Below are 72,089 nucleotides of genomic sequence, written 5' to 3'. Positions count from 1 at the left end.
AGACACGCATTACCCATTTCAGGATAAATTCCTGAAGTTCTTCCTTAAATTCCTCGACAGACAGATGAGAACTCATTCTTTATCTAAATCTTATGCTTTGATTTAGAAATAGGATATTCGGCATATACATCCGAGTGACCTATTTATAAGGGATTTATTTTCGTATTTTTTATTTTAATTACTGTCTTTCCGTATTCCCAAACATTTTTAACCGCATGAGTACTTGTCCCATCAGCCGCAACTTTTTGAATTTGTATCGTTGCTTACGTCATCTTGAAAGAGTTGATGCCCCGTTAGCCAACTTGTGGCTAAGGGCTTTGAGATTCTCTTTTTGTAAACAATCTTTGTTTAATATAATATACGTTCTTTAAATGGCGTTCACTTTATCTTATTATTATATAATGATATATTATTGCTATTTTGATAAAGACCTTGAATATACTAAAGTAAGATGAGATAGTGAATATAGAGAGATCACTGTCATGAAACACATCTTATGTTCACTGTATATTCTAAACAGTTCCTAGTCAATTGAGCCGTCCACAAATAAGGATAAGGATCGCTCGAGATTGAGACTAGCATTTGCGATGCCGAGTACCATGTTTCATTGGTATGGAACATAGAGATGTTCGAAGCATGCAAATGGATATTCATATGATGAATGATCGAACTACCCTATCCGGATTTTCCAAGTGGTTATCACTTATCGAGTGGATAAAGTCCGCGGTTTTGGTTGTACACCATTAATCCTTACTACTTGAAACATCATTGAGACTCTATATGCTAGTACTGTACTTTGACTTGTTTACCGACTCTATTGGGGTCATAAGGTGTCGGGATTGGGTGCAGTTACGATACATATAGGAGTCGATGCTTTGTTGTCAAGGATTCACCACATGCTTGCGAGCGTGGATATCCTATGTGATCTGAGGAGATATTAGTGTGACAAATCTCTGGCCAGAGTACATGATGTGCTTTAAGAAATGGTTTCTTAGTAGCACATGCGATGTCACTATTTGATCTTCAAGATGAATTGCATAGTTATCGAATCTCGAACGACTCTCGATTTACCAATGGTTGTTGATTCGATCGGGATATATGGATGAAGGGACCGTACTGTACGCTAACCAAAATCTATTGGTTCTTGCAGGCACTATCAGTGATACCTAGGGAATCATGGGGCGATGTTGCTAGGCGCTCTTACCATGATTCGTTGGATAAGTCGGAAATTGTTGTTCCGAGTCACAAGGAGTTGTGAGCCCACGGCTAGCTGTATCCCTGAACCATTGAGGATCACACAAGTAATGGATTTCTAATCCCCGTTAAGATAATTGAATTTAAAGAGTTAAATTTAGTGAATAAATAAGTGGGACTTCTTATTTAAGAATAGAGGGAGTAAGATTTTCTAAAATGACATAGTGATGGAGATTTTTGGAAATCACTGAATTTGGATTCAGAAAATTTATTTTGACTTTAAAAGATGCAGAAATGATTTCTGTGCACATTGGTGAAATTGGTTTATCAATCTGAGTCACGATGAATTTTATATTAATTTCTGAACATGCGGGCTTTGCTTGTCAGGTTTGAACTTATGACTAATGGGCCCTAAGCTGTTAGCAGCCCACATTATAAATAAGTTATTTCAGTGCAGAAATTACAAGTAACAGGTCACAAAATTTCGAAACCTAGAGAGCCTCCTCTCTAGAATTCGGCCTCCCCCTTCCCTCACAGTGTTCGAAATTCAGTCTGCAAATTTATGAATTTGCAGTCTGATTTAACAGATCATATCTGTTCTATCTCATCATAGAAACTTTTGATAGACTTTCTAGTGCAGTCTATCAGAGGGATTAAACTTCTGTTCGTGGACCTGATTGAAGAATTGTTCGTTCATCAGTTCCTGGGATATACTACAAGAGCAGATTAATCTGTTGGTGTCCATAATCTCGCTTCGAGATTTTAAGGTAAAATTTACATTGTTTAAAATTTTATGTTTTAATTTTAATCGTATGAATTTGATACTCATGATATGGAATCGTTCCATATAAAAATTTTAAAACTTCCGCTGCACCGGGTATCACTTTCTTTTTGATCCGGAGAACGACAGTGTTCCAACAGTGGTATCAGAGCCAGGTTGTTCTCGGATTTTACGATTAAAATATTGTTCAATTGTACAAGCCTTGATTTTTCAGAAAAATAAAACAAAAAAAAAATTTTAAGTTTCCAGGGGGCTGCCCGCTGCCCTGCGCGCAGCTGTGCCGCGGATGTGGCCCAGCAGCCCAACGCGCAGCTGGGCCGCGCCCAGCGGCCCAGCGAAGGGCTGGGCCCCTGGCCCGATTGTCGGGGACTGCCCGGGATCGTCCCGGGCAACCCAAAAAAATTAAAATTTTATTTTTTTTGAAATTTTGAATTTCAGCCCGTTAATTGTTATCGGGCCCAGTTTTTGGCCCTATTGAAAATTGTTTCAATTGGTCCACGAGGCAATGGGTCAAAATTGTTTGAGCCCAAAATTTTTAAGAAAATTAATTTTTGGATAAATTTTGAATTTTGGAAATTTATAAATTTAATCCAATAAATTAAATCTTTAATTAATTATTTTTGTACAATTGATAATAAAATATGATTTTATATATGAAATAAGATTTTATATATAAAATAAGATTTTATATATAAAATATGATTTTATGAATAAATTAGATAAATATGATTTATATATAAAATAATATTTTATGTATGAAATATGATTTTATCTATTTAAATTTATTGCCATTGCATGTTATCCAATGAATTAATTTTGAATTAAATATTGTATAAGGATGATCGATTTCCATGACCAATGTTATAGGTATATGTTAGGTTGTTTACATTTGGCTTTATTATTGTTGTTGTGTTTTATTAATGGGTCTGGTTTATGGCCCAATATGAATTGTCATATGTAATATAAGTGGGTCTGGTTTATGGCCCGTTCCCACACTTAAAATATGTATCCCCTATTTGTCATCGAAATTTATTGTAAATTTATAAGACTCAGTGGGAGATAAAGATTTGAAGACAAAAATGGGCCCAGCAGACAATAAAGACCGAAAAAATGTAAATTGAAAGCTCAATGTAATAGGATTGCATTGCATACTTGCATATTACCTAGGATTGGACTTAGACTCGTGATTGGCAACCACGGGTCGATTAGTAATGTAATTGATCATCCTAAAATAATATATGATATTATTGTTGTATGCATGTTTAGACTAAATTGTATGAATCCCGCAAGCATACAAATTTTGAATGATGAGACAAATTTTTCGAAATTAAAATTTCTCATTTTAAATATGATTTAAAATTGATATCAAGATAAACAAAAGGGCATTTAAATATTGTTTAAATGTTCCTACCTTCCATCAACAATCAATGTATGAGATGCTACCCACGGATACGGTCCGGCTCATATTATTGGGGGGCCCGTTCGTCGGAAAGCTGTACATTGGATCGACACATGTTGTAAGTTGGGTGAAACTCCCATGGGATTGGCTCATATTATTGGGGATCCACATGGCGACCGTCCATCACAACTTAATATTGATGGGTCATCTTGACGTGTCACAATAAATGGCATCATATTATTGGGCCCTTATTGGACATGAGGTAAAAACATGGAGGTTGCTTTGGAAGCAATTGGGCTCTACCTTTTGAAAATTATGGTTGGCTGATATTATTTGGGACTATAGTTTGTCAATTGGACTCCATGTTCCCACTAAAGAAAATGTTTCTCGTTTTCACTAGAGGGTAGTGAAATCATTAAAATAGTGGGAGTGAGATTCATAAAATAAATTTCGCCATATTTTATGTCTTAGTATATTTATTAAACAAATCACTGATAATTGTTTGTTTCTTTTCAGTATTTCATTACAATGAATTCGCGTAATCCACTATTCTCGATTCTCGAACAAAACAAACTGACTGGCGCAAACTATACGAAATGGTTCCGTAAGTTGAATATTGTCTTGACCTCGGAGAAGATGTTCTACGTGTTAGAAAAATCTCCTTCGAAGGAAGCACCAGCTGGTATAAGTCCGGAAGAGTTGGCCAAACTTGATAAATGGTGGGACCATGATATCAAGGCCAAATGCTATATGCAAGCTTCGATGTCTGATGAACTCCAGAGGCGATTTGAGGATACCGTGAATGCTGCTGACATTCACGTACAACTCAAGGAACTTTTTGGGGCTCAATCGAGAGCCGAAAGGTTCGCTACTGTAAAAGAGTTAATGACGTGTCGCATGCGTGAAGGGACTTCGGTCCGTGATCATGGGGTACGCGTGATTTGGCTCATTCAGAAGTTGGTAACGCTTGAATTGGTATTGGAGCATGAACTCAATGTGGACTTATTACTTCTCTCTCTTCCTTCATCGTTTGACTGTTTTGTGGTGAATTTCAATATGAACAAGATAGATGTAGTGACCCTTACCCGGATCACCTACTATACAGAACTTATGCATGCAATAAACTTAATTAAACAGATATCAGAATAAAACTGCGGAAACCATAAACATTATACAATCCCAAGTAAAGGAATCTGTAATATATCCAATAATATACAACTAAATCGAATAGCTGTATAAACCCAAAACAACAGTAATAAAACCTAAGCAAAGCTCCAGCCGGCCAACCGCTGACTAGCCCCTCCTGGATCCACCCTCCTCGTCCAATCGCAAACCTGCCCCATGGAATAGGGTGTCCAGAAAATACAGAGTACGAGACGTGAGCATAAAATGCTCAGTGCGAGAGTATGAGTATACATGCATGCAAAGTGAACTCCCTATAGACTCGAGGTCAAGGATCAGATAACAGAGACAGATCGGGCCCTGGTATGTAGCACGCTGTGCCACCGCTTCAGGAGGTGGCTCCCATACCGAGATAACCGTGGATACGCCGGACCCAAATCGATGGAAGTCCATCCACTAACAGGATAGGGTACAACCCTACTAACAGACATCTCGAAAGAGATACAGCAAGATGCAAATGAATGCAGCATAATATCATGGCATATAAATCATGCAGTCACATAATACATGCATACTCAGTCAGGATATCTCGAACAGTACTTTCGTACCTCAATACAGTGCAAGCTCTACCAACTCTAGGTTCATGCCTATAGTCTGCTCTACACTGCCAAATGATACTACTATCATTAAAGTGCTCTAAAAGCCTTAACTAAGCTATTGCATACTCCTAAATATTTATAGGAAGCAAAAGCTATACCTTCGTCCGTCGTTAGCCCTTTGATGTCGATGCCTCCAGAACTTGGGCACAACTCCGCTACGACTACCGAACGCCTCGCCGACCTCCGAACCAAGCCTAAGAAGACTAGAACAGCTCCAAAAGAACTAGAATGGAAAGGAGAACTCGGAATTTTCAAATGAAAGTGAAGCCTCGGCCTTCTATTTATAGACAACGATCGGAACTTCCGATCCTTGATCGGAACGTCCGAACCTCGATCGGAACGTCCGATCCTGCCATCGGAGCTTCCGAAGATCCTGATCTGCCACGTGTCAAAATATCACTTGTTGACTCCGGATAGGGGTGATCGAAGCTTCCGATCCTGATCGGAGCTTCCGATCTTACCACACGCCATGCCTGATGTAATATTGATCGGAGCTTCCGATCCTGATCGGAGCTTCCGATCTCACCTTCGGAGCTTCCGAACTCTACCCAAGTAATTATGATTAATTCCTTAATTACTGATTTGGTTACGGGCTATTACATTTTCCCCCACTTAAGATATTTCGTCCTCGAAATCAGATCTTAAGTACCGAATGCAAATACAGAAATCAGAAACATTCTTTATTCAAATCAAACGTTACAAAGTTTGCAACTGAATACAACTTTAAAGAATGAAATCAAAACAACTCAGGATGGTCTTTACACATCCTGTCCTCAAGCTCCCAAGTAGCTTCCTCAATGCCTCGGCGCTGCCACTGAACTAAAATCAAAGGAATGACTTTGTTCCGTAAAACCTTATCCTTATAATCCAGGATACGAAGAGGTTTCTCAACATAAGTCAAATCCTTGTCTACCTGAACCTCAGACTGCTGCAGAATATGAGATTCATCCGCCACATACCGTCGCAACAGAGATACGTGGAAAACGTCGTGAATACTGGATAGATGCGGTGGCAAAGCTATTCGATAAGCCAAATCGCCAATGCTCTCCAAGATCTCAAACGGACCGATAAATCTGGGAGAAAACTTGCCCTTAAGGCCAAATCTGAGAATCTTGCGGAAAGGTGACACTCTCAGAAACACTTTCTCCCCGACCTCGAACTGCAAAGGCCTACGCTTGATATTAGCATAGCTGGCCTGACGATCCTGTGCAGTCTTAATCCGTTTCTTGATTTGATCAACAATATCTATCGCCTGCTGGATAAACTCCGGTCCCTCAGCCTGTCTCTCCCCCACTTCTTCCCAGAAGAGTGGAGTACGACAACGTTGCCCATACAACGCCTCAAAAGGTGTCATCCCAATACTAGTGTGATAGCTGTTATTGTAAGCGAACTTGATCAACGGCAAATGATCCTGCCAGGCTGAACCAAAATCCATGACGCACGCTCTAAGCATATCCTCTAATGTACGGATAGTGCGCTCTGACTGACCATCAGTCTCCGGATGATAGGCTGTACTCAAACTGAGAGTAGTACCCATCGCACGCTGAACACTCCCCCAGAATCTAGAAGTAAACCTGGGGTCCCGATCGCTGACAATGCTCACAGGCACTCCATGAAGTCGGACGATCTCCTGAATGTACATCCGTGCCATGCGATCCACAGAGTACTCTCGGCTATAGGCAATGAAATGCGCTGACTTGGTGAGTCGGTCCACCACAACCCAGATAGCATCACAGTTCCTCGGGGATACCGGCAAATGGGTCACAAAGTCCATTGTGATAAACTCCCATTTCCATTCAGGAATAGGCAGACTGTGAAGCAATCCTCCAGGTCGTCGGTGCTCTGCCTTGACCTGTTGACACACAAAACATCTCGAAACAAACTGATAAACACTGCGTTTCATTCCCTTCCACCAAAAACGAGTACGTAGATCCTTGTACATCTTGTTGCTCCCAGGATGAATACTCAACTTAGTGCGATGCGCCTGAGACAAAATCTCCTCTCGCAACTCTTCATCCTGAGGAATCACAAGCCTACCAGACAAACACAGAAAGCCATCTGACTGATAATGAAATCCAGACGAGCTACCCTCGTTAGCTAGACGAGCTAAACGCTGGGTCTTCGAATCAGACATCTGAGCATCTCGGATCCGCGAATACAAGGCTGGCTCAGATAACATCGCAAACATCTGGATACTCTGCATACCTTTCTTATGCTTGAAGGTATAACCTGAAGTACAACAGTCACTGATCGCACTAGACATCGAACAAGTCTGAAGTGCGGATAATCGCGCCTTGCGACTCAAAGCATCAGCGGTGAGATTAGCAGCTCCCGGATGGTACTTAATCTCGCAATCATAGTCCTTAAGCAAGTCCATCCAACGTCTCTGCCTCATGTTCAACTCCGCCTGAGTGAACAAATACTTGAGACTCTTATGGTCGGTGAAGATCTCAAATTTCTCGCCATACAGATAATGACGCCAGATCTTCAAAGCGAACACAATGGCTGCTAACTCCAAATCATGGACTGGATAGTTGTCCTCGTGAAGCTTCAGCTGTCTAGAAACGTATGCAATCACATGCCCATTCTGAGTCAGGACACAGCCTAACCCCTGAAGAGAAGCATCCGTGTATATCACATACCCCCCAGATCCTGACGGTAATGTCAACACCGGAGCAGAAGTCAACCGCCGTCGAAGCTCACGGATATTCTCCTCACACTCGGAGGACCACTCAAAATCCACACCCTTGCGGGTAAGCTGCGTCAACGGTCGAGCTAACTGAGAGAAGTTCAGAATGAAGCGACGATAATACCCTGCTAGACCCAGAAAACTACGTATCTCAGCAACCGTCGTCGGACGCGACCAATTAAGTACCGCTTCAATCTTGCTTGGATCAACAGAAATCCCCTCCCTGGATATGATATGGCCAAGAAAGACCACTCTATCCATCCAGAACTCACACTTGCTCAGCTTGGCGTACAACTGCTCATCTCGAAGAGTCTGTAGTACCAACCGCAAGTGAGAAACATGCTCTTCCGTATTACGCGAATACACCAAGATGTCGTCAATGAAGGCCACGACAAACTTGTCCAAGTACTCCCTGAAGACACGGTTCATCAAATCCATGAATATAGCCGGCGCATTAGTCAAACCAAATGGCATCACTAGGAACTCATAATGCCCATAGCGAGTACGGAATGCAGTCTTGGCTACATCCTGATCACGGACTCTCAACTGATGATACCCAGATCTCAAGTCAATCTTGGAGTAAACTGACGTGCCCTGCAGCTGATCGAACAAGTCATCAATACGAGGCAACAGATACTTGTTCTTCACAGTGACTCGATTTAGCTGCCGATAGTCAATGCACAGCCGCATCGACCCATCCTTCTTCTTTACGAAGAGAACAGGAGCTCCCCAAGGAGACACACTAGGACGAATGTACCCCTTGTCCAAAAGATCCTGTAGCTGATTCTTCAACTCACGCATCTCTGACGGAGCCAGACGATACGGTGCTCTAGAAATAGGTGAAGTACCCGGCATCAACTCTATGCCAAACTCGACTTCCCTAGCAGGAGCAAAACCTGGAATCTCATCAGGAAACACATCTGGAAATTCATCCACAACAGGAATGCTCTCTATCCCAATACTCTCAGCGGACAAATCAACTGCATAGATAAGGTAGCCTTCCCCGCCAGACTCTAGTGCTCGACAGGCTCTCAAAGCTGATACCAAAGGCATCGGGGGTCGCGCTCCCTCACCATAGAAAAACCAACTCTCACTCCCTTCCGGATGGAAGCGTACTAATCTCTGATAGCAGTCCACTGAAGCTCGATAGGTAGTCAACATATCTATTCCCAGAATGCAATCAAAGTCATCCATCGCCAGGACCATGAGATTCGCCAACAGAATGTTCCCTTCGAACTCTAAAGGGCAACCCATCACTAGACGCTTAGCCATAGCAGATTGCCCCGTCGGAGTAGAAACAGACATCACTACGTCTAGTGCAATGCATGGTAACTTATGCCTCTTAACAAAACGTGCAGAAATGAAGGAATGAGATGCACCAGTGTCAATAAGTACAAGAGCAGGTATACCATAAAGCAGAAATGTACCTGCGATGACTTTCTCATTCTCCTCCACAGCCTGATCATGTCTCAGGGCAAACACCTGGCCAGAAGCTCGTGGCCTCAAATGAGAACTCCCAGCAGACTGTCCCTGCGACCTCTGCTGTACAGTGGTCTGAGAGCCCGATCCTGAACCAGAACCAGAACCGCCTCCCCCAGACAGTGGACAATCCCTCCGGATATGACCAGTTTCTCCACAACGGAAACAAGCTCCAGAAGCTCTACGGCACTTGTCAGATGGATGGTTCTTCCCACAGTGATCACACTTGTCCTTCTTACCATAACGGACAACACCTCCAGAACCAGAGGAAGAAGAAGATCCAGACTTCTTGAAAGTTTGTGCACGGGGACCCAAAGAACTAGCAGGCCTCGACTGAGGGAAAGACCTGTTTCGTCGAATGCTGTCCTCCGCCTAGTGACAACGGCTCACCAAACCCTCGTAGGACATGTCGTCGCCAACCGCCACACGGTCATGGATCTCAGGGTTAAGGCCCTGAAGGAACAGATTATACTTCATCTCTGAGCTATCAGCAATCTCGGGGCAATAGGATAGCAACCTCTGCTGATACTCATCGATAGACATGGCTCCCTGTCGCAGACTCAGTAGCTCGCCCGCCTTTGACTGACGGAGTGCAGGAGGAAAATACCGCTTTTGGAAAGCTGTGCGGAACTCGGCCCAGGTGGCCACTCCTCTCGCCGCAACAAAAGGTGCAGAAGTAAACCTCCACCACCTGCGCGCACGCCCATCCAGAAGATAGACAAGGGTCTCCACCTTCTGCTCCTCGGTGCATTGGAAAGTCTGAAAAGTCGTCTTCATGCGGTCTAACCAGTTCTCCGCATCCTCCGGAGACTCACCTCCAACTAAGGGCTTAGGACCCATAGCTAAGAATCGACGCACAGTGAAACGCTCGTCGTCATGGTGACGATGACGCCGTTCTCGACGAGGCTCCCGGTCGGCATCACCCCAACGCCCACCAACACTGCCATGAGAACTCTGGTCGTCACGATTTGACATCTACAAAAATACCTCAAGATGAGACTAAATCCCAAGAATTCTTTTGCATGCTCTGATATCATAAATGTAGTGACCCTTACCCGGATCACCTACTAAATAGAACTTATGCATGCAATAAACTTAATTAAACAGATATCAGAATAAAACTGCGGAAACCATAAACATTATACAATCTCAAGTAAAGGAATCTGTAATATATCCAATAATATACAACCAAATCGAATAGCTGTATAAACCCAAAACAACAGTAATAAAACCTAAGCGAAGCTCCAGCCGGCCAACCGCTGACTAGCCCCTCCTGGATCCACCCTCCTCGTCCAATCGCAAACCTGCCCCATGGAATAGGGTGTCCAGAAAATACAGAGTACGAGACGTGAGCATAAAACGCTCAGTGCGAGAGTATGAGTATACATGCATGCAAAGTGAACTCCCTATAGACTCGAGGTCAAGGATCAGATAACAGAGACAGACCGGGCCCTGGTATGTAGCACGCTGTGCCGTCGCTTCAGGAGGTGGCTCCCATACCGAGATAACCGTGGATACGCCGGACCCAAATCGATGGAAGTCCATCCACTAACAGGATAGGGTACAACCCTACTAACAGACATCTCGAAAGAGATACAGCAAGATGCAAATGAATGCAGCATAATATCATGGCATATAAATCATGCAGTCACATGATACATGCATACTCAGTCAGGATATCTCGAACAGTACTTTCGTACCTCAATACAGTGCAAGCTCTACCAACTCTAGGTCCACGCCTATAGTCTGCTCTACACTGCCAAATGATACTACTATCATTAAAGTGCTCTAAAAGCCTTAACTAAGCTATTGCATACTCCTAAATATTTATAGGAAGCAAAAGCTATACCTTCGTCCGTCGTTAGCCCTTTGATGTCGATGCCTCCAGAACTTGGGCACAACTCCGTTACGACTACCGAACGCCTCGCCGACCTCCGAACCAAGCCTAAGAAGACTAGAACAGCTCCAAAAGAACTAGAATGGAAAGGAGAACTCGGAATTTTCAAATGAAAGTGAAGCCTCGGCCTTCTATTTATAGACAACGATCGGAACTTCCGATCCTTGATCGGAACGTCCGAACCTCGATCGGAACGTCCGATCCTGCCATCGGAGCTTCCGAAGATCCTGATCTGCCACGTGTAAAAATATCACTTGTTGACTCCGGATAGGGGTGATCGAAGCTTCCGATCCTGATCGAAGCTTCCGATCCTGATCGGAGCTTCCGATCTTGCCACACGTCATGCCTGATGTAATATTGATCGGAGCTTCCGATCCTGATCGGAGCTTCCGATCTCACCTTCGGAGCTTCCGAACTCTACCCAAGTAATTATGATTAATTCCTTAATTACTGATTTGGTTACGGGCTACTACAATAGGCCTCCCTTGAAGAGATGGTCAATATGCTTGTAACTTATGAAGCCACTTTAAAGAAGGATAAACCGGTTCTCTTGGTGGGCTCCTCTTCTTCTGCTAAGAAGGGGCCAAGTACAAAGGGTAAGAAGCGTTCTGCCCCATCCAAGAAAACCGGACCCGAGAAGAAAAACAAGATAAAGGCTTCAAACGTGGAAAAATCCAAGGATGTTTGCCATCACTGCAAGAAACCCGGTCATTTGAAACGTAACTGCAAGGAATATCTCGAGCAGTTGCGAACTGCGAAGGGTATGTTTTATATTGAAATAAATGTTTCACTTAATACTACTTCTTGGGTATTGGATACCGGATATGGATCTCACATTTGCAATGATTTGCAGGTGATGACAAGAAGTCGCAAGCTTAGGATGGGTAAGACCCAGCTGAGGCTCGGAAATGGTTCTCGAGTTGAAGCCAAAGCTGTGGGAGACATTTGTTTAATTTTGCAGAATGATTTGAAGTTATTTTTTAGAGATGTTTTATATGTGCCAGATTTGGTTAAAAACATTATTTATATTTCTATGCTTGATAGAGATGGTTTTTCTTGCAATTTTGTGAATGAGATTTGCAATATTTACAAGAATGAATGTTTAATTGGATGTGGACAACTTGAAAACGATCTATATAACTTAAAATTAAAAGACGTTCCAATTAATTATGTTGATAAACCGGTAACAACAAATAAAAGAAAAATTGATAATCAAAACCCGGCAAACCTTTGGCATGCTAGGCTAGGTCATGTTTCCTCAAGGATGATGAACAAGCTAGTGGGAGAGGGCATGTTTGATATGTCTGATATTAACTCTCTACCTACTTGTGAGTCCTGCCTGAAAGAAAAAATGACTAAATCTCCTTTCAAAGGAAAACCTGAGCGTAGTCAAAATCTATTGGATTTGATCCATACAGATGTTTGCGGACCATTTAGTATTGGTACAAAATTTGGTCACACCTACTTCATTACCTTTACTGATGATTATTCTAGGTATGGGTACTTATATTTGATGAAATATAAGTCTGAATCATTTGAAAAGTTCAAAGAATTCAAGGCTGAAGTAGAAAACAAACTAGGTAAGAGTATTAAAGCACTTCGATCAGATCGAGGTGGAGAATACTTAAGTACCGAGTTCTTGGATTATCTAAAAGAGAATGGGATTCTCTCTCAGTGGACTCCTCCTATGACACCTCAGCTGAATGGTGTTTCGGAGCGTCACAATCGAACCTTGTTGGACATGGTTTGATCTATGATGAGCTTCACTGAGCTCCCACCTTCGTTTTGGGGCTATGCTCTTGAAACGGCGGTATTGTTGTTGAACAACGTCCACACTAAAGCAGTGGACAAAACACCATACGAGTTATGGAATGGCAAAGCTCCTAAGTATTCGTACTTGAGAATTTGGGGATGTCCTGCTTACATGAAGCAGACAGTGGGAGATAAGTTGGATAGTCGATCCACCTTATGTTATTTTGTAGGGTATTCGAAGAATTCAATCGGATATTATTTCTATCATCCTACTGAAACAAAAGTGTTTGTTTCAAGGAATGCCACCTTCTTGGAGAAGGAGTTCTTATTGGATAAGAAAGGCAAGATGATGGAACTCGAAGAAATTCGAGAAAAACCCGAGATACAAAATAACGATCCTATACCTCAAGAATCATCACAAGACACGCCTATTACTAGAAGATCCAAGAGGAATTCTAGGCCTCCTATTAGATATGGTTTTCTTCTTAAAGGGGATCAAAGTGAACCCGACATTGGATGTGATCCGAGAAACTTCAAGGAAGCAATTTCTGATGCTGATTCGAACTTATGGCTTGAAGCTATGCAGTCGGAAATAGACTCAATGCATGCAAAACAAGTTTGGTCTTTAGTAGATCCTCCCGATGGAATAGTTCCAATAGGGTGTAAATAGATCTACAAGAGAAAGCTTGGGCCTGATGGTAAGGTACTGACCTACAAGGCACGATTGGTTGCAAAAGGTTATACTCAAAGACAAGGAGTTGACTATGATGAAACCTTTTCACCAGTCGCAATGTTCAAGTCCATAAGAATCCTTATTGTCATAGCAGCTTGGTATGACTACGAGATATGGCAAATGGATGTGAAGACTGCATTTCTTAATAAAAACATTAAGGAAGAAATCTATATGATGCAGCCCGAGGGATTCACATCCATGGAAAGTAAGCATAAGGTATGTAAGCTTCAGAGATCGATCTATGATCTCAAACAGGCATCAAGAAGTTGGAACCAGAAATTTGATGAAACAATAAAGGACTTTGGTTTCATCAAGAACCCAGAGGAACCGTGCATGTACAAGAAAGTAGTTAAGGATGCTGTGACATTCTTAGTACTTTATGTTGATGACATCTTACTCATTGAGAATGATGTAGGGATGTTGCAGTCAACAAAGATATGGTTGTCAGGTAGATTCTCGATGAAGGATTTGGGTAAGGCATCCTATATTCTAGGGATACAGATCTATAGAGATAGATCTAAGAGAATGATAGGACTTACTCAAGCTACCTACATCGACACTATATTGAAAAGGTTTTCAATGGATGAATCCAAGAGAGGACATCTACCTATGTGTCATGGAGTCTCTCTATCCAAGTCTATGTATCCCAAGACTGACGAAGAGATAGAGAAAAAGACACACATACCATATGCGTCAGCCATAGGGAGTATCATGTATGGGATGATATCTACCAGACTGGATGTGGCATTTGCACTAAGTGTCACGAGCAGATATCAAGACAATCCTGGTCAAATGCATTGGAAAGCCGTGAATGATATTCTTAAGTACTTGAGAAGAACTAAGAATGTATTCATGGTTTATGGAGGAAGAGATCTGAAATTGGAAGGCTATACCGACTCTAGCTTCCAAAGTGACATGGATGACTCGAAGTCAACCTCTGGATTTGTGTTCATGCTCAATGGCGGTGCTGTCTCTTGGAAGAGTTCCAAGCAGGACACCACAGCGGATTCTACCACTGAGGCAGAATACATTGCGGCATAAGCTGCTGCTAAAGAGGCCGTTTGGATGAGGAATTTCGTCCAAGAGTTGGGCGTTATTCCTAAAGCTGTTGGTCCAGTCCCGGTGTACTGTGACAACACGGGTGCCGTTGCTCAGGCAAAGGAACCAAGGTCTCATCAAAGATCCAAACACGTACTGAGGAAATACCACATCATCCGGGAGATCGTGAAAAGAGGAGACATCACTGTCGAGAGAGTGGCCTCTGCAGACAATATCGCTGATCCACTTACTAAGCCCTTGCCAGGACCATTATTTGACAAACATCGCGAAGCAATGGGACTACGTAGTATGACTAGTTGGCTTTAGGACAAGTGGGAGATTGAAAGAGTTGATGCCCCATTAGCCAACTTGTGGCTAAGGGCTTTGAGAGTCTCTTTTTGTAAACAATCTTTGTTTAATATAATATACGTTCTTTAAATGGCGTTCACTTTATCTTATTATTATATAATGATATACTATTGCTATTTTGATAAAGACCTTGAATATACTAAAGTAAGATGAGATAGTGAATATAGAGAGATCACTGTCATGAAACACATCTTATGTTCACTGTATATTCTAAACAGTTCCTAGTCAATTGAGCCGTCCACAAATAAGGATAAGGATCGCTCGAGATTGAGACTAGCATTTGCGATACCGAGTACCATGTTTCATTGGTATGGAACATAGAGATGTTCGAGGCATGCAAATGGATATTCATATGATGAATGATCGAACTACCCTATCCGGATTTTCCAAGTGGTTATCACTTATCGAGTGGATAAAGTCCGCGGTTTTGGTTGTACACCATTAGTCCTTACTACTTGAAACATCATTGAGACTCTATATGCTAGTACTATACTTTGACTCGTTTACCGACTCTATTGGGGTCAAAAGGTGTCGGGATTGGGTGCAGTTACGATACATATAGGAGTCGATGCTTTGTTGTCAAGGATTCACCACATGCTTGCGAGCGTGGATATCCTATGTGATCTGAGGAGATATTAGTGTGACAAATCTCTGGCCAGAGTACATGATGTGCTTTAAGAAATGGTTTCTTAGTAGCACATGTGATGTCACTATTTGATCTTCAAGCTGAATTGCATAGTTATCGAATCTCGAACGACTCTCGATTTACCAATGGTTGTTGATTCGATCGGGATATATGGATGAAGGGACCGTACTGTACGCTAACCAAAATCTATTGGTTCTTGCAGGCACTATCAGTGATACCTAGGGAATCATGGGGCGATGTTGCTAGGCGCTCTTACCATGATTCGTTGGGTAAGTCGGAAATTGTTGTTCCGAGTCACAAGGAGTTGTGAGCCCACGGCTAGCTATATCCCTGAACCATTGAGGGTCACACAAGTAATGGATTTCTAATCCCCGTTGAGATAATTGAATTTAAAGAGTTAAATTTAGTGAATAAAGAAGTAAGACTTCTTATTTAAGAATATAGGGAGTAAGATTTCCTAAAATGACATAGTGATGGATATTTTTGAAAATCACTGAATTTGGATTCAGAAAATTTATCTTAACTTTAAAAGATGCAGAAATGGTTTCTGTGCACATTGGTGAAATTGGTTTATCAATCTGAGTCACGATGAATTTTATATTAATTTCTGAACATGCGGGCTTTGCTTGTCAGGCTTGAACTTATGACTAATGGGCCCTAAGCTGTTAGCAGCCCACATTATAAATAAGTTATTTCAGTGCAGAAATTACAAGTAACAGGTCACAAAATTTCGAAACCTAGAGAGCCTCCTCTCTAGAATTCGGCCGCCCCCTTCCCTCACAGTGTTCGAAATTCAGTCAATTTCTGAATTTGCAGTCTAATTTAACAGATCATATCTGTTCTATCTCATCGTAGAAACTTCTGATAGACTTTCTAGTACAGTCTATCAGAGGGATTAAACTTCTGTTCGTGACCTGATTGAAGAATTGTTTGTTCCTGGTATCCCGATGAAAGCCCATTATCTCAAGTCTCAACCTAACGAAGGTCAAACAGCCTACTGTTCTCAAGGAGACAACCTAGAACAAAGCCCAACGTTCTAAACCGAACAATACCCTTAATGCCTCTAGATGAGTCCACTCATCGTTGGCACTAACTTAGTCCACCGACTACTAGGTTAATCCTAGGAAAACGCCCAGACTAACCACAATTCAAACAGTCACAGTCGGCCCACTCAAATCCCATGAGCTGCAATAGTTGAACACTAATCAACTAAAACAATGTCAATCCTAGCAAAATCTCTCGCAATTATTCACGAATTGCTGGATAAATAAAACATGTATCATTGCTTCCATTTACGTACAATTTCTCAATTACAATCCCACGTAATACATACAGTATTCAAAATACAATGAAATATACAATCGAACTTTAAATGATACAACTAAAGTATGATGATTCATTTACAACTGAAATACTGTTTACAACTACATCAATACAGTATTTAAATCATCGTACTAGTCTTCGTTTCTTGAGCATGAAGCTTCTAATCGACGCACGCATCGATACAAGCATACTCCCGACCAAGTCTCTCTACATGTCCTCCTACGAAGAACTCTGGAGAAATGGCTCGTGATAGCTAACCAGCTATGCTCTGCGTCAGTGCATGTCAGTCGACCCCTTCTGCTCACGATCTACCATCAGCGTTCTTCTTGTATTCATATCATGCTTTTGAACATGAAGTTTCCCGTGTGCCTACCGAACATATCGATATCAGCATACCGGCAAAACCATGTTCTGCATGAGGTTAAAGACCTCACTCTCGAAACCTGTCATGCTTTAGGCACTCGAGGCATTCTTTGGTGAAGGTCTATCTGACAATCTCTCCAACTATGACTGGAGAATCTTCAGAGTAGTGTCATCATGGTATGGACTGTACAGATTCAAGCATCAAGTGCGTCCCATCCAATGCTCTGCCACTGCCTCTGTCATCCGGTACTCGATCCAAAGCTAGGATCCACATGAGTAGAAGTCTTGAAAACTCGGATACGATCCATCACTCTTGTCCGCACTTGCTGGAATCCCATAAGCCAAATCTTCAGAAATCCTACCGATGATGATAGTCACTGGGCAAACTAATTGCCGCATCATCACCTCTTCCAAGGTCTCATCAATCCTATAAGGATAACCCAAAGTCTTTATTACTATATCCCAAGTCTCTTGCATGCATATGCTCTGATACCAATAAATATAGTGACCCTACCCGGATCCACTACCTAATCAGAGTTTAAGAGCATAATTAAACATGCATTAAATAAATCGCTGCGGAAGATTTAAATAAAAACAGATCGGCAGAATACAACCGGTTAAATAAATTCGATTTATACAACCAAATCGAATAAATAGCCTAAAGGCAAAACCTACAGCTAATCCTGCTGTCTTCACTGGTCACTGGCTACTCCCAGCTCCGGGTGCTCAATCCTGTACCTACACCTACCCCGTCGAATGGGGTGTCCAAATATACAGAAAAGACTGGACGTGAGCTCTAAGCTCAATACGAAAGCACTGGGTAAAACATACAAATATGATGCATGCAAATGATAGGGTATCCATATCTGGGATAACTGTATATAACTGCTCAGTAATGGCGCCTAGGACATGAGTGGTACAACCCGGGGAGCAAACCCTGCGTACACTGCTCATTCCTACAGGACGTAGACCGTGTCCCCCAGATGCTAACTACCCATGACCCGTCAGTCACTGAGCACTAGACATCAACCGTCCAGACAGGGCTGAGCGACCCTACGTGGCTCATCTCACAAGATGGACAGACACAATATGATATGCACATGCTGCATAATAAATGACATACAAAATGCAACATATAAGCATGCAAAACCCGCTGGCAATCTCAGTCTGTACTTGCGTACCTTACTACAGGCAGTTCCTAGCAGTCCCACTCTAAGTTCCAAGCCTATCATCAACTCTACAATGCAAATATCCATGCATTATTATTTAAGCTCTAAAAGCCTTAACTAAGCTATTGCATACTCCTAAATAATTTAAGGAGACCATAGCTATACCTGCGTTCGTCGTCAGCCCGCTGATGACAATTGCCTCAAAACTAGGCCACAGCTCCGCTACTACGCCTGGATCGCTATGCCACTTCCGGATTCCCACTAGGATGCCTAGAACTCCCTAGATCTGAGTTAGAAGGCTTAGGAATCAGAGAGAAGAGAGGGAAAGGTGCACTTGAAAATGAAATCTCGCCCCCCTATATATAGACGGAGTTCGGAGCCTCCGAACCCGGTTCGGAACGTCCGAACACGATCGGAACCTTCGATCCTGTCTTCGGAGCGTCCGATCACCCCAATATTACGTCAGCCATGACGTCACCTTGCTGACATAAGCGATGACGTGTGCACTGGTCCCGATCGGAGCGTCCGATCTCGCCGACGGAGCTTCCGATCCACTTCGGAGCCTCCGATCCTGAGTTCGGATCCTCCGATCCAGTTCGGAGCCTCCTGACTTGGTTCGGAGCTTCCGAACCATCCGAACCCTTGGAACCTTCCCAGCTATTTTCGAGTGTCCTGAATCCATTTCTGGACTCCGTTAACCCATTTGGGATTTTCTTAATCATGTTTTACTTAATCTAAATATGATTACACGATTAATATATTCATTAATCGCTAATTTTGAATACGAGTCACTACACATAAAATAATCCTTAGCATAACCTCTTTGTTTTTATTATTTTTTTACAATAATTTAATATTTTTTATTTTTTATAGTTATTTAATAAAAAACGAACTGTACATTAAACTAACCAAAAAATGAACACCACAAGCACAAAACACGCAACGAGCAAAAATGCACCTGACGCTAGCAATTCGGTACACGGTTTTATATTAAACAACGCGTTATCAGTTACCATACCTTCCCATTTCATGACTTCCTCTGTAGTTGCCGCCTCTCTGCCCAGCGGAAGGGACGCCAGTTGCCTTCTGTACCGTTGTGATTTCACGCGGCACTCGTTACCACGGGCCAATGGCGGCCGGAATCTTTCGATTCATCGGAAGTGGAACGAGAAGAGGAAGAATAACATGAGAGAAATTGCCTGCGCAAAACGACAGGAAAACGCTTTGCAGTACAGGAAACTCGGCGATTCCGACCTTTTTATCAGCGAGATAACTCTTGGAACAGTTAGTTCTCTTAATTCCAATCCCTCATTGATTAATTTAGTCGTGTTTCATTCCCATGAATGCAACTATGATGGATTTCTGTTACTTTTGCTGTCAAGTTTAGGATTTGGGGAAATTTTGCTTTGTTGAGAACTGATTATGACATAGTGCTGATAGGTTTGAGTCTGAATTGTTCTTTTGCCCCCCTTCCCTCCTCAAATTTTGCAGATGACATTTGGGCAGCAGAATACAGAGAAGGAGGCTCACGAGCAACTTAGCTATGCGTTTCAGCGGGGCATTAATGCTATAGATACTGCTGAAGTGGTAAATTTCAATTGAAATGAGACTGATTGTGCTCCATTGATGATATAGTACTGCAATTTGACATTGTTAACATTGATACGAGGGATTGAATAAGAACATTTATCTAGTTAAGTATCTTTCTTACAATCCCAAAATCCGTGCATAAGTGGAATAAATACGTGAAATTTCCGTGGCAAACAAGTTCTATCCTCAACAATTTCTTAACCAAACCCAATCTAGTAATAGCAGTTCACCTTGACCACGTGATTTTGCCTCATCATCTACATTTACATTTATGGGATTTTTAGCGTCTCAGTGATTAAGAGCAAGAGAACAAGATCTAGAGAATGTTGATAACCTTGGTCTAGAAATAATGTATCTTAAACACATCAAAACCGCAGGAAATTTAGTTTTCATTGTCGATGATCTTTTTGTGATGAATTCTGCAAAAATATCAACTAGTCTCATTGTTGGAAGTCATTTTTGTGGTACTTTATGGTATTAAAATGTTTTCTTGTTTGAATATCATACATTCTTTCCTCTGTTTTTTGGAACACGTGTTTTTTGTCGATTATCTGAATATGTCGTTGCTTGTAATTGCATTCTCTTGATAACAGGAATACCAGATTAATTTTTATTTTTTGATGAATAAAATAATTATTTCTCCACTTTAGCATTTTAGAATAATCTGCACCATGGAAATAGGAGTTAACACTGAAATCCTGAAAATTTAGTCATAAGGAATTAGATGGATTTTGTTTCTCCCTTACGTTTCTTTTTTCTGTCGTTTCACTATTGGTTAAGTTACTTTCTGCACACTCTTCCATATCTTACAGTATCCAGTTCCACCGAAAAAGGAGACACAAGGACGGACAGATATTTATATTGGTAACTGGCTAAAGTCTCAGCCTCGGGATAAGGTACACTGTAATTATTTTAGTCTAGTATCTATATATTTTAAAAAATTTTAAATCTAAAAAACTTTAAATCTAACACTACGTAGTGACAATTTAAACAAGAGATTTCTGGGAAAACTATCTTCTTTATTGACAAAAGGAATTACAATATATAAACATCTAGAATAATCAAATCCCTTGATCCTAGCATAATCAAATCCCCTATTTTAGAAAGAAATAGAACATAATTACAGTAAGAATATATACAACAATATAATAAGGAAATAATATATTGACAGAATATATTGACATCCCTCCTGATGCGGGTAAATTTGTCAGCATCAATTTTCCACTGAGAAACTTGTGTCGTTGGCGCGCCAAAGCTTTGGTAAAGACATCATCTATCTGAAGATCGGTAGTGATATGAGGAAGAGTGATAACACCGTTTGTGAAGGCCTCCCTGATATAATGACAGTCCACCTCTATGTGCTTGGTGCGTTCGTGGTAGACTGGATTTGCAGCTATCTGAATAGCACTGGTATTATCATTATTGAAGTGGAGTAGGAGCTGTTTGAGGAAATCCAAGTTCGGAAAGAAGACCACGTAACCACACAATTTCAGAACAAGCTGCAGACATGGCTCTATATTCAGCCTCTGTGGAAGATTTAGAAACACTATCTTGCTTCTTGCACTTCCAAGAAATCAAGGCATCGCCAAGGAAAATGCACCAGCCTGTGGTAGATTTTCTGGTATCAGAGCATCCAGCCCAATCAGCATCATTGTTTGCAGTCAAATGAACAGCTGATCCAGTAGGAAAACTCAACCCACGAGTAGGTGACCGAATTAAGTATTGAATAATGCGACGAACAGCAACCATATGAAGATGTCGATGCGACTGCATAAATTTGCTAACAATATGGACAACATAAGAGATGTCAGGCCTTGTAATAGTTAGGTAGATGAGACTACCAACAAGTTGCCTGTATAAAAAAGGATCAGATAAAAGCTCGCCTTCGTCTTTCCGATATTTAACATTCACCTCCATTGGTGTATCAACAGCAGTAGCATCCTTTAAACCAGCTAAATCAATGAGATCTTGGATATATTTATGCTGATTTAGGAACAAACCATGAGCCCGAGAGTGAAACTTCTAGGCCTAGAAAATATGTGAGATGTCCAAGATCTTTCATTTGAAAAGTACTATGCAACATATTTTGGAGCTTAGTAATCAGCCCATTGTCATTACCAGTGATGATAATATCATCGACATAGACCAAGAGAAATACCATACTGTTTGTTGTCTGATGAAAGAAGAGAGACGTATCATATTGACTCTGTGTGAAAGATGTTAGGAATCAATCCGGAAAATTTGGTATTCCGAGAATGTTAACAGACAACCAAACAAGAACAATAACACAATCCCAGAACAGATAAAACCAACGCATACAGATCAAACGCTAACTCACGCGAAAGCAATAAACAACACAAGTGTTTACGTGGTTCGGCAAGGAACTTGCCTACGTCCACGGAAGAGCAACACAACACTTCTTATTAATCACCCACAGAACAATCCTAGCTCAAGAACAGAGATTATCACAGAGATGGACTAAGACAAACTTTCAAGCTAGATACAGACTCAATTAAAGCATTAAATCCTTGAATTCTTATCGTCACAATCTTCGCTTAGTTTTCTACTCCAAAATTTCTCTCTCAATATATTCTGAAAAATTTGATTTTCTGTTATATTCGTTGCGGCCAGCTTCCATCTGCTTATATAGAGAATTAAACCGACTTTCATTTTGGGCTTTACTCAACAGTAACTTACGGCCTAATTATAAAGTCAATATGATCCAACCCGATAAGCCTTCATTCATAGTCTGATCTGCTCTTGTACTTCGATCTTCATTGATCTGCCTTCAAGCTTACAACTTTACGAAAACTTCATCTGACTTCCAACCAAGTCACATTACTCGAACAATCGATCTGCATGAACTCATCCGAAGACTCATCTGACCATCACTTCGATCTGATCTCAGTATTCGATCTGCACCATGAATTCATCTGATCACTGAACTCATCTGATCTGCACTATTTGATCTGATCTCTTTTCTATTCCCATTCAATCTGATAGAAGCATACTTCAACAATCTCCACCTTGATTCTTTCAGGTTGAATGATGCTCTCCATCCTAGCCTCCTTGGCTAATTTCCAATCACCGCATTAACTAAGTCCAAACATTTCTTGAACTTGTATGCTGGCAGTAATTTCGTCATAGTATCTGCAGGATTTTCTTCTGATTCTATCTTCACAAGGATCACATCTCCTTTTTCAATTACATCTCTGACGAAATGCATCTTCACATCTATGTGTTTCGATCGTTCATGATAAACTTGGTGTTTCGTCAAGTGTATTGCACTTTGATTGTCACAGTGCACCATAATTTGATCTTGTTTTACACCCAACTCCGCTATCATACCTTTTAACCACAATCCTTCCTTTATGGTCTCGGTGACAGCTATGAAAAGGGCAACCACTGACTGTAAATTTGACTTCCAGGTGATCGCTGTGCCATAAAAGGTGAACACATAACCAGTCAATGACTTTCTCGTGTCTAAGTTCCCAGCAAAATCTGAATCCACATATCCAACTATCGGATCAATCCCATCTTGCTGTTTTTCAAACTTCAACCCCAACCCAGTTGTGTTTATGAGATATCGGAGAATCCATTTCAGAGCTTCCCAATGATATGTTCCCGGATTAGCCATAAATCTTGACACTACACTGATTGCGTATGCCAAATCAGGCCTACTACACACCATTCCATATATGAGACTTCTCACTCCGCTAGCATATGGAATACCAGCCATCTTCATTTTGTCTTCCTCACTTTCAGGTGACTGATTTGCAGATAGCTTCAAATGCTGTTCCAAAGGGGTCAAGACAGACTTTGCTTGATTCATGTTATACCTCAGAACAACCTTATTCTTTTCCTGTTTCTCACTATGTCCATGCCCAAAATTCTCTTCGCTTCTCCCAGATCTTTCATCTCAAACTCTGAGTTGAGCTGTTGTTTCAAGGATGATATCTCTGTCCTACTTTTACTTGCAATCAATATATCATCAACGTAAATCAGTAGATACAAGATAACCTGCCCTCCATCCTTCTTCAGATAGACAAATCTGTCATATTGGCTTCTCACAAAACCAATATCAATCATGAACTCATCAAACCTCCTGTTCCACTGCCTCGGACTTTGCTTCAGCCCATACAATGATTTTCTCAGTAAGCAGAATTTGTTTTGTGCTTTTTGGTGTATGAAGCCCTTAAGTTGTTCCATATAGATGGTTTCTTCCAGGTCACCATGTAGAAATGCAGTTTTCACATCCATCTGCTCAAGCTACAACTCGAGCTGATTCACCAGTGCTAACATAATCCGGATGGAACAATGTTTGACCATTGGAGAATATACCTCATTAAAATCTATCCCTTCAACTTGACCAAAACCCTTTGCAACCAATCTTGCTTTATACTTAATCTGATCTGTACCAGGATTTCCTTCCTTCTGTTTATAGATCCACTTGCATTCCAATGTCTTCTGATGCTTCGGTTTGTCTACTAATGTCCAGGTTTGATTTTTCTCAAGAGAGTTCATCTCTTCATTCATAGCTTCAATCCACTTATTTTTCTGTTTACTCGTCATAGCTTCATCATATGTATTAGGCTCTGAATACTCCACCTCCTCCGCTACTGTATGTGCATACCAAGCCAGATCAGCTTCACCAAACCTCTTGGGAGCTCTGATCTCCCTTCTGGTTCTGTCCCTTGCAAGATTATAGGTACTCAAGTCCTCTGTTTGATCACTCGCTGTCATATTCTCATCTTGCATCTCTTCTGACCCTTCATCTGGCACAGAAGACTCCACCTCAATCGGTAGTTTATCATTCACACTGATCTGACTGTCCTTTTCATCTGTATTCATTTTATATCCCAGTTTGGATTCATCAAAGTTCACAATCCCTGGTGTTGAAGCACTTTGGACCTCTTGACTCCAGGTTCCAAACTTTATAACCCTTCACACCATCCGGATACCCAATGAATATACATCTGACTGCCCTTGCTTCCAACTTGTCCTGTTTCAGATGAGCATATGCAAGACATCCGAATACTCTCAAGTTTGAGTAGTCTGCAGGTGTTCCACTCCACTTTTCCATTGGTGTCTTGAAACCAATCGCACTGGATGGACACCTATTGACCAAATAGCATGCAGTAGATAATGCTTCTTGTAGTAGCCCGTAACCAAAATCAGTAATTAAGGAATTAATCATAATTACTTGGGTAGAGTTCGGAAGCTCCGAAGGTGAGTTCGGAAGCTCCGATCAGGATCAGAATGTAGTAACCCAGATACCATTTTAAGATAATAATATGTTAAACATGATTAAGGGTTGGTATTTAACCAATTTCGGAGTGTTATTGGACTTCAGAAGTAAAATTTGGGCTTTTTCATTTTGGGCCGGATAGTAAGTTCCGATCCCGGATAGTAAGCTCCGATCCCGGATAGTAAGCTCCGATCGGAACGGAAGCTCCGATCCTGGAACGGAAGTTCCGATCCCCAGCTGTCAAAAATGATCGATGACTCAGTCGCGAGTTTTGACAAGTGTCGGTCATAGAGCAGATCGGAAGCTCCGATCGTAGATCGGAAGTTCCGATCCTGGCGTGGCAGACATGCACGCAATGAGCTGGATCGGAAGCTCCGATCCCGAAATCGGAAGTTCCGATCCTGGCCGAGAAATTTGGCTATAAATAGGGCCGTTCAGAGTTCATTTTCAATTATGAATTCCCGAGTTTCCTTCTTCAGTTATATAGTGTGAGTTATACACTTGAGGGCCCTATCGGTTATAATAGAGGTTCTGGAATAACCAAGGTGTGGTTATAGTCATCCGGGACTAGCGACTCCAAAGGGCTAACTACGGACGAAGGTATGGTCCGAGAATCTATTTAAGTTTTGGGAGTACTTATTAGCTTAGTTAAGTCTTATAGAATTTATGTAGTGATACGGTGAACTTTTGAATATAGGCTTGGAACCTAGGATCCTATTATACTTGAACTAGCCTAGAGGTACGTACACATTGACTGAGATTGCCAGCGAGTATACATGTTTATATGTTGCATTTATTTGGCATTATTATATGGCATGATGTATGATTTACCGTTTTCTATACTCATATGTCATGTGCATATACACGTTGAGCCTATACCTTGTTATACCTGATTATAGAGCCGCTCAGCTCTATACTCGATAGTCTGTCACTGAGAGTACCGCGACGGCGGGGGCATTTATGTCTGTCTACTCTGGTGTACTAGACGAGTGTGGTTGCACCCAGAGGTTGATCCGTGCGGTGGCAGCACTCATATGGCGCCGGTTCTGAGCATGATTTTTCAGATGACCCTGTACCAGTCATCATGTTGCATGCATTATATACATATGTTTACTCATGTCTATGTACTGGGCGTAGCGCTCACGTCCTAGTTGTTATCTTGGACACCCTATTCCATGGGGCAGGTCGCAGGATGGACGAAACTGGTAGGTCAAGGCAGGACTAGGGAGCAGGAGCTTTGAAAGTTTTTATACAGCATGATTTATTAGCTGTATAATGTTTACTTTTAAGAATTTCGATATGGTTGTATCACTACAGATTTAAGCCTGGATTACATTACTAAGCTGATATGTAAATTATGGATTATGTTTCCGCACGTATTTACTCTGTTAAGTAATTTGCTGTATTAAGTTTAATGCATGCTATTAGTTGCCAGTTAGTAGGTGATTCCATGCAGGGTCACTACATTTTTGGTATCAGAGCATGCATAGATTTTGGGATTAGTACTTGGGATTTAGTTTAGTCTTGAGTAATTTTTGCGCATTTGGGATTTTAATGTGCAATTCTTTTCAGGATATGGCTGACGAGAGTCACGGTAGTGTTGGCCAGGGAGGTGGTCATCATCATCGTCATCACCGACATCATGATGATCAACATCGTCATCATGAGGGTAGACGTCGCTACTCTATCAATAAGTTCATGCAAGTAGGACCGAAACCCTTGGTGGGAGGCGAGAATCCTGAACAGGCGAGGAGTTGGATGTCTAAACTCGAGAGTACTTTTCGTGCTTTCGATTGTACTGAGGATCAGAAATTGGAAGTTTTAGAATTCGTTCTAGAGGATAGAACACGTTTTTGGTGGGATGCCAAAGCTGCTCTGGCACGTACTGAGAGAGGACAGGTGACTTGGGGGGATTTCTGTCGGGAGTTCCAGAAATTGTATTTTCCTCCGGCTGTTCGCCAAGCACGATCTATGGAGTTGCTTACTCTGAGGCAAGGATCAATGACTATTGATCAATATCAGCAACGATTTCTTGATCTGCTACCTTTCAGTCCTCATATTAATGAGAGTGATGCATCGAAGTACAATATCTTTTTACAAGGTTTGAACCAAGATATCTACGCACAGGTTGTCGTCTGTGATGACCCGGTGTCTTATGAGACTTTGGTGAACCGTTGCCGTCTTGTGGAGACCAGCAACAGGCGTGGACAGTTGATGATGCCAGCACAGCCTAGTGGATTTATTGAGCCTCGAGCTCAATCTGTTGTGTCATCTGTACCTACGTCTTCTTCTACTCCTACTACTTCGTCTGGTTCTCGTGGTTCACGAGGTACTTTTCGCTTTGGGAAGAAGAAGAAGAAGGAGGAGTTTTGTAGCCACTGTGGTGGGAAGCATCCTGCAGCTTCATGTCGGAGAGCTACTGGGGCTTGTTATATTTGTGGTCAGCAGGGACATCTGCGGAGAGATTGTCCTCAGCGCATGGGTTCTGCTAGTGGATCGGGATCCCAGGTTGGATCTCAGGCTTCTACTTTTCCACGTCAGCAGCCAGCACCACAGAGTTCTTCTGGTTTTCGTCCCCAGACTCAAGGGCAGGTGTTTGCTCTGTCTCAGGAGCAGGCTACTGAGGGAAGCGATCGCATGTTGGCAGGTAACTTCTTGTTATGTGGTATTCCTGCACTTGTATTAATTGATACTGGAGCATCGCATTCCTTTATTTCTAGTCGCTTCGTTAAGAGACATAGATTACCTTACGTATCATTAGATATGGATTTAGTTGTATCTACTCCGTTGGAGCAGGAGGTAATAACTAAGCGTCTAGTGATGGGTTGCCTTCTGGATTTTGAGGGTAATGTGTTATCGGCTAATTTGATGATATTAGCGATGACGGATTTTGATTGTATTTTGGGAATAGATATGCTGACTTTGTATCACGCTACTGTGGATTGTTATCAGCGTTTGGTACAGTTTCATTCCGTTGAGGGTGATAGCTGGTACTTTTATGGTGAGGGTGCGCGACCTCCGATGCCACTTGTTTCGGCTCTGAAGGCATGTCATGTCTTGGAGTCAGGTGGGGAGGGCTACCTCATCTATGCAGTTGATATGTCCATGAGTAGTACGGGTATTGATCAGCTACCGGTTGTCAGCGAGTTTCCTGACGTATTCCCTGATGAGATTCCTGTTTTTCCTCCGGTTCGAGAGGTTGAATTTGGTATTGATCTAGTACCAGGAACTACGCCTATATCCCGAGCACCTTATCGTCTGGCACCGTCAGAGATGAGGGAATTGAAACAGCAGTTGCAAGATCTTCTTGATAAGGGATATATTCGTCCGAGTGTTTCTCCGTGGGGAGCACCTGTTTTGTTTGTCAAGAAAAAAGATGGATCGATGCGATTATGTATTGATTACAGGCAATTGAATCGTGTCACCATCAAGAATAAGTATCCTTTGCCGCGGATTGATGATCTGTTCGATCAACTACAGGGTACTTCTGTTTATTCAAAGATAGATCTGAGATCTGGATACCATCAGATGCGGGTACGAGACTCAGATATATCTACGACTGCTTTCAGGACCAGATACGGGCATTATGAATTTTTGGTGATGCCATTCGGTTTGACGAATGCACCGGCAGTCTTTATGAATCTGATGAATCAGATATTTCGAGATTGTCTGGATAGATTTGTCATCGTCTTTATAGATGATATTCTTGTTTATTCTCATGACAAGGATGAGCATGCACAACATTTGAGGATTGTTCTACAGACGTTACGAGATAAGCAGCTTATGCGAAATTGAGCAAGTGTGAATTCTGGCTTGATCGGGTAGTATTTCTCGGTCATGTGATTTCGAGTGAAGGGATATCTGTTGATCCTAGTAAGATAGAGGCAGTGCTGAACTGGTCTCGTCCGACGACGGTTGCTGAGATTCGTAGTTTCTTGGGTCTAGCGGGATATTACCGTCGGTTCATCGAGAATTTTTCACAGTTGGCCAGGCCTTTGACTCAGCTTACTCGGAAAGATGTTACCTTCATTTGGTCCTCGGATTGTGAGGAGTCATTTCACGAGCTGCGTAGACGTCTTACTATTGCACCTGTGCTAGCTCTACCTTCTGGATCAGGAGGTTATGTTGTCTATACTGATGCCTCTGGTCAGGGGTTAGGATGTGTTTTGACACAGCATGGACATGTTATTGCCTATGCTTCTCGACAGTTGAAGTCGCATGAGAGTAATTATCCAGTGCATAATCTCGAGTTAGCCGCCATTGTATTTGCGCTCAAGATTTGGAGACATTATCTTTATGGCGAAAAATTTGAGATATTTACGGATCACAAGAGTTTGAAGTATTTATTCACTCAGGCAGAGTTGAATATGCGACAGAGACGCTGGATGGATCTCCTGAAGGATTATGATTGTGAAATCAAATATCATCCAGGTTCTGCTAATCTTACTGCTGATGCCTTGAGTCGGCAGGTGAGACTGTCTGCACTTCAGACTAATGAAATATCTCATATGATTCAAGAGTGCTGTTCATTGAGTTTTACGCTCAAGCACAAGAAAGGGAGGAATGGGATTCGTTTGTATACTATTCTATCTGAGCCGGTATTGTATTCTCGGATCAGAGATGCTCAGATATCTGATGTTAAGACTCAGCGATTGGCACGTCTAGCCAATGGAGTTAATACATCTGGATTCCATTTTCCGGCAGATGGTTTATTGTGCCTATCCAATAGAGTGGTTGTACCAAATGTTGCGGAGCTCAGGAACGATATTCTATCTCAAGCTCACAGGAGTCGATTATCAGTTCATCCTGGAAGTATGAAAATGTATAAGGACTTGCGAACTAGATTCTGGTGGAAGGGAATGAAGCGAAGTGTTTATCAGTTTGTTTCGAGATGTTTGGTTTGTCAACAGGTCAAGGCTGAACATCGACGACCAGGTGGATTACTACAGAATCTTGAGATTCCCGAATGGAAGTGGGAGCACGTAACTATGGATTTTGTCACCCACTTACCTATGACGTCACGTCAGTGTGATGCTATCTGGGTCGTTGTTGACCGTTTGACGAAATCAGCACATTTCATTCCTTATAACCGGGAGTATTCTTATGATCGCATGGCACGCTTATATATCCAGGAGATTGTGCGATTACATGGGATTCCAGTGAGTATTGTCAGTGATAGAGATCCGCGATTTACTTCACGTTTTTGGGATAGTTTTCAGCAGGCGTTGGGTACCACTCTGAGTTTGAGCACTGCGTATCATCCGGAGACTGATGGGCAGTCAGAGCGCACTATTCGTACGCTGGAGGATATGCTACGTTCTTCTGTCATGGACTTTGGTTTATCTTGGCAGGATCAGTTACCTTTGATTGAATTTGCCTACAATAACAGTTATCATCGTAGTATTGATATGGCACCTTTCGAGGCATTGTATGGTCGACGGTGTCGTACTCCGTTATTCTGGGATGAAATCGGGGAACGGCAAGTCGAGGGTCCTGAATTGGTGCAGCAGATTGTAGACAAAGTAGATTTGATCAAGCATAGGATCAAAGTTGCTCAAGATAGACAAGCCAGTTATGCAAATATTCGCCGCAGACCACTTCAGTTTGAGCCTGGTGAATATGTTTTTCTGCAAGTATCACCTTTCAGGAAGGTGATGAGATTCGGTGTGAAAGGCAAGTTGTCTCCTCGTTACATTGGGCCTTTCCAGATACTGGAGAAGATCGGAGATGTTGCTTATCGTTTGGCTTTACCGCCATCTCTTTCCAGTATACACAATGTTTTTCATGTGTCGTTGCTTCGACAGTACATAGCTGATGAATCTCATGTGATTCAATCTACTGATATTCAGCTAGAACCAGATCTGTCTTTTGTGGAACGACCAATCTGTATCCTAGACAGGAAGGAGAAAGTTCTTCGGAACAAGACTATACCACTTGTGATGGTACAGTGGCAGCGCCGAGGCGTTGAAGAAGCAACTTGGGAAACTGAGAGTCGTATGCGAGCAGAATATCCTGAGTTGTTTGCTTTGTATTTTTTATTACCATGTAAGATGTAATTACCGTTGTTGTAATAAGACATGGTTTGATGTTTCATATTGTTATCTTTATTGTCTTTAGATGTTATTTCGCGGACGAAATATCTAAAGGTGGGGAGAATGTAGTAACCCAGATACCATTTTAAGATAATAATATGTTAAACATGATTAAGGGTTGGTATTTAACCAATTTCGGAGTGTTATTGGACTTCAGAAGTAAAATTTGGGCTTTTTCATTTTGGGCCGGATAGTAAGTTCCGATCCCGGATAGTAAGCTCCGATCCCGGATAGTAAGCTCCGATCGGAACGGAAGCTCCGATCCTGGAACGGAAGTTCCGATCCCCAGCTGTAAAAAATGATCGATGACTCAGTCGCGAGTTTTGACAAGTGTCGGTCATAGAGCAGATCGGAAGCTCCGATCGTAGATCGGAAGTTCCGATCCTGGCGTGGCAGACATGCACGCAATGAGCTGGATCGGAAGCTCCGATCCCGAAATCGGAACTTCCGATCCTGGCCGAGAAATTTGGCTATAAATAGGGCCGTTCAGAGTTCATTTTCAATTACGAATTCCCGAGTTTCCTTCTTCAGTTATATAGTGTGAGTTATACACTTGAGGGACCTATCGGTTATAATAGAGGTTCTGGAATAACCAAGGTGTGGTTATAGTCATCCGGGACTAGCGACTCCAAAGGGCTAACTACGGACGAAGGTATGGTCCGAGAATCTATTTAAGTTTTGGGAGTACTTATTAGCTTAGTTAAGTCTTATAGAATTTATGTAGTGATACGGTGAACTTTTGAATATAGGCTTGGAACCTAGGATCCTATTATACTTGAACTAGCCTAGAGGTACGTACACATTGACTGAGATTGCCAGCGAGTATACATGTTTATATGTTGCATTTATTTGGCATTATTATATGGCATGATGTATGATTTACCGTTTTCTATACTCATATGTCATGTGCATATACACGTTGAGCCTATACCTTGTTATACCTGATTATAGAGCCGCTCAGCTCTATACTCGATAGTCTGTCACTGAGAGTACCGCGACGGCGGGGGCATTTATGTCTGTCTACTCTGGTGTACTAGACGAGTGTGGTTGCACCCAGAGGTTGATCCGTGCGGTGGCAGCACTCATATGGCGCCGGTTCTGAGCATGATTTTTCAGATGACCCTGTACCAGTCATCATGTTGCATGCATTATATACATGTGTTTACTCATGTCTATGTACTGGGCGTAGCGCTCACGTCCTAGTTGTTATCTTGGACACCCTATTCCATGGGGCAGGTCGCAGGATGGACGGAACTGGTAGTTCAAGGCAGGACTAGGGAGCAGGAGCTTTGAAAGTTTTTATACAGCATGATTTATTAGCTGTATAATGTTTACTTTTAAGAATTTCGATATGGTTGTATCACTACAGATTTAAGCCTGGATTACATTACTAAGCTGATATGTAAATTATGGATTATGTTTCCGCACGTATTTACTCTGTTAAGTAATTTGCTGTATTAAGTTTAATGCATGCTATTAGTTGCCAGTTAGTAGGTGATTCCATGCAGGGTCACTACACGGAAGCTCCGAACAGGATCGGAAGCTCCGATCGATATTACGTCAGGCATGACGTGTGGCAAGATCGGAAGCTCCGATCAGGACCGGAAGCTCCGATCACCCCTATCCGGAGTCAACAAGTGATATTTTGACACGTGGCAGATCAGGATCTTCGGAAGCTCCGATGGCAGGATCGGACGTTCCGATCGAGGTTCGGACGTTCCGATCAAGGATCGAAAGTTCCGATCGTTCTCTATAAATAGAAGACCGAGGCTTCACTCTCATTTGCCAATTCCGAGTTCTCCTTTCCATTCTAGTCCTTTTGGAGCTGTTCTAGTCTTCTTAGTCTTGGTCCGGAGGTCGGCGAGGCGTTCGGTAGTCGTAGCGGAGTTGTGCCCAAGTTCTGGAGGCATCGACATCAAAGGGCTAACGACGGACGAAGGTATAGCTTTTGCTTCCTATAAATATGTAGGAGTATGCAATAGTTTAGTTAAGGCTTTTAGAGCACTTTAATGATAGTAGTAACATTTGGCAGTGTAGAGTAGACTATAGGCGTGGACCTAGAGTTGGTAGAGCTTGCACTGTTTTGAGGTACGAAAGTACTGTTCGAGATATCCTGACTGAATATGCATGTATTATGTGACTGCATGATTTATATGCCATGATATTATGCTGCATTCATTTGCATCTTGCTGTATCTCTTTCGAGATGTCTGTTAGTAGGGTTGTACCCTATCCTATTAGTGGATGGACTTCCATCGATTTGGGTCCGGCGTATCCACGGTTATCTCGGTATGGGAGCCACCTCCTGAAGCGACGGCACAGCGTGCTACATACCAGGGCCCGGTCTGTCTCTGTTATCTGATCCTTGACCTCGAGTCTATAGGGAGTTCACTTTTCATGCATGTATACTCATACTCTCGTACTGAGCGTTTTATTCTCACGTCTCGTACTCTGTATTTTCTGGACACCCTATTCCATGGGGCAGGTTTGCGATTGGACGAGGAGGGTGGATCCAGGAGGGGCTAGTCAGTGGTTGGCCAGCTGGAGCTTCGTCTAGGTTTTATTACTGTTGTTTGGGTTTATACAGCTATTCGATTTGGTTGTATATTATTAGATAAATTACAGATTCCTTTACTTGGGATTGTATATTTGTTTATGGATTCCGCAGTTTTATTCTGATATCTGTTTATTTAAGTTAATTGCATGCATAAGTTCTGTTTAGTAGGTGATCCGGGTAAGGGTCACTACATTTCTTCAAAGAAGGACTTAGGAAGAGAAGCATTGATCAACATACATCTGACCCTTTCCAGAAGAGTTCTGTTCATTCTCTCTGCCTGACCATTTTGCTGTGGTGTTCCTGCCACTGTTCTGTGTTTGGTAATGCATTTCTTCTTACATAACTTCACAAACTTGTCTGCTAAGTATTCCAGCCCATTATCTGTTCTCAGGTGTTTATCTCTTCGATCACTCTTGTTCTCAACTGCCAGCAGCCATTCTCTGAACTTGTCATATGCTTCGTCTTTAGTCTTTAAGATGAATATTCATACTCTCCTTGAGTAATAATCTATCAAAGACATGAAGTATCTTCTGCCTCCACCATGAGTTTTTGTCCGAGAAGGACCCCATAGATCTGAATGAATGTAAGCCAATGGTTGCTCAGTTGTGTGACTTCCTTGACCAAACGATACTTTTTTGATTTCCCAATAGCACAGCTATCACACAACTCCAGTGATTCGATCTTATCTTCACCTAACAGACCCTGTTTAGACAGCTCATGTAATCTTCTCACTTACATGTCCAAGCCTTAGATCCCATAGCTTGGTCCTGTCTTGCTGTTCCTGAATACTTGCCGTACTTCCAATAATCGTGTCACCTTGTAGTACATACAGGAGGTTCCTTTTGACAGCCTTTATAACAACAAGAGATCCTTTTGACACTGAGATACTACCTGCTCCTCCTGATTTAAATGAGTATCCCTAAGCATCAAGGGTTCCCAGTGATATCAAGTTTCTCTTCAATTCGGGCACATACCTCACCTTTGTGAGTACTCTGTCGATCCCATCATGCATCCTTATTCTGATATTTCCAGAGCCCTTTATTCTGCATGATTGATTATTCACCAACAGTACCATGCCCTGATCGGCTTCTTCCAGCTTTTCAAACCAAGATCTTATCGGACACATGTGAAAGGAGCATCCTGAATCCAATATCCACTCGTGGTTTTGATCACCTTTAGACAACACCAATATTTCTGCAGAGTCATATCCATTTGAAGCTATGGCCAGAGTACCATCTTCCTTGGGTTTTTCCTGTTGCTTCCCTTTCCTTTCTGGACAATCTCTTCTATATGCCCAACCTTTTGACATGCATAGCACTTTACATTACCCAAATTTCTGTTCTGGTATCTTCCTTGACTCTTCGATCTGGACTTTGACCTGTATTTCCCACTGGATGTCCTCTTATCACTTCTGCCTCTCGCCGTAAGACCTTCTCCATGTGATTCAGTGTTTGTGTTTGACTTTCTCTGAAGTTCCTTAGATTGAATAACAGACATAACTTCTTCCAATGTTATCGTCTGTTCTCTTCCATAGAGCAAAGCATCTCTGAAATTTTCATATGCTTTTGAAAGAGCATTCAGAAGTATCAAAGCCCGATCTTCATCCTCAAGCTTTACTTCAATATTCTCCAAGTCATCCAATATCTTGGTGAATTCTTCGATCTGGTCTTCCAGGTTCTTCGCATCCTTGATCACAAAAAAATACAACCTCTGTTCCATGTATAGACGGTTAGCCAGAGATTTCTTCATGTATAGATTCTCAAGCTTAAGCCACACAGCCGCTGCCGAAGAGGTCTATCTCCCAGACAGAGAATAATTGCATTATGTGCTTTCTCGAGCAATTCATCCTTGTTCTTGATATCATCAGACATCTCCTCCTTCTTCTTAAGAGCTTCCACCAATACTTGTTGTATCAGGATTGCCCGCATCTTAATTCTCCAGAGCGAGAAATCGTTCTTGCGCGTAAACTTCTCAATATCAAACTTTATTGATCTCACCATCTTTGCTTAGTTTCCCACGGACGGCGCCACTTGTTAGGAATCAATCCGGAAAATTTGGTATTCCGAGAACGTTAACAGACAACACGCACAAAAACAATAACACAATCCCAGAACAGATAAAACCAACGCACACAGATCAAACGCTAACTCACGCGAAAGCAATAAACAACACAAGTGTTTACGTGGTTCGGCAAGGAATTGGCCTACATCCACGGGAGAGCAACACAACACTTCTTATTAATCACCCACAGAACAATCCTAGCTCAAGAACAGAGATTATTACAGAGATGGACTAAGACAAACTCTCAAGCTAGATACAAACTCAATTCAAGCATTAAATCCTTGAATTCTTCTCGTCACAATCTTCGCTTAGTTTTCTACTCCAAAATCTTTATTTTCTTCTCTCTCAATATATTCTGAAAAATTTGATTTTCTGTTATGTTCGTTACGGCCAGCTTCCATCTGCTTATATAGAGAATTAAACCGACTTTCATCATGGGGTTTAGGTCAACAGTAACTTATGGCCCAATTATAAAGTCAACATGATCCAACCCGATAAGCCTTCATTCATCAGTCTGATCTGCTCTTGTACTTCGATCTGCATTGATCTGCCTTCAAGCTTACAGCTTTACGAAAACTTCATCTGTCTTCCAACCAAGTCACAGTACTCGAACAATCAATCTGCATGAACTCATTCGAAGACTCATCTGACCATCACTTCGATCTGATCCCAGTATTCGATCTGCACCATGAATTCATTTGATCACTGAATTCATCTGATCTGCACTATTTGATCTGATCTCTTCTCTATTCCCATTCAATCTGATAGAAGAATACTTCAACAAAAGAGAAGTAGAGAAGAGTGCTGCGAAACTTCTCAAACCAGGCTCGAGGGGCCTGCTTCAACCCGTACAAAGAATGTCGTCGCTTTCAAACTTAATGAGGAGCTGTGATTGACATACCGGTTGGAAGTTTCATGTAAATCTCTTCTTTAAGGTCCCCATGCAAGAAGGCATTTTTTACATTTAGCTGATGTAAAGGCCAAGATTTAGAAGAGGCAAGAGCAAGAATGGTTCTCACAGTGGTCATCTTAGCAACTGGTGCAAATGTTTCGTCATAGTTGAGACCATATTCCTGTTTGTTACCAAGAGCAACCAATCGAGCTTTGTTTCACAGTATAGATCCACTTACTACCAATGGGCGTAACATTTGAAGGACATGAAACAATGTCCCAAGTATGATTGTCCTCAAGTGCTTTAAGCTCTGCTTCCATTGCTTGCTGCCAACACTCATGTTCTATAGCCTGTCTATAACAACTGGGAATAGAAATAATTGACAAAGTAGTAGTCATAGCAACAGGGTTGGAAAAACCATACCAATCAGGAGGTTTGTGAGGTCTAGAGCTTCTGCGGAGGGGCACTGGATCATTGGAAATGGGTGGAACAAGATCAGATGTCGCAGGAAGATTGGGAGGGACTTCAGCGGGACCTGAAAGATGATTAGATGCAGCAGAAGTGCGACGACGATAAACATAACCAAGGTGAAATTTTTGTACTGTTTTTGGAGACTCAAGAAATTGAGGCAAAACAAATACAGAGGGAGACTCTAAAGCCTGTGATGTGTTAAAAAACATCTGATTTTCAAAAAATATTACATTCCTAGATACACGAATCCGCCGGCCATGAGGATCATAGCAAAGGAACCCTTTTTGAGTTCCAGCATATCCTAAGAAAGCACACTGGACAGATTGGGCAGCAAGTTTATGTCTCTCATGTGCAGGAAGATGAACAAAGCAAACACACCCAAAACTACGAAGATTAGAATAATCGGGTGCATGCCCGTACAAGCGAAAGTAGGGAGAATCATTATTCAAATTGGGAGATGACAATCTATTGATCAAATAAACAGCCGTAGACAAAGCTTCACACCAAAATCGAGAAAGAACACAAGACTCAATTAGAAGAGTTCGAACAACATCAAGAAGATGACGATTCTTCCGTTCAGCCACACCATTTTGTTGTGGCGTGAAGGGACAAGAACGTTGCGAAATGATCCCATGACTTTGAAGAAATGTTTGAAATTCAGTTGACATGTATTCACCACCTAAATCAAAGTGCAAGACTTTGATTTTGGCAGAAAATTGCGTTTCAATTAAAGCAACAAAGACTTTGAACACAGAGAAAACCTCACTTTTAGATCGGAGTAAATATATCCATGTAAACCGAGTGAAATCATCGATAAATGTAACAAAATATTTGTAATGTTCATGAGAGATCACTGGTGCAATACCCCATACATCAGTGTGTACAATTTCAAAAGGTTTGATGGTGCGAGTTTTATGTAATGGAAAAGGAAGCGTTTTGCTTTTACCAAGTTTGCAAGATGCACAGTCAACAATCTCATTATGAGAGCCTGAATTTTTATTCCCATGTAAACCAGATTGGAGCAAAACACGAAGTACATGTGAATTAGGGTGTCCTAAACGCCTATGCCACACCTCCGTATCACATTGAACAACATTACAAGAAACATAATTTGACACTGCAGATAAAGAAGGAAGTAAAGGAAAGAGTCGTCACACTTTTGGCCCCTTCGCAATCATTCTCCCGGACACTTGATCCTGCACAAGACAACCAGAATTTGAAAATTGAACAATACAATGGTTGTCAACTAATTGCCCGACCAATATAAGATTAGTGGACAACTTAGGAGACACATAAACATTATTCAAAGATTCTGAAATATCACCAACAGCTGTTATAGGTAAAGTGTTACCATCAGCCGTATGAATCTCAAGGTCTCCTTTATATTTTTGAACATTAGTTAGAGGTAAGGCACTGTTGGTCATGTGATTGGAAGCACCAGAATCAAAATACCAAGGTTTAGGAGTGGGCTTTTTGTTACCTGAAATGCCTAAAGCAGTCAAGGCAAAAACTATCATCTGCTGGACCATTTCAGGAGTGAGAGAAGACTGACCAGGACTAGGAGCATTTGAGAAACCAATGGAGGCATTGTAGGCAGTTTCAGATTTCTTTGGAGGTCGAGTGGGACAATCTTTGATGATATGCCCTGGTTTTTTACAATAATTGCAGAATTTCTCGGGACAATTAGTGGCAATATGCCCAAATCCTTTGCAACTATAGCACTGAACAGTAGTCATATTTCTGCTTCCTTTAGACTTCCCTTGAGCAGCGTATGCAACTAGTATCGGAGTAGAACTTTGAGCTTTCTGCTCCATGACAGCCTGTGTCATGAGCCGTTGTTCTTCCCTGAGAAGCTCTCCAATACAAATATCCAATAAAGAAACTGGATCTCTGTTCATCAAGTTGGATCTGGTTGCTTCAAATTCTCCCTTTAACTTCATTAAAAACTGGTTACGTTTGCTAGTCTCATGTACTTTTTGGACAGCAATCAGTCCTTCAGGAGGTACATGTGCATACACAATATCTGTGTACTCGGCCCAAAGATTCTCAAAGGAAGAATAAAACTCCTGGATTGACATGCTCCCTTGACTGAATTGTCCCAACTCAAGTTCCAAATGAAACCTTCTTGCGGCGTTGCTTTGGTTATAAACTGTTTTCAAGTAACCCCACATTTCCTTAGAAGTCTTATAAGGCTTAAGATTGAGAAGTATGGAGGGGTCCATACTCCCAAGGATCCACGACATAATCTGAGCATTCTTCACCTCCCATTTTACATATCCTTCTCTTTTTCGCTGTTAGGTGCAGGATTTGTGCCATCAATGTGACCCCATAACCCCTTTCCCTTAACAAAGATTTGGAATTGGAAGGCCCACACCGAATAATTCTTGCCATTAAATCGAACAAAAAAATGTTCTAATTTTTCAAAAGACATGATTCAACAAGAATTCAGAGAGCAAGTACAAGAAAACAAAAAAGTCTCGGAGCTAGGAATAGACGCACACACGAAATGATCTCAGAGTTTTGGCTTTGATACCATGACAATTTAATCAAGAGATTTCTGGGAAAACTATCTTCTTTATTGACAAAAGGAATTACAATATATAGACATCTAGAACAATCAAATTCCTTGATCCTAGCATAATCTAATCTCCTATTTTAGAAAGAAATATAACATAATTACAGTAAGAATATATACAACAATATAATAAGGAAATAATATATTGACAGAATATATTGACAAGTAGGACTGCTTGTTAGTGTAATGTTTTTTCTGTTTATTTTTGTGCCACGTTGCTCAACACCTTTGAAGAAACTTAATGTCACTAAGTGCTGTTATGACTCAAATTTGCTAGGGACTCTAAAGCGACCTTGTATTAGGAGGGTAAAAAAGAAATGCCGAATTGTGTCCCTGAAAGATTAGATTGTGTAATTTGATGCATTTATGGCACAAAACATATTTAATTTTTTTTCTTTTGGTCAGAAACTCCACCATTGCCAGTTTCTTGTAAGGACATATCCAATTACTTGGTGAATAGTTTGGTCATATCACCTATGATAAGTTTGCATTCTCATCAAGATAAGACCTTGCCAACTTTAACTAATAGTCATCTTGAACTTGTAGGATAAGTGTTTGGGGATGTAACGTGATAAGTAATGGGATAATTCCAGTCTGTGCAAACTCCAAAGGAAACTTAATGCATTTAATTTCTCCATGAATAATCACCTTGCGCCTGTTACAACTTTTATATGCCTTCCTCCTCAATTAACTATAAAATAATAATAAAAACAATTGCAACAAAATAAGTTAAATAACTAACTGAAGCGCTGATAGTACTCCTCTTTCACGTGAAATAATCCTTCAGCCAAGTGGGTTTGTTGCGTGGCTGATTCTGCAGACGTTGGTTGTTCTCCCTTTCCTCGTCTACATGTGAATTGGTATCTGGGTTGGGCTCCATTGTAGGTTGTTCTTTGACTTGATCCAAATCAAGAATTCCTCTGTTGGCTCACTCATTAATCTGTTGATTCATCTCCTGTAAGCCCATGTTAATTGGTAAGGCTTTATCACTCCTCTCGTCTTCAAAACTGACCTTGTCCTCAAGGTCTAACCGAAAATACAAGGCACAGAATTCCTTGAAGTTTTCCCAGGTTTCATCTTCTGGGCATGTGTGAGACCAATGAACTAACACCTGCTTAACTGGCTGATTTGCAATCTTAATGTTCGCGCCGCCAGAATACCCACAGGAACTTGAAGTGGTTGATTCTGATAGAAAATGTAGGTAGTGTGTAATAAGTGTGTACGCGACTGGTCCGACCTTAGCCAGAACAGGGAAAGGTCCAAAAAAGCGTTCACAAAGCTTCACATACATCCGTTGGGCCACTGTACGTTGACTGTAGGAAGCGAGTTTCACCAGAACTAAATCACCCACTTTGAAGTGTCTCTCGTGTCGGTGTTTATCAGCAGCCCCTTTCATCCTATTTTGTGCTTGAAAGTAAGTTCTGTCGGAGCTGTCTTAGAATTTCATTACGCTTCACTAGATCATTTTCCACTGAACCAAAGTCGTGCTTCCACGTACATATAATGATATAAAGGAATGGTAGGAGGGAGGCGCCCGCAAACAGCCTGAAATGGTGTCATGCCAATGGAAGAGTGATGACTAGTGTTGTAATGATATTCTGCCCAACACAAAGTTTCACGGATTCTCTGCTGTGAATGCTCTTAAGTATTGCTCCAGTCCAAACACCTGTTAAGCACCTCCGTCTGACCATCGGATTGGGATGGTAAGCTGAGCTCATGCGAAGGCGCGTACCTATCAGCTTGAATATTTTCTTCCAAAACTGACTGGTAAAGATAGGGTCTCTGCCTGAAATAATGGATCGAGGCACACTACGTGAACAAATCACCATTGAAATAAATAATTCGGTGACTTGACTAGCAGAATGCGAAGTAGGCAATGGACCAAAATGGGCATATTTGGCGAGTCTATCGACAACCACCAGAATGGATGTAAAACCTTTAGATCGTGGTGGCCCAACAATGAAATCTAACGCAATATCCTCCCAAACATGCATCGGCAATTCCGTTGGTTGCAAGAGACCAAAAGATTTTTCAGTGGAATACTTAGTGGTTTGTCATAAATAGCAAGTAGATATTAATTCCTTGACAGCCATGCACATGCCCTCCCAATAAAAATTAGCAGATAGACGCGAATACGCACATTGAACTCCAGCATGTTCACCTACAGGAGAACTATGGAACTCCTGCAAGAGTGTAGTTTTTAGGGTTGAATCTCGAGCAACAAAATAGCGGCCCTTGAAGAACGCTATCCCATCTTTTATAATAAACAAAGGATCAACTGCAGAGTTCTCCTTGAGCCTTTGATGTATGGCCACCAAAAATCGGGCAAAGATTGATTTTCTTGTCATAAAACATCCAAGAAAGAAAACACTGGAGTGGAAATAGCTGTAAATATGGTTTGACCATTAATCTGTTGATTCATCTCCTGTAAGCCCATGTTAATTGGTAAGGCTTTATCACTCCTCTCGTCTTCAAAACTGACCTTGTCCTCAAGGTCTAACCGAAAATACAAGGCACAGAATTCCTTGAAGTTTTCCCAGGTTTCATCTTCTGGGCATGTGTGAGACCAATGAACTAACACCTGCTTAACTGGCTGATTTGCAATCTTAATGTTCGCGCCGCCAGAATACCCACAGGAACTTGAAGTGGTTGATTCTGATAGAAAATGTAGGTAGTGTGTAATAAGTGTGTACGCGACTGGTCCGACCTTAGCCAGAACAGGGAAAGGTCCAAAAAAGCGTTCACAAAGCTTCACATACATCCGTTGGGCCACTGTACGTTGACTGTAGGAAGCGAGTTTCACCAGAACTAAATCACCCACTTTGAAGTGTCTCTCGTGTCGGTGTTTATCAGCAGCCCCTTTCATCCTATTTTGTGCTTGAAAGTAAGTTCTGTCGGAGCTGTCTTAGAATTTCATTACGCTTCACTAGATCATTTTCCACTGAACCAAAGTCGTGCTTCCACGTACATATAATGATATAAAGGAATGGTAGGAGGGAGGCGCCCGCAAACAGCCTGAAATGGTGTCATGCCAATGGAAGAGTGATGACTAGTGTTGTAATGATATTCTGCCCAACACAAAGTTTCACGGATTCTCTGCTGTGAATGCTCTTAAGTATTGCTCCAGTCCAAACACCTGTTAAGCACCTCCGTCTGACCATCGGATTGGGATGGTAAGCTGAGCTCATGCGAAGGCGCGTACCTATCAGCTTGAATATTTTCTTCCAAAACTGACTGGTAAAGATAGGGTCTCTGCCTGAAATAATGGATCGAGGCACACTACGTGAACAAATCACCATTGAAATAAATAATTCGGTGACTTGACTAGCAGAATGCGAAGTAGGCAATGGACCAAAATGGGCATATTTGGCGAGTCTATCGACAACCACCAGAATGGATGTAAAACCTTTAGATCGTGGTGGCCCAACAATGAAATCTAACGCAATATCCTCCCAAACATGCATCGGCAATTCCGTTGGTTGCAAGAGACCAAAAGATTTTTCAGTGGAATACTTAGTGGTTTGTCATAAATAGCAAGTAGATATTAATTCCTTGACAGCCATGCACATGCCCTCCCAATAAAAATTAGCAGATAGACGCGAATACGCACATTGAACTCCAGCATGTTCACCTACAGGAGAACTATGGAACTCCTGCAAGAGTGTAGTTTTTAGGGTTGAATCTCGAGCAACAAAATAGCGGCCCTTGAAGAACGCTATCCCATCTTTTATAATAAACAAAGGATCAACTGCAGAGTTCTCCTTGAGCCTTTGATGTATGGCCACCAAAAATCGGGCAAAGATTGATTTTCTTGTCATAAAACATCCAAGAAAGAAAACACTGGAGTGGAAATAGCTGTAAATATGGTTTGACGCAGAGATAGAGGGCTGCCATCATAAATACATGATAGGGAATCCGCCGCCGAGTTATCTTTCCCAGGCTTATGTTCAAAGACAAAATGATGACCAATCAATTTTCGCAAATATTGATGCTGCTTCGGTGTTTGCATAGTCTGCAACAACAATTCGTATAGACTTTGATGGTCGGTGCTAATAACAAATTTTTGGCCCAGTAGATATTGGAGCCATTTAGCCACGGCCTCTGTAACCGCATAAAGTTCGCGAACATACATCGAGGCCGCTTGCATTTTGGGACCCAACTTTTTACTGAAATATGCTAAAGGGTGAGTTTCTTGCATCAAAATGCCACCAATCCCAAGCATAGATGCATCAGTTTCCACCACAAAAGTTTTAGAGAAATCGTGTAGGCGCAAGGCTAGAGTAGTCATCATAGCAGTTTTTAGTATCTGAAAGGCTGCATTAGCTTCCTCCGACCAGCGAAAGAATCCTTCTTTAACAATCTTTAAGAGGGGCTGCAATGATGGTGTAATGGGCCACAAATCGACGGTAGTGGCCTATGAGACCCAAAAATCCCCTTACCTGTTTATTATTAACAGGTTGTGGCCCAATAACCATTGCATCAATCTTGCTGGGATCTGCCATGACTCTGTGCCAGTTACCACATTTCCCAAGTATTCAATAGTGGACTGAAAAACTACACATTTACTTTGTTTGGCAAAGAATTCTCGCTGCCACAACATTCCAATACCTGCTGTAATTGGATGACTGCTGATGTGATCAAGCTTATTATTACTGTAAATTAATATGTCGTTGAAGAAGACAATGACAAATTTTCGCAAGAAAGGCCAAAAAAGTTAATTTGTCGCAGATTGAAAAATGCGAGGATTCAACGCATTAGTGAGGGAATGTAAACTGACCTCTAGTTCCTCCTCGTTATCCAAAGTGGGATTCACAGTAGTATCAAAAACAGTATGATCACCAAGGTCGTCTTCATTATTGCCCAGCAGTATCATAATTCGATTCTAACATTTATGATCAACTTTTTGCACCAAAACCCCCCGTGTGAAATATTGAAATGCACACTTCTTTCATGTAAAATTTTAATAGGCATCCCGCTTAACCTTTTGTAATAGTTGCACGTTTAACCCTTGTCACGACGAGTTTGTTAAACACGCGCTTGTTTTTCCCCCAAAATAACCATATTTTTTTTATAATAATAGGATTATGATACCAAAATGACCTATTATTGTAAGAATTTTCATATATACTCAAATACATCACACGTCAGAATACATAATTTTTCTTCACAAATACACGTGATGTATTTGAGTAGATATGAAAATTCTTACAATAATAGGTCATTTTGGTATCATAATGTATTTGAGTAAATATGAAAAATACTACAATAAAAGGATATTTTCATACTATATGGACCTAATATTGTCAAAAAAAAGTAGCTTAGCGTTGTAACAATGCGTGTACTGTTCAATAACTCGCCTTGGCAAGGGTTAAACGTGCAACTATTACACAAAGTTAAGGGTTAGAGTTTGTATTTTCAATATTTCACATGGGGTTTGGTGCAATAAACTCCATTTATGATTGATGCTTTAATTTTCATCACAGCTATAACATAAGCCCTTGTCACATTTTGCTTGCAATTCTGTAGGAGATAATTTACGGATTGGAACCGTGGCAGGTGGTGGTAAGTGGTAACTGTGAATAGGGTGGTTTTGACTTTTGAGGCCACTGGAAGGGCTGGACTTTGGTTCCCCCGTGAAGTAGGCGACCCAGCAAATTTAGAATGGATCAATGTCGTGGCATCTGCTCGACCAAAGTCCATGTGAAATCCACCATGCAAATCATTATTTCGATCTTCATAGAACTGTGCCTTGAGTAAAAGTTCCCGGTGAATCTCCGGTTTCAAACCCCATATAAAGAAGTTTCGAAACATGGATTCAGATACTCCATCAATCTTATTCATTAACTCATCAAATTCTGATCGAAAGCGAGAAACACGGTCAGTTTGAACCAATTTTGCAATGCCCCCCAATGGGTCCGCATAGGCCGAAGAGCCAAAACGGACTTTGAGATCCACTACAAAAGAATCCCAATCATGCAGCGCACCATTACGATCCATCCATTGATACTAAGCAGCGGCGTCTCCTTCCAAGTGGAATGCAACCACCTGTAAGCATATGTCAGGGGAACTGCAAAGGAGAAAAACTTCTCAATCTTGTATGTCCAATTATGGACATCTTCGCCGGTGAACTTAGGCATGTCAAACTTAAATCCCCTGAGATACGCTTCCAGATCCTTTGCGCTATTGTCGCTTGCAGGCGGCACCGGTCCCGTGGCCAAGGAAGACTCCCCGCCGCCATCTTTAGTAACCTCGGAGACCTCATGAAACTGCTGGGACATTTGGCCAAATAGCACATCCATAGTGGTCATGTACTGCTCTAGCGATTTGGTGTAATTCGCCATTTGAGTATCAAAGTGATGCTTGAAATTGAACTCCAGAAGCCTCATTGCCTCGGCGATATCCTCATTCCTCATGGTGTACCCTGCCTGGAGAATCAACGAGAGCACCAATGATGAGTAATGGCACAATTCGAGTCTGTGCAAACTCCAAAAGAAACTCGATGCATTTAATTTCTCAATGAATAATCACCTTGTGTCTGTTACAACTTTTATATGCCTTCCTCCTCAATCACCTATAAAATATTAATAAAAACAATTGCAACAAAATAACTAACTGAAGTGCTGATAATATTCCTTCTCTTTCACGTGAAATAATCCTTCAGCCAAGTTAGTTTATTGCATGGCCGATTCTGCAGACGTCGGTTGTTCTCCCTTTCCTCTTTCACGTGTGAATTGGTATCTGGGTTGGGCTCCATTGTAGGTTGTTCTTGGACTTGATCCAAATCAAGAATTCCTCTGTTGGCCCACTCATTAATCCTTTGATCCATTTCCTGTAAGCCCATGTTAATTGGGAATGCTTTATCATAATTTGTTAACTTTATTAAAGTTTTCTCCAGTTCTTTTTATTGTTTTAGCCAAATTAATCTAATTTTTATCTAACAGAGTAGCAGAGTGAGTTTGCTGATTTGAAACCCCATATTTCTGCTCAGATGTGCAATTTTTTACCTGAGATTTGAGGAGCTTGAAAAATACCAAGCCAAAGTTTATTTATGCTAGCTCCTACTTGTTGGAGCAATCCATGTAGTCGTTTTTAGATACTGATTTTTCATTTTGAATCCGCTACTAAGTAAGTGGAACAGATCCAATGATTGTGTCCTAATCCTTATATTTATATCTCCAATCAGATTATTTTGGCCACAAAAGTTGCTGGTTACTCAGATCGGTCAACTTATTTACGTGATAACTCAAAGGCTGTACGAGTTGATGCAGCTAATATCAGGGAAAGTGTGGAGAAAAGTCTTAAACGGCTTAATACAGATTATATTGACTTACTACAGATTCATTGGTATGATCTGGGAAGGAACAGTTTGGAATCATGTTCAACTTGTGGTATTAGATAGACAGTTACTTTGGGTAATGTTTAAGCAAAAGTTTCTCCTTGGTCTATCCTTGGTCTATTTGTGTATGATCCATTCGCCTGTTCCATTCAGAGAGTGTTGTGTAACTAGTTGTTGATCACCAATAACCATGCTTCTATGTTGCAACCTTTTGTTGCAGCTGAAAGATTCTGAAATACAGCTGAGAAATCATGGTCTTGGTGTACACATTTTAATTCTTTTGAAGTTCTGCTTAGCATCCATGTATAACTGTGCTTCATGAGAAATCACCGACTTTGTATACCTTGCCTTGAACTCTCTATCTTAGTTGTTTATACCGAGAGTATGCATAGATTTGTTATTTGAGCATGTGTCCGTTTGCAGTCTTGGGTTTCCTGCTCTCTCTCTCTCTCTCTCTCTCACACACACACACACACACACACACACACATGCGCGTGTGCAAATCTGGCAAGACCTACCACATCCATAACTCAGGGGCATCCCAACTTTCTTGTGTCGAATTCCTCTCATCTGTATCTTTGTAATATATTTCAGGCCTGACCGATATGTCCCATTATTTGGGGAGTACTTCTACAATCCTTCAAAATGGAGGTCAAGTGTGTCATTTGTTGAGCAGCTAAGGGGATTTCAAGAGGTTATTGATCAAGGAAAGGTACATTTGACAAATGTTATGTTATTTTCACATGCTTTCAACTGACTTAATGGAATATCACTTTATATGATTTTCTGTTGATGCCATAAAATTGATTTAGCATCCAATTGCTGTTTACTAAGTTCAAGTGTCGGTGACAGATTCACTGCTGTCATATGTTTGTTTGGGTAAATGCGCTCAGACACTCATTTGACATTAAAAATACCCAATTAAATATGAGTTAAATTGGAAAATGCCTTAGACCTTGTTGGCATAAAATAAGGCACCACAGAGTCGTCACACTATACTTTCTCATTCTTTAGGCTGAATAATGTTACCCATGTCCAAATCAGTTTAGTTTACTGTGCTGCATTTAAATTGTAAAAAATCTCAAAGTAGGCATAGAACTGCAGTTTTATGGATATGTAGAGATCTTTCTTCGATCAACACTTTGCTGTATGGTTTGGCCTTCCTGTATGGTGGACAGTAAGAAATTGGAAAATGAAGATCAACCGTATTATAAAGAATTAACTGACTCATCCTGACTTGTATTTTTTGTCATATGTGTTTGACAGTAAAACACCTAATATGTTCAGGTAAGGTACATTGGTGTTTCGAATGAAACTTCATATGGAGTAATGGAGTTTGTTCATGCTGCTCAAATTGAAGGACTACCAAAAATTGTCAGTATTCAGAACAGTTATAGTATGTTAGTTCGATGCAAATTTGAAAGTAAGTTATCTTTCCACATAAATAGAAAACTAGATAAATAAAGACTAATCATTTCAATTTTGATATTTAATGTCTGTGCGTTGTTTAAGTTTAAAGGTCATATAACTACATTTTGATATTTTAGTTTGTATATTTTAATATTTGACTGAATGCATGTGCACACACACGCACACGCACACGCACACGCACACATGCACATATCAGTTGGTAAGAGTTTTTTTTTAGCAGATTGGTATTGCATTGTTTGCCCTGTAGTGTTTACATATTTAACAATGAATGGGTCTGAATAACAAAATAAATCTCAAGTTTTAATTTATACATTGCAGTTGATCTTGTTGAAGCATGTCACCCTAACAATTACAACATTGGCTTACTTGCTTATTCTCCCCTTGCCGGTGGGGCATTATCGGGGAAGTATCTGGACCCTAATTCTGAAGCGTCAAAGAAGGGACGGTTTAACCTCTTCCCTGGCTACATGGAAAGATACAATAAATCCATTTCCAAGGTATGTATCAACAAATTGAACCGTTTAAAATCATCTCATGCTTGCTCTTATATATGAGCGTTTCATCCATGGCAGTCCTGATTACCATAGACTGAATTTGATATCTTAGAAGAATTGATGGATTGCAGTATTGATATTTTGTTGTGTTTTAACCATGTCAACTAGGAGATCATTATGATTAGTTCCTCTACACACTTCGTCTACATTCAACGTTAAACATGCTTCCATGACATTTCTATTCTGTTTCTGAAGCTGCATATAGACATGAGTAATTTCCTTTCTCTGGGAAAAACCTGATCTGCCAACTCTAGAAACCTCAATCAGTATATACATGTAATTATGAAAACAAACCAGTCAACAGAAGATTTAAAATTCGATACAACAGCTCAATTAAAAGCCTCGATGAACCAGCCAACTGTGTCCTAGCAGGTAACTTTGTTGGTTCCATTCTCTTCTTAACTGGAACTTAGCCTCAGTATCTCATCCTTGAGACGAAAATTATTCCATGCATGAGAATATTACGTATCACTGTTCGAATATGATAACATTGGAGTAATTCACATCTATCAAAGCTGATGTTGATATGTTCATGTCATGCACTTCTGAATTCCAGGAAGCTACAGAACAGTACATAAAAATTGCCAAGAAACACGGATTAAGTCCTGTTGAGTTAGCTCTCGGATTCACACGAGATCGTCCATTTATCACCAGTTCAATAATTGGGACAACTTCTTTAGAGCAATTGAAAGAGGACATTGATGCATTTTTGACAACCGAACAGCCTTTACCCCTCGAAGTGGTTACAGATATTGACAATGTTTTCAAGAGATATAAAGATCCCGCCATAGATTAGGATCAAAAGGTTTGTTGTTGGTTCATTTTTCAACTTTCTACTTCCATACCAGCTGATGAAAGAAAAGAAACATGTAAAGCATGATGAGTTTGTATTATAAACCTATACATGGGATTCTTCAGAGGGTTTGTCCATGACGCAAATTTCCCGATTGAAATCATTCGTTTTCGATACATACAATGATAATGTCTAAAGTTTGAGCATTTTTGTAGTCTTAATTAAGGACTCACGTGCCATTATTAGCTAATAAGGTAGTGTTTGGGAGATTGAAAATTTTGTCAAGGAAAAGCTGAGAAGTGCTTCTTAGAAGTTCTATAAAATAGTACCTAAATATGCTGTGATTTAAAAGTCCGAGCAATCAAGTACCATTGTCATTTGAAAAGAAGACTCTACGGGCAGTTGGAGAGACTATGCTACATAGGAAATTCGTCTTTGAGTATGCATAGCCATTGGATCTGACGATGGGCCTTTTTTTTTTAGTTGGGGCTGGAAAATGTTGTCATTATTGGGTCTCGAACTCGAGATCTTGTCCCACACTTGGGACCTTGGTGCTAGATGAGTGTTAATCACCTCAATTTGCTTAATTAATGCATGATATCTTAATCATGTTAAATAGTACTTTATTCAAAATAGACGTTAGGTCGCTCTCTCCCTCATTTTAATAAATTAATTCACATTAAAATAATTAAAATTGACATCGACTTAAATCTTCCAAGAAAATTATGGAAAATTGTTAGATTTTATCAAGAATTCGTTTTCTTTACTTATAGTTGGGATGCCTGATGTTTATTCATTTAAAAATCGTGGTATAGCAAGCAATGAAGTTCCCATTTCACCTGTTCATTTAAAACACCACTACAAGTTTGATGTCCATTTATATTTGCGCCTCTTTTTTTGAAAAATTAAAAAGAAGCCAAAAAAAATAAATAAAGTCTCTTGATTTTGCCCCCAATTGCGATAATCAATCAATTTCTTTTAAATGGTTAATCATTTTGACTACCTCCATCAGTGACAAATTGAATTAAAAATCCAGGTGAACTGAAAATATTAAAACGCTCTTGGTTTTTAAAATCAATCAATTTTTTTACCGGTGTGATGAATGAGATGTCATATCAATCAAAATTATATGAATTTGGCTTGATTGATTAGTTGCACAAAACGAAATAAATATTATCATTTATATTAGACAAAATGAAAAAAAAGTACTTTATGAAAACAAAAAAATCATAGCATTTGTGATATCACTTAATAGAAATATGATGTTGACAACGTTGTCTTAATTGAACGACGTTTACAATATTGAAATATTTTGGCTCTCAAATCCATATTCTCTGTTTAAATATTTACAACATAAAGTGTTTAAAATCGTTGGGTTACACGTGCAAAGGTGAGAGTAGTACTATGATGAGTGACCTCCTGAGAAGCTCTAGTGCGTCAAGCTGCTGACGTTGTGCTGCTTGATCTGGTTGGTTAGGTGAGCCCTAAAATAGGGACACCAGATCGTAACAGGTAATATTTTCTCTGCTGGGGACAAAGTCGGTAGTAGAGAAATGATAAGAATGATCTTGAAAGGGATATGAGACGGTACCAGCAGTAAGACACACCCCTCTCTAAACTCATGGGCTTAACAATCCGACCCATCTGTGCTGCCATAAGTGTAAGGAAATAAAGTTGCGCCTTGACTAACAACTATAGTTTTTGGCCTAATGGTAAGTGCAAGGGAATAAAGATTGCACATAAACAGTTTGAGGTATTGTCACAAGGTGTTGACAACACCTACAATAACACCTTGAGTAATTTGCAGCGAAATATAATTTAAACGTGAATAAAATAAACAAGCAACCAAATAAATAGACTCAAATATTTTAAGCAAGAGTATAAAATACTCTTGCAGCGCCTTAGGGCAAAACTTTCACTAGAAAATAATTCAAAGAGTTTTACAAACCCTAAAACTAGTGATTATTACAAAAATCAATTTTCTCCAAACATGTGAGAAAATAAACGAATAAAAGTTCTCCTAAAAATTCTATGCAAGATATAATAAAGAAAACGAAGTAAGGAGAAAATTCTTGATGCCAAAACCGAGTGAACAACACACTCTTCGATCAATGATCTTCAAGTGTTCTTCAAGGCATCAAGCAATCACGACCTATACGAGTTTCAACAGAGTTTTGATTCTTCTCTCAATGTACGTATATGAAGCTCTAGAAAAATCTCACGGTCTCTCTATTAATCTCGGTCGGTGTATTTTCCTCGTGCACGCCTATCTCCTTAAATAGAACATAAATCCTTCTTCAACATGTTTTCTTGTAGACGTAGGATTCTCTTGATTTGATCATATCAAATCTACACAAAGAAAGAAAGATATATTTTAGATATGATATGATAAATATTATAATAATCTTATCAATATCTCAAATCAACTTATTTAAGAAAATAAATAACTTATGTAAAAGTTACTTCATGTCCAAGAAAGACAAAAGACTTTAAAATAAAATCTTTTTAGAATTATGGAATTTTAAGGAATAAAATATTCCTTTCAATCTCCCCCTTTTGGCATCTCTGGACAAAACACATCTAATTCAAAAACAAATCAACTAAACTCCCCCTTAATCAAAACTCCCCCTGAACCGATTCTCCCCCTAAGTAAAAACAGTGGTGTTGTCATAGGATGTTGACAACTCTAGCTACAACACTCCAGATCAATAGACATATATAAAAGGAGAAACATAAACAAAAAACATATCAGAGCTAACACAAAAAAAAAACAGTTTTGATTAGGAGCAGAGAAAAAACAAAACTTAGCAACCCAAAAAAAATAAACTAAAACAACTAAAGCAAATCTAGAATTGATTGCTCTTAGATGAGCCATCAGCTTCAGCTTCTTCATCAGCTTCACTTTCTTCTCCTCCATTTTGTTCAGAAGGGCCAGCTCCACTTAGCAGTGACTCATAGTGAGCCTTCAACCCTTCATAATAGGCTAGATCAACCTTAGCCTGTGCAATCTTCTGCTCAGCATGCACCAGTTGAGCTTGAACAAATGTAGAATCAATGTTCTGAGCAGCAGAGGGTGGTACAAAAATTTCAGTGGCAGAGGGGGTGTTGGCAACATCTGCCATAACACCTGCAGCAACACCTGATTCAGACCAAGGTAGGTCTATCTTTCTGTTGCCTTATAGCAGAGCAGGTGAAATCTTCAACACTTCCCCAGGCTCCGTGAGCATCTCATCATCATCCTTCTCAATTTCTTGAGATAGCAGCATCGAATAGATCAGAGAAGAATATGACAGCTTCAGAGTTGGTTGTGCAAAGTCAGCAAAAGCCATGACTGTATCAAACACCAATCTTCCAAAATTGAAATTTTCTCCTGTTCCAATAGCATATAGGACTGGAGCCTGATGCTTGGTAACCACAGTATAATTCCCAGAATGAGTCCAGGTCTTCACAGCCGTTTTGTGTAGAACAGAGTATAAAGAGGTCAGTTTGGCAACAGCTAGCTTATGCGAATGAGCTGGAAAACTTGTAACAAGTCCACCTGTAATGACAGAGGTCATTGAATCCAGAGTGGGCAGAGTAGCTTCATCACTAGTAAGTGTATGGAGAAATCCATTGATCACAGCAGGACTGAAAGAGAAGAGTTGTCCTCGCACATACACCTTCCCATATTTGACATATCTAGGATCCTTCATGGCTTCAGTGAGGTTGCAGTAAAACTCTCTCACCAGTTCCCTACAATATGGACCGGCAGTAGTGACAGTGGAAAGCAAGTTTCGTACCTCAAAAAATCTTACCAAATTTTGGGCCCTATAGCTCTCCAAATCAATGTTGTGTTCCTCAAGGAACTCTCTATCAGCATATTTATCCCAGCAGTCAGCAATCTCCTTGGAATAAAAAGTTGAGGAGTAAGACTCATTTCCCCGGTAGTCTTCACCTAAGTTGTTGTCCAGGATGTCGGCAACACCTTCCTCAACATCCTCTTCATCATCTGCAGAGTCATCAGATTTTGACTCATCTTCTAGGTCCTTCTCAGCATCTGAGTCTTCACTTGAATCAGAGCTAGAACTATCAGAGGGACGAGGGCGGTTATCAGCATACTCTTGTAGCATCTCTTCATCTGGTTCATCATCGGAATTTTGATGAGAGACAGTAGGATTTTTATCCTTTGATTTCTTCATCTCAGCCATAAACTTGGCAATAGATGCCTCCCCGTCATCAGAAAACACAAGAGGAATAGGTGTGAAGTCTCCTCAATAGCAACGGATGCAGATCCATCTTCCTCTATAGTAGGAACAAAAGTTTGAGTTTATGAGGCAAAAGACTCATTATCAGAGCTGGAATCAGCCTCAGATGTTTCGACATCATCAAATGGAACTGGGATGGTTGGAACAGTGGGTTCCATAGCACTAGCTTTTCCTCTTTTTCGATGTATTAGCTTGTGATCTTCATCATCACTGGCATCACTCGAAGAATACTCTGTATCCATCATAGAAGGCCTTGATGGTTGACCTTTCCCACGGAATCTCTTAGATGCAGTGTAGTCAGGATTGTATTCGGCCTGTCTCTTGGAACAACGGGTCAAGGATTTCGCGGGGAGTACCTTGTTCAGGACGGCTATGTCTGGCAAATTATCCACATCAAGTACGTTTCCAGGCTCTCCAGGTGCGATAACATCCAAAAGCATAGGTTCCGCAGCAACAGGAACGATGGCTTGCCAATCATGGGGTTGGGTGACTGAGGTATTGTAACACCTTCAGCAGCATCTTCCATATAGCCCATCTCCGATCGGATGTCGTGTGAATCAAAACCCTTTCCTGCCATTGAATATGCAAGAGTAAACACACGAAAATAAACAGCAGGGGTAATGAGAATGTTGTGATGCGAGGGTGAAAAACAAAGGAAATAATATCTTCCTAAAAATAGATAAACACCCAATTATAACACACAAACTTCCTAATCTTACTCGAATTACAGCCCCTCTAACGGTAACAAAGTCCCCAACGGTAACAATCCAAAAAATGGTAACAAATCCGATTTAAATTAGGCAATAAATCTCTTCGATTCCCACCGATAATCTAGGCCCAAATATTTCACCAAATATTTTCCAATTTAAACTCCTCATCAGAATACAACACCACTGAAACAAAATTCAATCCCTCCAAATTCAAAAATTCAGTGGATAGGGCAAAAATCAAAATTTTGTTCAATCAGAATTTATAACCTTTCGGCCAAAGATATTCACAAATAAAAATATGCATGTCCTAAATATGTCTAAAACAGAGTGTACATAAAAATAAAATGCGATAATATGCAAAAAAATATGTTGACAAATGAGGTGTTTTCAACGATGTTGGAAACATCTTCCAAAAACACTTCAGGATTCAGAAAAATTTTGGTATCCACTTTATTATTACAGAAGTGGTAGCCTGCACACTAAAAAAAACGATCTTCAATGGACCCCTATAGGTAGATTTTTCAATTTGCTTCTGATTTTCAATCAAATTTGATGATTGACTCGATTCAAGTTTAATCCTTTTGTTCATTTGAGATTCTGATATTGCAAAGTCACTTTCCATTTGGGACAAAATCATGGAATACACGAACATCCCTCCACTACTTCGTGACTTAGTCAGAACTCTTCTTCAATTAATCCATATTAATCTGTAAAATATTTTGTAAAGAATCCTGAGTGAAAAATAGTAGATGGTTACAAGGTATCCAACACATAACAAAACAGAATGAATGCATGAATGCAATATGCCTAATGAACCTAAAAATGCACATCACGAAAAGATGTTGTCACAGGGTGTTGGCAACACTCCTGACAACATCTCGATCCTGTCTATAAAGCACACATACTGAGAGACTTCCTTAGACTGGAAAATCTCTCGAAATCCAAAGCTTTTGTGAATATATCAGCTAATTGGTTATTAGTTCCAAAAAACTCAATTAAGATCATGCTTTTCTCGACCAAATCTCGAATGAAGTGATGTCTAATGTCAATGTGTTTGGTTCGAGATTGTTGTACTGGATTTTTGGATATATCAATGGCACTAGAATTATCACAGTACACAATAGGAGTATCACTCTTGACTCCATAGTCATTCAGCATTTGATTCATACATAGGAGTTGTGAGCAACAACTACCAACATCAGCATACTCAGACTCGGTAGTAGAAAGAGAGACACAATTTTGTTTCTTACTATACCATGGCACTAGGTTATTTCCCAAGTAGAAACATCCTCCTGAAGTGCTCTTTCTCTCATCTAAATCCCCAGCCCAATCAGCATCACTAAACCATACCAAATTCGAATTGGTTTCTTTAGTGTACCACAAACCCAAATTCGAAGTACCTGCCACATATTTCAGTATACGTTTCACGGCCTTTAGGTGAGTAATTTTTGGGTAAGACAGGTATCTAGCACACAAAAAAATACTATACATGATATCAGGTGTAGTAGCACTTAAATACAAAAGACTAACAATCATGCTTTTGTAGAGGGTGTTGTCAACACCTTCGGCAACATCCTCCCTAGACAGTTTTTCATTAGACCCCATAGGTGTGTGCATGTGTTTAGTGTTGTCATTCAAAAAATTTTTCACCAAATTTTTAGCATACTTGATTTGACACAAAAATATACCATCATGCATTTGTTTCACTTGCAATCCCAAGAAATAAGTTAACTCACCAACCATGCTCATTTCAAATGTAGAAGACATGCACTTCACAAAATCATCAACAAGTTTGTCATTTGAAGCACAAAAGATTATATCATCTACATAAATTTGGCAAATTAAGATATTACCTTGAGACTTTTGCAAAAATAAAGTCTTATCAACTTCACCTCTTTTGAAGCCAATATTGAGCAAGTACTCGGTTAATCTTTCATACCATACACGTAGTGCTTGCTTCAATCCATACAATTCCTTTTTCATCTTATACACATAATCAAGATGATTTGGATCCTCAAACCCTTTAGGTTGTTTCACATAAACTTCTTCATTTAGGATCCCATTGAAAAGAGCACTTTTTACATCCATTTGAAAAAGTTTCATTCCCATGTTACATGAAATAACAAGAAAAAGTCGGACTGACTCAATGCGGGCTACAGGAGCAAAGGTTTCATCAAAATCCACCCCTTCAACCTGTGTATACCCATGAGATACCAAACTAGCTTTATTTCTAATGATGTTTCCCGACTCATCAGTTTTATTTTTGAAAATACACTTAGTTCCTATAATATTACCATGAGCAGGACACGGTACCAAGTACCAAACATCATTCCTAACAAATTGTTCTAACTCTTCATGCATAGCATTGATCCAAAATTCATCTTTTAAAGCTTCCTCAACCTTTTTGGGTTTAATGTTTGACACGAAACAAGAAAATCTTACCTGAGAATACGTAGAACTCATGCACATTAAACCTGCCATCTTTCGATAATCCACTTTCTCTTTCCTTTGAGTTTGCAAGTCTCCATGCACATCTCCAATAACTTGTGAGGTTGGATGATTCTTCTGGATTCTGCTTGAAATTAATATTATTTCCAGCTTCGTTTACCTCACTGTCCTCATCAGTATCACTACAAGAAAAATGGCTAAAGACAACGCTTTTTCCGTGTTGTTAATGTCTCCAAAAAAGCGTTGTCGTAGCAAGTGTTGTAAAAGACCACGCTCAAAGACAATGCGAAAAAAGCATTGTCGTTTTTGGAAAAGACAACGCTTAAAAAGCGTTGTCGTATCTAAAAAAGACAACACTTTTTAAGCGTTGTCTTTTATAAAAAAACGTTGTCGTTTTTGGAAAAGACAACGATTTTTAAGCGTCGTTGTATCTGGAAAATACAACGCTTAAAAAAAGCGTTGTCTTTGTTCAAATAAAAAACAAAAAAAAAATTAATTCACAAATTTTCAATATTATAAATCACTCAAAATTAAAAAATTTGTAAAATAAAATTTAATATAGAGTATTCCAATATTAAAAATCATTCAAATATAAAAATAATCGAATTCTAAATTAATGAACACTAGTAAAAAATCAAAAAACTATGCATTAATCTCGAAAAACTTTGATTCCTTCCTTCAGCACATGTTAGCGTCTCAAGCTTTCATAAAAGCCGCAACAATCTCTTTTCCTTTAATTTGTATCTCCATACTGCAAATTATTAAAAATAAAAACAAACATAAAACAAATATGAATAGATTAAAATGGAAAGTACTAAACTTAAACAATTATTTATCAGTAAAAGAACATGAATTTAAAAAAATTATGTTGTTGGATTGTTCCCAGAAGTGATAAAGAATCTGAAATATGATATCATGTTTATGTACTAAACTTGGAATCAAGTAAAAAAAAATCAGAAGAAAGAATACACTGTTGAAAATGAACCTGCCTAATGGAGGTAAACCCCCTGCAACTGATGATGATGATTGCCTCCTAATATTTCGAGCCTCTTGGTTGGATAATGGATCAACTTCTGGAATGGTTAATCTCCTGTTGCTACCCCTTCCTTGATATTAATCCTTCACGAACATTAATCAGAAGACTCATTGTCCCTGCTACGTGTATGATCGTAGGACGAAAAAACAAAAGAGATGGAGAAATATACTAAATTGCATGAACCATGTCCGGGTAAGATTAGTGAACCTTCTTCAACCATATACATGAAATAAAAGAGCACCCTGGAAATGGGAGAATAACTAGCACAATGTGATGTCGAGTTGACAAAAGTATCTACAACATCACAAATATTTTGAATCATATAGCATACAAGCAGAGTATCTTTTGACAGATAAACTAGAGGCAATCCAAACATTAGGTTCTTCCGAGGACCCTTTGGTACCACTCATTCCCCTCACAAGTGTCAAAGGTCCCAACAACAATAGCTTTACAAGACATTACTCAAGATCAGCTACTAAAATGTTCAAACTTTCATGATACAGAAAACTAAGCAAGAAAACTAATTCAACTAAATGGGCCAGTCATTCTTCAATTTACAGACTATCAAGTTTGACACCAAGCTATCCTTGACAAATTCTTTAAAGACAAACATAAATTCAACCGCTGAAAGAGGGGAGCCTTGGTGGCCATGGTCGCTTCAGTCTTAGAAAAAATGGTGATGGATACATTGGGAATGTTGTTAAAGGTTCAATTTCCCACAAAGACACTCTTGGCTGCCTCTCCCCAGCAGTAGATTCGTCCCAGCCAACCTCCATTAAACAAGTTAACATTCAATTTCACGACAAGAATTAAAAATGAATAAATTATGTTCGATATCTTTGGATTCAGACCAACCAAGAAGAACAAAAAAACACAACACTCTAAACTTTTGTAATATATGAAATCAATGGGCAGGAACATTGTATGTGTTCACCTTAACTTAACGCCAGTGTGAATTTGGCCATCTGGTAGGATCTAAATCACCTATCCCGATTATTGTGCCCATGTAACTGAATCAAGAAGAGGTCAGAAATCTCACAAAATTATGCAACTTGAACATCTATCAACACCACAGGGAACTCACCATACACAAACAAAGGAGGATGGACAGAATTGAGAAAAATAAACATACCGTCGAACACTAGATTCTTCGGTTTCAAACAGCATCCGGAAACGCATGCCCACAGACACTCGAGTGTGATAAAAAACTTTTACATATTTGGCCAGAGGTATGACAAATTCGGATGGACTAGCTCTGAAATTTTTTAAGTTAGTATAATCATGAGATATTGCATACTCTCCTAGGTTGGTAGAATCATGCGATAAAGGTAGCACATGCACACCTTGGTAGTGTTGGAAAGAACAAAGTTACCTGGGATTATAAAATATGGTGAAACGGCTAATTGTTGCAGCTGCATGAGCAGCAGCAGCAAGAAGGCCGAGATGCATACTATCACTTGATAAAACTGATGAAGGCATCACATTTTGTGGTCGATTATCATGCCTTATACCGAGAATCAACTGATTCTTCTCATTCCTAATAAATGCCCAAAAAGCATCGCATGGTTCAGTACTGATCAGACGTAGCACTTGAGGAAAAAGAAACTCATCACTTTTTTCAATGTTTGACCAGGCCTATTCAATGAAATTTATTAGGGGACCCGCAATGATATTCCAGTTAAATAAAATGCCTACCATATAAAGAGAACCGAATCACCAGCAATCAGTCTTTTTGCACTCAAAAAACACTCCATCATGTTGTGAGAAGATGCCTCTTGGGCTGGCCTGATATAAGAACCATATAAATCATATTCAGAATCTGTAGAAGTAGTTGCTGCTACTTGACTCCTCAAGTTAAATACATGTCTAAAATAGACCTCTAAAAATATGTCTGAACTTCCACTCATTATTATGCAGATCCCTTGCGACCAATTCTTGAGCAGGAGGTTGCAGGGAAAAGTCCTATAAATTGGGTGGTTCCAACCAAGATGCATTAGAAGCACATAATTGAAAAAAACAGGCACATTTTTTTACTTGGGTCTTGGAAGCACCCGAAATGACATTTACTAGTGGCGAAAATACTTTTTCTGCCGCACGGCGAGGAACTGAAAATCCACCATGAGTACTGGTGTCACTGGCAGTCAAAGTTTTGCAAAAGTAATTTGTTGGCTGTTTACTGGGGGTTCCTAAATCTGCCGGAAAAAATGAAATCTCTTTCTGCTCTTGCTGCAAAAATAGTAATAAAAGAATAAAAATGACCCAGAAAAAAAAGAAAGTCGACTTAGAAAAGAGGAAGAAAAAGTTGATGAAGATTTAGAGAACATACTGGGCTCAGCGGTTGCAAGGTCATTTGGGCGTAAACCTCGTATGTCTCTAAATCAGCCTACTTGAATAAAACATTAAGATTCTACAAGAGAACTCCAATAACTGCAATAGGAACACAACAAAACTTGAAAGAAAAAAAAAACGTACATGCATTGTCACGTTATGAAGCTGGCAAATGAGTTGCAGAGGCAAGCTAGGGTAATTAGGTATCTCTGCATCAACTTCCTTGTTGGTAGATACATCAACCTGTGCAGTAGCCAGTATGTATCAAGAAACAATGACATTCAACATAACTTTCGCGTGTAGGATATATCAATATCCTCATTACTGAACCAGAGTGCTCGAAGTGAATGATTGAATTCGAATCTCCATACAAAATACCGGGGATTTAACAATTGCAAATCATGAAGAGAGAAATTAAACGCTCTCAAAATTGGATGTGGTAAGATAAACTGTTTCTTCTTTTGTAGATACAGTCATAAAAACAATATACCTCCCAATTCATTGTCAAAAAATAAGAAAAATAAGAAAAATAGTTTGTTATTTACACAAACTACAATTGAAATAAACAAGCAAGAATCAAACCTGTTCACTGTGACCCTGAGGAAAATACACTACATGGCTTCCAATACCAGGCAAAGAAACAAGAGGACCCGCACAGGCATGCCAAAGTTCAGAATTTAGGCAGTTCTTGTATCCTGCTAATCAAATTCGAACAAAACTATTTAGTTCGTGTTAAAACAGTGCTAAAGACGTGAGAATTAACCTTAATTCCAGTTTCTCAATTGCCAGACTGAGGCCTAACCACTTTTCCAAATCACGAGGTGTATAGTCAAGAATGGCAATATAACATACTCTTTCAAGAAAATGACTTGTTGGCACTTACAAATGGTTAATATTCAACTTATACGCCCAAAAACATACTTAAATTCAAGAAAAGGAACAAAGTAAGTTTACCGTCAGGAGATTGCTGGTTTAGACCAACCGAGGAGAGTTTCATTTTGCAGATTCGATAAGAAAAAGGTTGGAGCAGAAAAATTACAGCCAACAACTACACATTTGCATCACAAAATCCCCAACCTAAGATTCCCAAAAGCAAAGCTGCTCCATTTTCCTCAATTCTACCACCAAAATAGCACAATATCCACACCCTGTACTCTTGAGTAACCCACTAAAATCTAAAGCATGAGCTGGATTTCCGTGCTATCCACATCCCTTTATCAACTCAACAACTACGGGGTTAGAAACTTGGAGAAATAATGAAAATTGAAGTATTCATAGAGGGTACCGAAGCTAAAGGACCCAAAGCTTTTTACAAAAGCGTTGTTTTTAATTGTTGTGTTTGATCATATTTGTTGTAGTTAGTGATATCCCACACATTAATCAAATACACCGTAACAAAGAGCGCAAAGAAGGATCACACACTTGCGCAAGCGCTAGCTGTGGCAGCGCACAAACTGTTGCAACAAGTGAACCAGCAAGAATCCAGCAACCTACTAAGAAAGCATCGTCAAAGTTTCTTGATGCAAACAAGCTGCTCGAACACGGTGACCAGATTCTTGATAGGCTAGCACTTAGCGGTGGCCTACAGAAAAGCAAAAGAGATCAATATGCCAATGTATCCGAGTAATAATAATACTAAATTTTAATATCAAAATTGGACATTGTGGAAAGTGTAAAAAAAATTAAAAAAGAGGTACAACTCCAAATTTCACCTATTGCGAAATCTACTTGGCAAATTAATAAGGAGTAATTGCATAAATAATTTTTATTCTTAATACTGAAATGGAAATCAATTATTATGCAAAATCTTGGTTCACTACAAGGAAATAATCCTCTTACATTCACAAAAAAAGTCAAATTCAACACAAAACATTAGATTCTTACCACAGAAGGAAGCTACATCTTTACAACAATTTGGAAAACTCAAAGTGATCGATATGGAGACTCGATCAAACCATGATGATCATTTACAACAATTTGGAAGACTCTCTCTCGTCCTCTCTGGTTGCAAGCTATAGTCAGGATACGTGGTTTCAGCAAGAGGGTGATGGTGGCGACCAAGTCCCATCCAACGAAAACTTTAAATTGTATATGTAAATTTTTTAAAGAAACTGCAAGTTTCATCCCAAATATGTAGTTGGTTGACACTCCTAGCCTTGTCTTAACCACTTTTTGGATCCACCCCTACTATGATTATACTTCTATAAAACCTGGAGCCCATTTTTTCATTATTTAATAGTATGCAACATATTTTAGAACCTCATATTGAACAGGGAACTGTTGAAGAAAGCCCAGAAAGAAAACAACCTTTAGTGGTGTTTGAGTGGATTGCTTTGAGACAATAATCACTTATTTATTATGAAGGTAAAAATAAACGCAGCTGGATTTTTCAGAAAATGCAAGTATACCTGACAAAGAGGCTCAAGCCAGAGAAACGAACCCATAATAGCTTGCGCATATCGTAGCTTATGCCTGCGAAGATTTAATTATGCTAAAATCTGAACACCAGCAGCTGTGATCCAACATCAAAACGACTCAAAATCAGGAAATAGATGCACCAAGAACAAAGCCCAACCCCCTACAGATGATTCAAAACAGCCGCCCTGCTCCAATCATACCCTAGCAACTCACGACAGATGGGAAATCCATGAAGCAGCAAGTTGAGAGTGGAGTAGATGCGAAATCCGTGAAACAAAAATCTATCTATGAAGCTAGGAAAATCAGCAAGAATCGAAAGATAATAGGAAAAGGCAGAGGAAGAAAGGGATTCAAAAAATTTTTAGAAAGTGTAATCCGAAAAGTATGCAAAAAACAACCAGAAATAGCTCAAAGTCGAGAAAGAACAAGAACCCGCGCAGCTCCAGTCGCAAACGAGGCGTGACAGTTTGAGCTTTGGTCCGAGATTCCTCAATATTTTGGTATTAAATTGAAGCCAAGTACGAACGCTTACCTTTTCTAGCTTCAATCGATAGCTTTTCGGTGGCTAGGGCGGCGAATCGATGACATGATGAGGCTGCTAGGGTTTGGGGAGAAAGGGGATCGCGAGAGCCGATAATGGCTTTGGGAAGGAGAGAGAAGCGTCGTTTCCTTTTTTTTTTCCTTGTAGTCATTTTAATTTTTATTTAAATTTTTTTAAAAATTTTTTTTATCTACAACCCTTTTTAAAAAGTGTTGTAGTACATATAAAAAATAACGCTCAAAGACAACGCTTTTTTAAAGCGTTGTCTTAGACCTAAAAAAAATGCTTAAAGACAACGCTTTTTAAACAAAGCATTGTCTTTTATGAATTTAAAAAAAATAACAACAACGCTTTTCCTTAAAAGCGTTGTAATTTTAAAAAAGACAACGCTTTTTACCAAAAGCGTTGTCTTTTAAGTGTTGTATTTGAGCATTTTTGTTGTAGTGTATTCTCATCAGTAGGATTTTCAACTTTTGTTTCTAAAATTTCTGCAGGAGGTGTTGTTGGAGGTGTTGTAACACCTTGGACAACATCTAAATTTCCAGAATTATCCAGCGTATCAGCAACTTCATCTTCAGCTGTTTTCTTCTTTAGATCTCCAAAGTCATCAAACACAACATTAATTGATTCAAAAATAGTTCTGGTTCTCAAGTTAAACATCCTATATGCTCGACTATTTGATGAATATCCCAAGAACATACACTTATCACTTTTTGCATCAAACATAGCAAGATGATCCCTATCATTCAAAACGTGACATACACATCCAAAAACATGAAATTATTTAAGGTTTGGCCTCTTTCCCATCAGAATTTCATAGGATGTCATAGTACTACCATTCCTCAAATAAACTCTATTTGAAATATGACAAGCAGTATTCAAGGCTTCAGCCCAAAAACGTTTTGAAATATTTTTCAAACTCAACATCACTCTTGCCATTTCTTGCAACGTCTTATTTTTTCATTCAGCAATTCCATTCTGTTGTTGGGTTTTAGGAGCAGAAAATTCATGAGTAATACCCTTCTTATCACACAAACTAGGAAAAGAAGAGTTTTCGAACTCCTTACCATGATCAGTGCGAATTCTGATTACCTTTAGATTGTGGATATTCGAAATCTTAGTGAGCAGTTTCTTGAAGACATCAAATATGTCTGATTTTTCTCTCAAAAAATTTACCCAAGTATATCGTGAAAATTCATCAACACAAACAAAAGAATATTTCTTACTAGCGAAGCTTTCAACATCCATTGGACCCATCAAGTCCATATGAATAATTTCAAGGCAGCGTGTTGTCAGATATGTTGACAACAGCTCGTGTGACACCCTAGTCTGCTTCCCTTTCTGACAAGCTTCACACACAAATGGAATACCAGATTTTAAGTTAGGCATACCTCTGACAGCATCTAACTTACTTAAGTTCTTTAGTATCTAGAAATTTGCATGACCCAATTTTTGATGCCATAGGTCAAATTCAGTCACTTTTGTGTGTCTACAAGCCATCTCTTCTCCAAGTTGATAGCTGTTGTCGGATGACCTAGTACCTATCATGACACAGAGATTTGAATCATAAAAAACTTTGCAAAATTTCTTATCAAATTGCACATGCAAATTATCATTACAAAGTTGACTTATGCTTATTAGATTTGCAGTTAGTCCTTCAACATGAAGCACGTTGGGAAGCTTAGGAAAACCAAAAACATTCAGAGTTCCCTTTCTAACAATGTTTTCCTCTGAACCTCCTCCATAGGTTACTTTTCCACTTTTCTGTTCAACATAATTAGTGAGAAACTTCTTGGAACCTACCATATGATGTGAGCTGCCACTATCAAAGTACCAAGCACTTGAAACATTAGTTCTCAAAGCAGTATAAATCATATGACAGTGATTATCAGCTTTTGGTACCCAAACTTTTCTTGCAGAAGATCTGTTTCTATAGATGTTGTGAAAAGGTGTTGGCAACACCTTAGGTAACACCTTTGAAGAAGATCTCTGTCTGTAGCCTTCCTGCAGCATAAAACAGTATGGTTTGATATGATCAGGTCTATGATAGTAGTGACAAATATACTTAAGTTTCCTTCTAGACCTTGAAGGAAGAGTAGGCTGTGGCTTTGGTTTTGGAGGATCAATTGGTAAGACCTTTTTGCTTGATCTTTCAGTACTGCTACTTTTCTTGACAAACACAGGGCCTTTCGAACTTTCACCAACCTCAAATTTGCTGTTTTCAAAACCTAAACCAGTCGTACCATCTCTTCCCATCATGAGTAGAGAATCAAGCTTGGAGGTGCTTGAATTAAACTTAGCCAGTATAGCTTTTGCTTTTCCAAGTTCTTCTTTTGCTTGACTTAGTTCCATGTCTTTCTTACTCAGCATAACTTCAAGCCTTGACACATCATCCTTTAGATCAGAATTTTCTTTTGAAAGAATAGTATTCATCTTCTTTCTTTCAATCCAATTAGCATGTAACTCTTCAAACATCATCCGAGATTCTTCCATGGATATAATATCATCACCTGAATCATTATTACACACATTATCAGTAATGAAAGAATTTAAACAGACTGACCTTTGGGAGATGTTGCGGCCAGGTGTGGCAACACCTGCGGCAAAAACTTCTTTTTGCTTTCCAGTAGGGCAGATAGGGCAGCGTGGCTTTCTTCATCTTCCTGTTCTTCTTCATCAGACTCTTCATCACTTAAGGACGTATTCATGCCTTTCCTAAGCTTGTTAGCACACTCATTTTCATAATGTCCAAAGCCTTGACACAAATGACGTTGTACCGTGTCTAACTTCTTTGGTACTGACTTCTTCTTCCCTTCCAACATCAGTCGAGACTTAGGAGTATCAATATTTTTCCATGGTGACTATTCTGGTCCAGTAATTCTCAAAGGCTTGCTAGGAAACATTGGAGCCTTGAGTTTTTGATCCGTCTTTCTTGTCTCTTTCATCTTGTTCAAATAATCATTGAATTTCCTAATCATGAGAGAGATCGAATTATTCTCTAAATCAGACTGATGAACTTCTTGGTGGAATTGAACATACTCCTCATATGAGGGCTTTGAAGCTTGAAGTGATATTGATTTCCCTTTATCCTTCTCTTGTGCTATAAGGTTCATCTCAAAAACCTGAAGGATACTGATCAGTGAAAGAGTGGGTGCCCGGTTAGCCAACTTGTGGCTAAGGGCTTTTATGACTCTATGTATAAACAATCTTTGTTTAATATAATTTACATTAATTAATGACATTTTCTTTATCTTTCTTCATATTGTTATATTGTGATATACTATTGTTGTTTTGATAAAGAACTTGAATATATTATAGTGTAAGTAAGATGAGATAGTGAATAAAGAGAGATCACTATTATGAAACACATCATATAGTCACTGTATATTCTAAACCGTTCCTAGTCAATTGAGCCGTCCGCTAATAAGGATAAGGATCGCTCGAGATTGAGACTTGCATTTGTGATGCCAAGTACCACGTTTCATTGGTAGTGGACATGGAGATGTTCAAAGCATGCAAATGGATATTCATATGATGAATGATCGAACTACCCTATTCGGACTTTCCAAGTGGTTATTATTATTTGAGTGGATAAGTCCGCGGTTTTGATTGTACACCATTAGTCCTTACTACTTGAAACATCATTGAGACTCTATATGCTAGTACTATATTTTGACTCGTTTACTGACTCTATGGGGGTCATCAGGTGTCGGGATTGGGTATAGTTACGATACATATAGGAGTCGATGCTTTGTTGTCAAGGATTCACCACACGCTTGCGAGTGTGGATATCCTATGCGATCTGAGGAGATATTAGTGTGACAAATCTCTGGCCAGAGTACTTGATGTGATTTAGGTTACTTGGTTTCCTAGTAGCACATGCGATGTCACTATTTGATCTTCAAGATGCATTGCATAGTTATCGAATCTCGAACGACTCTCGATGTACCAATGGTTGTTGATTCGATCGGGATATATGGATGAAGGGACTGTACTGTACGCTAACCAAAACTTACTGGTTCTTGCAGGAATTATCGGTGATATCTAGGGAATCATGGGGCGATGTTGCTAGACGCTCTTACCATGATTCGTTGGGTAAGTCGGAAATCGTTGTTCCGAGTCACAAGGAGTTGTGAGCCCACGGCTAGCTGTATCCCTGAACCATTGAGGGTCACACAAGTAATGGATTACTAAACCCCGTTGAGATAGTTAAATTTAAAGAGTTAAATTTAATGAAAGAGAAGTTGTACTTCTTAACTAAAGGGAGTGTAATTTTTTAAAATGACATAGGGATGGACATTTTTGGAAATCACTGAATTCGGATTCAGAAAAATTATCTTGACTTTAAAAGGTGAAGAAATGGTTTCTGTGCACATTGGTGAAATCGGTTTATCAATCGGAGTCATGATGAATTTTATATTAATTTCTATAATAACGGGCTTGACTTGTTGGGCTTAAGTTATGGATTGTGGGCCCTAAAGAGTTAGTGTCTTAATACAATTATAACTTAATCCAGTCTAGAAATTATATATATATATGTGTGTAGGTTTCGAAAATAATAACTTTTGATCAAGCAATTTTTGAAAATCACATAAAATAAAAGGAGGGTTTTTCGAAAATCCTCTCTCCCTTTTTGAGAAAATTCAGTCTGTGATTTTTCTGTAAAGTCACTTTCTGAATTGACAGATCAAATCTGTTTATTCTCTATGATAAACATCTGATTGATTTCTAGTGCAATCAATCAGAGGGTTTCTGTTTTCTATTTGTGGACTTGATTCCGGAGATTGATCGAGCGAGTCATCGGTTCCTGGGATTTACAACAAGAGCAGATTAAATCTGTTGGAGTCCACTAATCAAGCCATTTATTGAAGAGGTAAAAATATTTAATTGTGATTTTTATTTTTACTTGCAAGATTTTAATCGTTTGGATTTGATACCTACGATATGGAATCGTTCCATATCGAAAAATAAAATTTTTAAACTTCCGCTGCTTCGGGTATCACATCTGTGTGATCAGAGAACGCGTGTTCCAACAATCAGTTCAGTCATCTTCATCTTTGAGGTGTCTTTCACTTCCTCAAGCGCCCAAATTTTTCCATTGAATCTCTTTGAAAAAGATCGAAGAAACTTGTTCACCATATTTTCACTAGCAATAGGTCCTCCAAGAGCATGTGTAACGCCCCGTTTTTATCTTAAATAAGTTTATTTGAGTTAATCGGAGATTATGGAGTTCACGAGCCGACTTGATTTTGATCAGGGTCTTTTTTGCAAATTTTGGAAATTTCAGGGACTAAAACGCAAATTTAGGATTTTATATATTATCTACACTTGTTTTTACTTTTCTCATCATCCTCCTTCCTCCTCCCAACCGAGATACTCCATTAGAGACGCCCCGTATCTTGCTCAAGCTTCCACATTTCAGTCCGAGCTCGATCCAGTCGTTGGAAATTATTTCTGAAGGCAGATTAGTGATCACTGCAGTGAGAGCTCCGTTATACCGTAAGTATTTCTCCGATCGGATATGTTTTGTTTTTCGAAGGTTGTTAGAATCGATTTAGATTCTAGTATGTTGTTCTTGGCCGAGTTCTGATCGTTTATTATCTGTCGGTTTTGAAATAGAGCGACGTTCGGAATTGTTATGATTTTTGGAAACCATTTTCGAAAATGTGGGTTTTGAGATTTGTTGGGATTGCCTTGTTGTTGTTGTATTAGCATTGAATTGAGTTGATATCGGTAATGAACTGCTGTCTGCGGTTCCGGTTTGTTCAGTTTTTAGCCGTTATGCCGTCGATTTGAGTTTTGGGATTTCGAACCGTTTTTGAGTTGTTGAACTTGGCTTGTAAGTTGATCATGGTTATTGATCTTTGATTTGTATCTGAACAGATTCGTTTGGAGTTTGTCAAGCCCAGGGTTAACAGCATTTGTTCGTTTCAGAGATTTGGACGAAGAACGGTATAGAGAATTACCTTGAGCCTTGTTGTTGTTTAGATTTGTTAGACTTTGATACAATATTTTGTTGTAGCTTCCCAGAAGTTGAAACTACTGCCTTGAAAGGTAAAAGCAGTCATCGATAGCGGGATACCATACTCGGGACAGTTGGTTCTCGAGTTTCCCTTAAAAGCACATACTTGCATCTACACTTGTTCTAGCATGAGGAACTTGTGTCTTGTTGATTTGCTTGAGCTTTTATTATATGACTATGTTTTATGTTCTGTTATGCATTCATCTTGAGCCTACGTTGATTCAGCGGGCAGAACAATCAGTGTGTGGGAGTCTTTGGTAACTGCAACACCTGTCAGCAACCGGGACACTTCTCTAAGGTGTGCCCTCAACGTAATAGAGATAGAGCTCAGAGTGGGAGTTCGTCTAGACCTACAGCTCATCCTGAGCGGCAGTCTTCTATTGAGTGGCCTAGGTCGTAGTCGTATCACCTAGTGCTAGCATACTCATTATGGTTGCTCAAAGTCTAGAGGAGTGAGAAATATGGCACCACCTCGATCGGAAGAGTCGGTGAGTCGTCACATGATCTCATCCTTGGGATCCCAAAAGCACAGCAGCAATCCCTCGTTTATCAGATTTGATATCCCGGTTTAAATACATGCATTTCGTTTCATTGTTATTGATTACGTTGTTGTCTTGAAAGCATGTTTATTGTTGTATTACTTGATATGTTGCTTTTACTGGGATTATCATTCTCACCGGTTATCCGGCTGTTGCTTTGTTTTGTATGTGTACTTGGCAACAGGTGGGTCAGGAACAAGTCAGAAGAGGCATGGTTAGCTTCGAGGGAAAGATGTAGAAGTGAGACTTGGTTTAGAAGTCGATTTCAACATGTCAATCTAGTTATGTTAGAACATGTCTAGCTATCGAACTTCATCGTTATATTGTTGTTGCATGTTCCTGACTTTGGTTTGGTTGTTGAACTCCAGAACTCATGTTTTAAAGTGAGGAATCAAGTTTGTAACGCATGTTTATGTTTTGAAGTTTTAAATCCATTTGGCAGCATTGTAGTATCAAATTTTTGATGTCATTTTTTAGGAGCTTGCTTCAGCCCATATAAGGATTTAACGAGTTGACACACCTTCTTTTCTTGACCCCAAACAACAAATACTTCGGGTTGATCCATATAGATCTTTTCTTCCAACTCACCATTCAAGAATGCTGTCTTGACATCCATCTGGTGTATCTCAAGGTTATGCAATGACGTGATTGCAATGAGTACACGTTTGGACGTTGGAGTGTGATAAGAGTTTTCACGAGTTGCGTCATCGTCTAACTACTGCTCCAGTGTTGGCTCTACCGTCTGGATCAGGTGGTTATGTAGTTCACACCAACGCTTTTCATCAGGGATTGGGATGTGTGCTAAAATAGAGAGGTCATGTGATTGCCTATGCCTCTAGGCAATTAAATACTCACGTAGAGAACTATCCCGTATATGATCTAGAACTTGCAGCCATCATTTTAGCTCTAAAGATATGGAGTCATTACTTGTATGGTGAGAGGTTCGAGATCTTCACTGACCATAAGAGCTTGAAATATCTGTTCACTCAGGCTGAGTTAAACATGAGGCCGCGCCAATGGATGGATTTGCTGAAGGACTATGATTGCGAGATCAAGTACCATCCAGGCTCTTCTAATACAGTTGTGTATGCTCTTAGCCGCAAGGTGTATGTGAGTTCCCTTCGTACCAAGCTCAGTTGCACGAGTGGTAGAGAAGTGTTGTTCTTTGGGGTATACTTTCCGTCATAAGAAGGAACAACAGGGAGTGCGCGTTTCATCTGTACTTTTCGAACCAGCCTTGTATACTCGTATACGTGAGTCACAGGCCGTTGATCTGAAGACGCAGAAGTTAGCCTGATTGGCTCAGGATGGAAGTACTTTTGGTTTTCATTTTAAGAATGATGGTTTGTTGTGCCTTTCCGGACGTGTGGTGGTCCCTGATGATTCCACACTGAGAGAGGAGATTCTGAAATAGGCTCACCGCAATAGATTCTATGTTCATCCAAGCAGTATGAAAATGTACAAGGATCTACGTACGAGGATTTGGTGGAAAAGAATTAAGTCCAGCGTTTATTAGTTAGTATCTTGATGCCTTGTGTGTCAGCAGGTCAAGGTAGAATTACGCGACCTGGTGGATTACTCCAGATTTTAG

The 72,089-nt window shown here is 40.0% G+C and overlaps 1 protein-coding gene and 1 pseudogene across 1 annotated transcript; one reads left to right on the top strand and one right to left on the bottom strand.

Annotated features, from left to right (window-relative positions):
• Positions 1-19,606: 19,606 nt before the first annotated feature.
• LOC140889938 (uncharacterized) lies at positions 19,607-50,410 on the top strand. Its single transcript, XM_073297684.1, has 8 exons — positions 19,607-19,897; positions 20,105-20,200; positions 21,016-21,099; positions 47,282-47,442; positions 48,029-48,146; positions 48,722-48,857; positions 49,184-49,362; positions 49,976-50,410. The coding sequence occupies exons 1-8, from the start codon at positions 19,643-19,645 to the stop codon at positions 50,213-50,215; spliced, it is 1,269 nt and encodes a 422-aa protein (XP_073153785.1). The 5' UTR covers positions 19,607-19,642; the 3' UTR covers positions 50,216-50,410.
• An 8,857-nt stretch (positions 50,411-59,267) lies between these two features.
• Positions 59,268-62,392, bottom strand: LOC140888119 (auxin response factor 6-like; annotated as a pseudogene).
• Between the last annotated feature and the right edge of the window lie 9,697 nt (positions 62,393-72,089).

Source organism: Henckelia pumila, chromosome 1, assembly GCF_033568475.1.
Source record: "Henckelia pumila isolate YLH828 chromosome 1, ASM3356847v2, whole genome shotgun sequence".
Lineage (NCBI taxonomy): Eukaryota > Viridiplantae > Streptophyta > Magnoliopsida > Lamiales > Gesneriaceae > Henckelia > Henckelia pumila.
Note: the sequence above shows the minus strand (reverse complement) of the source record. Positions and strands in the feature narration are given on the sequence as shown.

Coding starts and splice junctions, on each gene's coding strand:
- LOC140889938 (XM_073297684.1), top strand. CDS start 19,643: ATGACTTCCTCTGTAGTTGCCGCCTCTCTGCCCAGCGGAAGGGACGCC. Junction 20,201..21,015: donor CTATAGATACTGCTGAAGTG/GTAAATTTCAAT, acceptor CATATCTTACAG/TATCCAGTTCCACCGAAAAA. Junction 47,443..48,028: donor GACTTACTACAGATTCATTG/GTATGATCTGGG, acceptor AATATATTTCAG/GCCTGACCGATATGTCCCAT.